We start from the raw sequence: 70,618 nt of genomic DNA, 5'->3' as shown, positions 1-70,618 counted from the left end.
GACAGTAGGAGACTGAGGCAGGGGTGACAGGGATAGTGGGTGACTGAGGCAGGGGTGATAGGGTGACAGTGGGTGACTGAGGCAGAGGTGACAGGGATAGTGGGTGACTGAGGTAGGGGTGATATGGAGATAGTGGTTGACTGAGGCAGGGGTGACAGAGATAGTGGGTGACTAAAGCAGGGGTGACTGGTATAGTGGGTGACTGAGGCAGGGGTCGCAGGTATAGTGGTTAACTGAGGCAGCGGTGACTGGGAGATAGTGGGTAACTGGGGCAGGGGTGACAGGGAAAGTGTGTGACTCAGGCAGGGGTGATAGGGAGATAGTGGGCAGCAGATCACTGCCTCGCTGACAGCAGCACATCCCTGCTTCACTGACAGCAGCACATCCCTGCCTCATTGACAGCAGCACATACCTGCCTCACTTATAGCAGCACATCCCTGCCTCACTGGCAGCAGCAGATCCCTGCCTCACTGGCAGCAGCAGATCACTGCTTCACTGACAGCAGCACATCCCTGCCTCACTGGCAGCAGCAGATCCCTGCCTTACTGACAGCTGTATTCAGACCTGATCTCTGCTGTGCATATTCACACAACAGGAGATCAGGTCTGAAGTGTGTGTGTGTGTGCTGGTGCCGCAGTGCACCTGCACATGCCAGAGATGCGATCAGCATCTCTGCCCAGTGAGCGCCTCTGCCAACACATACTTATCTTGCATATGAGATCTCTTGATCATGAAGATAGTTCTCACAGGGTGAGGTTCATCCATTACATTTTAAAGTAGGAAGGTACAAATTACATATTCAAATTACATATATGTGCTGGATTCAAATGTTTTCCCCCCTTCCTTTCTCAATTGTGCCCATCAGCAGCTATTCTAATGTTGCTGCCAATGGGTGTGACACATTCATTTCTTCTGTGGGGTACACTGGACTCCACAAGGATTCACATTGTGGTGTAGAGTAGGATCTTGATCTGAGGCACCAACAGGCTCAAAGCTTTTGACTGTTCCCAAGATGCTCAGCGCCCCCTGCTCTATAACCTCGCTTCCATGAACAGGGAGCTCAGTTTGTAGTTGGTGCCTTCAGTAGCAGGACACTTAACAGGGGGCTGCCTCAGGCAGCCTATACTTAGCTATTAATTTTGACAAGAAAAGAAGAACTTTTTTTATAAGAATGTACAAGGGCTGCAGCAGGCTAGGTCTAATAGACATCTTTACTGCAGCTCCGTCACTCCCAGCGGCGCAGTATACTCCCGTGCCCTGGTTGCTGGGTCACTGCAGCGGAGGCTCCGGTTTCTTCCTAAGGTCAGTCACACACACACCGCCCTCCGGGATCACGAGGCCGCTGATGAAAGGGAGGTAAGGGGCTTCTGTGCCCACACTATACCGTGATCCAGCATGGCTGTAGGGGGCGGGCCGTGTGCGCACTGGCGTGGACACTGATTACTGGGCAGCCGCTCCACTAGCCACCAGGGACAGTTAAGGAGCACAGCTCTGGGGGGTTTTCTCCTATATTAACCCCATTTTGTACTACCTGCAGTGCATTGTGATAGGTAATAGAGCCTGATTCAGGTTGGATTGCAATCACAATAAGCAATCCAACTGCAAAAATTGCTAAGAGCATACGCATGCGCCTGCATTTTCTGTGACTGTCAATCGGTGCGGGGGGGGGTCAGCAACACTCCATTTCAAAGTCGGAGATGGAGCGGTGCGGGGGCAGGGCTTCAACGGAGAAACAGGAGGCGTGGTCAGAGCGGCTGCATGACATCACATGCAGCCGTTGCGATCACAAAAATGGTGGCGGCTTCCTGCGCACACGTACAGTCTGCACCAACAGGAGGCTAACCCATTTTTTGTGATCACGCTGAACTGCACTGAGACTGCAATTTCAGCGTGGTCAAGAAGGGAGGCGGCATGCTGGGTGGCCATGCCCTGTGATGGGTGGCCCCAGCATGCGAACCAAAGGATTGCAAATTCTGTTACTTAGCAGAATTTGCAATCCTTACTGAATTAGGCCATTGATTACAAAATTGTAAACAATATTTGAAGTTTTTCTTCAGGGACTAACACAAAAGATGCTTGGGGCTACTAACACATGGGTAAGCCACGTAAAGCTTCCCATGGGTCAGTGGCATCACAACGGGGTTGCGGCACACACCCGAGTGTCACCCGCCAAGTGGGGTGACACCAAAGTGCCGGCTCTTCTTCAGTGACAGAATATGGGTGTTTCACTGTGACATTACGTGCAACACCCAGTTTCTGTCACTGTGCAGGAGCCAGCACCACTCACACACTAGTCCCCGGGTACAGCCCCCAACCCCCGGGATACCCGCAGCAACAAAATGGTGATTCAGGCCACGCCCCTACCTATGAGACCATGCCTCCTTTTTACCATTGCGCTGCTTATCTGCGCGCACTGCATTACAATCTCCCTCGCCGCCTCTCTGGGTGTCACCAGTGATAGTGACACCTCTGCCATGCTTGTAGCAGCTGGTCCTAAGATCTACGCCTCCAGCCCTGAGTGTTTTCCCTTGTGACTTGTTGATCATCATAGCGAAGCAGATGCTTACAGAAAACTGCAGGGGTTTAGATTGAAAAGAAAAACATTGACGAACCCATCATTTCAGCGACAGGGTCTGCCACACGACTGACTGAAATGACTGGTTGGTTTGGGCCCCCACCAAAAAAGAATCAATCTCTCCTTGCACAAACTGGCTCTACAGAGGCAAGATGTCCACCTCATCATCCTCCGATTCCTCACCCCTTTCACTGTGTACATCCCCCTCCTCACAGATTATTAATTCGTCCCCACTGGAATCCACCATCTCAGATCCCTGTGTACTTTCTGGAGGCAATTGCTGGTGAATGTCTCCACGGAGGAATTGATTATAATTAATTTTGATGATCATCATCTTCTCCACATTTTCTGGAAGTAACCTCGTACGCCGATTGCTGACAAGGTGAGCGGCCGCACTAAACACTCTTTCGGAGTACACACTGGAGGGAGGGCAACTTAGGTAGAATAAAGCCAGTTTGTGCAAGGGCCTCCAAATTGCCTCTTTTTCTCCACCATTCTTTCAAAGGTGACAGAATCATATGCAGTGACAGTAGACGACATGTCAGTAATCGTTGCAAGGTCCTTCAGTCTGGACCAGATGTCAGCACTCACTCCAGACTGCCCTGCATCACCGCCAGCGGGTGGGCTCGGAATTCTTAGCCTTTTCCTCGCACCCCCAGTTGCGGGAGAATGTGAAGGAGGAGCTGTTGACGGGTCACGTTCCGCTTGACTTGACAATTTTCTCACCAGCAGGTCTTTGAACCTCTGCAGACTTGTGTCTGCCGAAAAGAGAGATACAATGTAGGTTTTAAATCTAGGATCGAGCACGGCGGCCAAAATGTAGTGCTCTGATTTCAACAGATTGAATCCTGGTTAAGCAAATTAAGGGCTCCATCCACAAGTCCCACATGCCTAGTTGAATCGCTCTGTTTTAGCTCCTCCTTCAATGTCTCCAGCTTCTTCTGCAAAAGCCTGATGAGGGGAATGACCTGACTCAGGCTGGCAGTGTCTGAACTGACTTCACGTGTGGAAAGTTCAAAGGGTTGCAGAACCTTGCACAACGTTGAAATCATTCTCCACTGCGCTTGAGTCAGGTGCATTCCCCCTCCTTTGCCTATATCGTGGGCAGATGTATAGGCTTGAATGGCCTTTTGCTGCTCCTCCATCCTCTGAAGCATATAGAGGGTTGAATTCCACCTCGTTACCACCTCTTGCTTCAGATGATGGTAGGGCAGGTTCAGGAATGTTTGGTGGTGCTCCAGTCTTCGGCATGCGGTGGCTGAAGGCAGAAAGTGGCCCTCAATTCTTCGGGCCACCGACAACATCTCTTGCACGCCCCTGTCGTTTTTTAAATAATTCTGCACCACCAAGTTCAATGTATGTGCAAAACATGGGACGTGCTGGAATTTGCCCAGATGTAATGCACGCACAATATTGGTGGCGTTGTCCGATGTCACAAATCCCCAGGAGAGTTCAATTGGGGTAAGCCATTCTGCGATGATGTTCCTCAGTTTCCGTAAGAGGTTGTCAGCTGTGTGCCTCTTATGGAAAGCGGTGATACAAAGCGTAGCCTGCCTAGGAACGAGTTGGCAATTGCGAGATGCTGCTACTGGTGCCGCCGCTGCTGTTCTTGCTGTGGGAGGCAATACATCTACCCAGTGGGCTGTCACAGTCATATAGTCCTGAGTCTGCCCTGCTCCACTTAACCACAGACAAGTGGACATTGGGTACAACTGCATTTTTTAGGACACTGGTGACTCTTTTTCTGAGGTCTGTGTACATTTTCGGTATCGCCTGCCTAGAGAAATGGAACCTAGAGGGTATTTGGTACCGGGGACAAAGTACCTCAATCAAGTCTCTAGTTGCCTCTAAATTAACGATGGATACCGGAACCACGTTTCTCACCACCCAGACCTGAGTTATCCGCTTTGCAGCAGGATGACTGCTGTGATATTTCATCTTCCTCGCAAAGGACTGTTGGACAGTCAATTGCTTACTGGAAGAAGTACAAGTGGTCTTCCGACTTCCCCTCTGGGATGACGATCGACTCCCAGCAGCAACAACAGCAGCGCCAGCAGCAGTAGGCGTTACACTCAAGGATGCATCGGAGGAATCCCAGGCAGGAGAGGACTCGTCAGACTTGCCAGTGACATGGCCTGCAGGACTATTGGCTCTCCTGTCTAAGGAGGAAATTGACACTGAGGGAGTTGGTGGTGTGGTTTGCAGGAGCTTGGTTACAAGAGGAAGGGATTTAGTGGTTAGTGGACTGCTTCCGCTGTCATCCAAAGTTTTTGAACTTGTCACTGACTTATGATGAATGCGCTGCAGGTGACGTATAAGGGAGGATGTTCCGAGGTGGTTAACGTCCTTATCCCTACTTATTACAGCTTGACAAAGGCAACACACGGCTTGACACCTGTTGTCCGCATTTGTGTACAGGATGCATACCTTCATGTCCCCATTTATCCACCTCATCAGGCGTAACTCAGATTTGCGGTACAGGACTGTCATTGCCAATTTCAGACGTTGCTGTTTGGTCTCTCCATGGCCCTGAGAATTTTCACCAAGGTAATGGCGGAAATGATGGTGCTCCTGTGCAAGCAAGGTGTCACAATTATCCCGTACTTGGGCGATCTCATAAAAGCGAGATCAAGAGAGCAGTTGCTGAACAGCGTATCACTTTCACTGAAAGTGTTACAGCAACACGGCTGGATTTTCAATATCCCAAAGTCGCAGTTGATTCCTACTACTCGTCTGTCTTTCTTGGGCATGATTCTGGACACAGACCAGAAGAGGGTTTATCTCCTGATAGAAAAGGCCCAGGAACTCATGACTCTTGTCAGGAACCTATTGAAACCAAAACAGGTGTCAGTGCATCACTGCACTCGAGTCCTGGGAAAGATGGTGGCATCATACGAGGCCATTCCATTCGGCAGGTTCCATGCGAGGACTTTCCAATGGGACCTACTGGACAAGTGGTCCGGGTCACATTTACAGATGCATTGGTTGATCACCCTGTCCCCCAGGGTCAGGGTATCACTCTTGTGGTGGCTGCAGAGTGCTCACCTTCTCGAGGGACGCAGATTCAGCATTCAGGGCTGGATCCTGGTGACCACAGACGCAAGCCTCCAAGTTTGGGGAGCAGTCACACAGGGAAGAAATTTCCAAGGTCTTTGGTCAAGTCAAGAGACTTGTCTTCACATCAACATCCTGGAACTAAGGGCCATATACAATGCCCTACGTCAAGCGGAGACCTTACTTTGCGACCAACCGGTTCTGATCCAGTCAGACAACGTCACCGCAGTGGCTCATGTAAACCGCCAAGGCGGCACAAGAAGCAGAGTGGCGATGGCACAAGCCACCAGAATTCTTCGCTGGGTGGAGAATCACGCAAGCGCACTGTCAGCAGTGTTCATTCCGGGAGTGGACAACTGGGAAGCAGACATCCTCAGCAGACACGACCTACATCCGGGAGAGTGGGGACTTCATCAGGAAGTCTTTGCACAGATTACAAGTCGGTGGGAACTGCCACAGATAGACATGATGCCGTCCCGGCTCAACAAAAAGCTACAGAGGTATTGCGCAAGGTCAAGAGACCCTCAGGCAGTAGCTGTAGACGCCCTAGTGACACCGTGGGTGTTCCGGTCGGTCTATGTATTTCCTCCTCTTCCTCTCATACCCAAGGTGTTGAGGATAATAAGACAAAGAGGAGTGAGAACAATCCTCATTGTTCCAGATTGGCCACGGAGGACCTGGTATCCGGATCTGCAGGAAATGCTCACAGAAGATCTGTGGCCTCTCCCTCTAAGACAGGACCTGTTGCATCAGGGGCCCTGTCTGTTCCAAGACTTACCGCGGCTGCGTTTGACGGCATGGCGGTTGAATGCCGGATCCTAGCATTCCGGTTGAGGTCATCCCTACGCTGATAAAGGCTAGGAAGGATGTAACGTTAAAACATTACACCGTATATGGCGAAATTATGTTTCTTGGTGTGAGGCCAGGAATGCTCCTACGGAAGAATTCCATCTGGGCCGTTTCCTTCACTTCCTACAAACTGGAGTGAATTTGGGCCTAAAATTAGGCTCTATTAAGGTCCAGATTTCGGCCTTATCCATTTTCTTTCAAAAAGAATTGGCTTCTCTTCCAGAAGTTCAGACTTTTGTAAAAGGAGTGCTGCATATTCAGCCTCCTTTTGTGCCTCCGGTGGCACCTTGGGACCTTAACGTGGTGTTAAGTTTTCTAAAATTACACTGGTTTGAACCACTTAAAACAGTGGAGTTAAAATATCTCACATGGAAGGTGGTCATGTTATTAGCCTTGGCTTCGGCTAGGCGAGTGTCGGAATTAGCGGCTTTGTCACATAAAAGCCCATATTTGGTATTCCATGTGGATAGAGCGGAATTGCAGACCCGTCCTCAATTCCTACCAAAAGTGGTCTCATCTTTTCATATGAACCAACCTATTGTGGTGCCTGTGGCTACGCGTGACTTGGAGGATTCCGAGTTACTTGATGTGGTTAGGGCTTTGAAAATTTACGTGGCCAGGACGGCTAGAGTCAGGAAAACTGAAGCGCTGTTTGTCCTGTATGCAACCAACAAGATTGGTGCCCCTGCTTCAAAGCAGGCTATTGCTCGCCGGATTTGTAACACGATTCAGCAAGCGCATTCTATGGCTGGATTGCAGTTACTGAAATCGGTCAAGGCCCATTCCACGAGGAAAGTGGGCTCTTCTTGGGCGGCTGCCCGAGGGGTCTCGGCACTACAGCTGTGTCAAGCTGCTACTTGGTCGGGTTCACACACCTTTGCAAAATACTATAAGTTTGATACCCTGGCTGAGGAGGAACTCATGTTTGCTCAATCGGTGCTGCAGAGTCATCCGCACTCTCCCGCCCGTTTTGGAGCATTGGTATAATCCCCATGGTCCTTACGGAGTCCCCAGCATCCTCTAGGACGTTAGAGAAAATAAGATTTTAAACCTACTGGTAAATCTTTTTCTCGTAGTCCGTAGAGGATGCTGGGCGCCCGTCCCAAGTGCGGACTACTTCTGCAATACTTGTATATAGTTATTGCTTCAATAAGGGTTATGTTATAGTTGCATCGGTCCTGCACTGATGCTATGTTGTTTTTTCATACTGATAACTGGGTAGTTTATCACAAGTTATACGGTGTGATTGGTGTGGCTGGTATGAATCTTGCCCTGGATTAACAAAATCCTTTCCTCATACTGTCCGTCTCCTCTGGGCACAGTTTCTCTAACTGTGGCATAGAGGGAGGAGCCAGTGCACACCCAGAACTAAAGTCTTTCTTAAAGTGCCCATGTCTCCTGTGGAGCCCGTCTATCCCCATGGTCCTTACGGAGTCCCCAGCATCCTCTACGGACTACGAGAAAAAGATTTACCGGTAGGTTTAAAATCTTATTTTCTACTTTATTCTTTTCTATCCTAGTTTATTACGACCAACTCTCATCCAAGGAGTTTGATATTCTACTACCTGCATGCAATTTAAATTGCTTAAATTGTTTATATGGTTGATTTGTCCTTCACAATCCATAATCTGCAACTTGGATGTACTTGTGTCATTGAAAATCTTATAATAAAAATGTATATACAGATACTCAACCTGTATATTGAAAAAAAAAAGTTATAAGACATATGCATTCAATATTTGAAGAAACAAAATAAAATAAAGCTATCTATTGGGTTTCACTAACAAGCACATTGGAAGACTTGACTACTGTTAAAAGACATGCATTACATGGTATAGAGCCACAAACCACAATGTAGTAAAATAAAAACAAACTTACATGTGTATCAAACCTATGTGAGGCTTACATTGATAGTGCAAGATCAACACTCTATCAACTGTGCAAACTAGACTGCACATAAATGCCATAAATGTCACGCAGCCGTCACGGCCCGCCCCCATACGGTCCGGTCATGTCTGCGTTGTCCTGACTGTGCCCCCAAAATGGCGGCACAATGCCGCTGGCCCGACTCCTCCTGCCCAGTGACCGCCTCTGCCTGTCAATCAGGCAGAGGCGCTCACTGGGCAGAGATGCTGATCGCATCTCTGGCATGTGCCGGTGCACTGCGGCACCAGCACACACGCACTTCAGACCTGATCTCCTGTTGTGTGAATATGCACAGCAGGGATCAGGTCTGAATTAGGCCCTATATACAGCTGTCAGTAAGGCAGGGATGTGCTGCTGCCAGTGAGGCAGGGATGTGCTGCTGGTAGTGAAGCAGTGATGTGCTGCTGTCAGCGAAGCAGTGCTGTGCTGCTGTCAGCGAGACAGGGATGTGCTGCTGTCAGCGAGGCAGGGATGTGCTGCTGTCAGCGAAGCAGGGATGTGCTGCTGTCAGCGAAGCAGGGATGTGCTGCTGTCAGTGAAGCAGGGATATGCTGCTGTCAGCGAGGCAGGGATGTGCTGCTGTCAGCGAGGCAGGGATGTGCTGCTGTCAGCGAGGCAGGGATGTGCTGCTATAAGTGAGGTAGGGATGTGCTGCTGTCATTGAAGCAGGAATGTGCTGCTGCAGTGAGGCAGAGATATGCAGCCCACTATCTCCCTATCACCCCTGCCTGAGTCACACACTTTCCCTGTCACCCCTTCCTCAGTTTCCTGGTGGTCTCCCATCCAAGTACTAAAACCAGGACCAACACTGCTCAGCTTCCATGATCAGGAGAGATTGGGCAAATCCAGTGTGCTGTGGCTGTAGATGAGCTCGTGGTTTCTGTTAGAGCTCTTCTACTTCTAACTTCTGGTACATAAAAGAATATGTGTAAAAATTAAATGTACAGTACCAAGAAAAGGGTGTTGGTAGTTTAAAAACACCTAAAGAATCTGATAATACATGGATGGGAGACTGCTTGGTAGTAACAAAGTCCAATACTGCTTTGCTTCAAAGATCAAATGAGATTGGGCATATCCAGTGTGGTGTGGCTTTAGATAAGCTTTGTGGTTTCTGTTAGAGCTCTTCTACTTCTAACTACTGGTACATTAATGAATATGTATAAGGTTGTAGTTTATCCAATATCCCTTTACTACATTACCTCCCCCCCCCCTCCCCTCCCCTCCCCTCCTTATAGCTTCCTTTGTTCTCTCCTCCTCGTGTGTGCGTTATTTGTTTTCTCATACGTCCTAGAGGATGCTGGGATCACATTAAGAACCATGGGGTATAGACGGGATCCGCAGGAGACATGGGCACTTTAAGACTTTCAAAGGGTGTGAACTGTCTCCTCCCTCTATGCCCCTCCTCCAGACTCCAGTTTTAGAATTGTGCCCAGTGAGACTGGATGCACTACAGGGGAGCTCTACTGAGTTTCTCTGAAAAGACTTATGTTAGTTTTTCTTATTTTCAGGGAGGCTGCTGGCAACAGTCTCCCTGCTTCGTGGAACTTAGGGGAGAGAAGTATGACCAACTTCTAGTGAGTTCAATGGCTCTGCTTCTGGCTGACAGGACACCATTAGCTCCTGAGGGTGCTGATCGCTGGGTACGCCTAGATGCCCACTCCCGTAGCCTGCCATCACTCCCTTACAGAGCCAGAAGTCAGAAGACAGGCGAGTAGCAGAAGAACAGAAGACTTCTTCTCCAGTGACGGCATTCTGAGGTACCACGCAGCGAGCGGAATGCTGTGCGCCATGCTTCCACACAAACACAGGCACTGCAGGGTGCAGGGCATGTGGGTGGGTGGGGGGGGGGGCACCCTGGGCAGCATAAATTCCTCACAAAAGGCTGGCAAAAGTGGACATTAGTGCCTGGGCACTGTCCTTACCCCGCCAGCGTAATTAATTATTTGTTTCTGAGCGGGACAGAAGCGTGCCATTACAGCGGCGGGGCTTCTTCCTCACCTCACCAGCACATCTATAGAGCGTTACAAGTCTATCACTATAGAGTTTATTATTTCCCAGACTGTGTACTTTTGGCGCTGGGTTGTGAGCTGAAAAATCCTCTCTGTCCCTCTGACAGATTTACTGTAGGTCTATCCCCGATAAGCCGATGTGTCTGTGGGTACTTGGTACATGTGTGTCAACATGTCGGTGGCTGAATGTTTTTCCCAAGAGGAAACTATATTAGGAATGCAGACATATGATGGTGGCCCTGTTGGCACCACCAATAACTGACTGGGTGAAAGTTTCAATAATATCAGAGTGAGGTTGGATAAATCTGTGTCCCAGACACAGACGTAGAGAATAGATGTGATGTTCATGGCTATGCTTCTTTTCCCTCAGGCCCGCAAAAATGTTACTACACACTGATACTGACTCGGATACTGATTCCTATGTCGACCATAATATTTCCTGATTAGATCCAATATTGGCAAGGAGCATTCAGTACATGATTGTGGATATTAAGGACATATTAACATCACTGAGGACCCTGCTGTTCCTGACAAAGGGGTCTATATGTATGTATATATAGATATATAATGAAAGCTGATGTAACGTTCCTCCATCTCTGTTTGAGAAAGTCTGGGCCAGCTCGACAAGATGGTTTCAAATCCCCAAAAGGTTTCCGATTGTTTATTCATTTCCTGCTGCGGACAGAATAAAGTGGGAGTCACCCCCTGTTCTGCACGGGGCCCTGTCACAAATCCAGCGGATCATATGCAGGAAGCTACATTATTTCTAGTTATGTAACCACGGGTACATTACTTAGACCTGCCATTACATGCGCATGGGTGAGTAGTAGTATTCAAGAATTGGTCGAATACCTTGTCTTCCGATATAGATATCTTGGAGAGATGGGATACTCCTTACGTTGGATCATATCAAGGACACTGCAGCATACTTACGACTGCAAGGGATATAGGACTCTTGAGTTCACGGGCCAATTTCATGGCAGTCTCGGATAGGAGGGCATTGTGGATTCACCAAGGGAATGCTGATGCTGACTCCAAGAAGAAAGGGAGTCTCTTCCCTATGAAGGTGAAGCCTTGTTTGGCAACGGCCTAGTTAATTTGATCTCGGCAGCTCCCGCAGGTAAGTCAACCTTCTTGCCTTATGTTCCCTCTCAACGGATGAAGACGCATCATTGTCTAACGCAGTCATTTTGTCCCAATAGATATGCAAGAAGTTAAGATTCCCCTTTCTTTGCAGGTAGAGGAAGGAGAAGAGGGAAGAGGTCTGTAGCCTCTTCAAGATCGCAGGAGCAGAGATCGTCCTCTGCTTCTGCCAAATCCACTGCATGACGCTGGGGCTCTCTTGCAGGAGCCCGCACCAGTGGGGGCACGTCTAAAACACTTCAGTCAGTTCTGGATTAATTTGGACCTGGACTCGTGGGTTTTACAAATAGTGTCACAAGGGTACAAACTGGGGTTTCAAGACGTTCCCCCTCACCGATTGTTCAAATCGGCCTTAGTCAGCAGGGAGAAGGTTTTTATTCAAGCCTCTTCGTGCTCCCGAAGCCGGACGGCTCAGTCAGACCAATCTTAAATCTGAAATCCCTCAATTTCTACCTGAAGAAATTCAATTTCAAGATGGAATCTCTCAGGGTAGGGATCTCCAGTCCGGAGGAAGGAGATTTCATGGTTTTGGTAGACATAAGGATGCCTAATTACATGTTCCCGTTTAGCCACTGCATCAAGCTACCTGAGGTTTGCAATTCAGGATTGTCATTACCAATTTCAGACGTTGCCGTTTGGTCTGTCCACGGCTCCGAGGATTTTCACCAGGGTGATGGTGGAAATGATGGTTCTCCTTCGCAAGCAAGGAGTCACAATTATGCCGTACTTGGATGATCTCCTGATAAAGGCGAGATCCAGGGACCAGTTGGTGCAAAACATCTACTCTCCCTGACAGTTCTTCAACAACATGGTTGGCTCCTAAACTTGCCAAAATCGCAGTTGGTCCCAATGACGCGGTTGTTGTTTCTGGGAGTCATACTGGACACAGAATAGGCTTTCTTCCAGTGGAAAGGCTATGGAGTTCCAGAGTCTGGTCAAACAAATTCTGAAACCAGCAAGAGTGTTAATCCATCAATGCATTCTGTTGCTGGGGAAGATGGTTGCGGCCTACGAGGCCATTCAGTTTGGCAGGTTCCATGCCAGAGTGTTCCAGTGGGACCTGTTGGACAAGTGGTCCGGATCCCACCTACACATGCACCGGAGGATAATCCTGTCTTCCAAGACCAGAATCTTACTCCATTGGTGGCTGCACAGTTCTCACCTCCTAGAGGGGCGATGGTTCGGGATCCAGGACTGGATCCTAGGGACCATGGATGCAACCCTCCGAGGCTGGGGAGCAGTCACACAGGGGGAAAACATCCAAGGAAGATGGTCAAGTCAGGAAAGTTTTCTCCACATAAATGTTCTGGAGTTAAGGGCCATTTAATAACTGCAGGCACAGTACGCACTGGGACGGGTGCCCAGCATCCTCTACGGACTAAGAGAAAAGGATTTACCGGTAGGTATTAAAATCCTATTTTCTCTAACGTCCTAGAGGATGCTGGGGACTCCGTAAGGACCATGGGGATAGATAGGCTCCGCAGGAGACATGGGTACTTTAAGAAAGACTTTAGTTCTGGGTGTGCACTGGCTCCTCCCTCTATGCCCCTCCTCCAGACCTCAGTTTGATACTGTGCCCAGTGGAGACTGGGTGCTTTTCAGGAGCTCTCCTGAGCTTTCTGACAGAAAGTATTTTGTTAGGTTTTTAATTTTCAGGGAGCACTGCTGGCAACAGACTCCCTCATCGAGGGACTGAGGGGAGAGAAGCAGCCCTACTCTCTGAGTTGCAAGGTCCTGCTTCTTAGGCTACTGGACACCATTAGCTCCAGAGGGATTGGTACGCAGGATCTCACCCTCGCCGTCCGTCCCAGAGCCGCGCCTCCATCCCCCTTGCAGAGCCGGAAGATAGAAGCCGGGTGAGTATGAGAAGAAAAGAAGACTTCAGAGGCGGCAGAAGACTTCATAATCTTCACTGAAGTAACGCACAGCACTGCAGCTGTGCGCCATTGATCCCATACACCTCACACACTCCGGTCACTGTAAGGGTGCAGGGCGCAGGGGGGTGGGGGGGCACCCTGGGCAGCAATATAAACCTCTTTTTGGCAAAAATATAACACATATACAGCGGGGCACTGTATATATGTATGAGCCCCCGCCAATTTTACAGTTTAAGCGGGACAGAAGCCTGCCGCCGAGGGTGCGGGGCTTCTCCCTCAGCACTCACCAGCGCCATTTTTTCTTCACAGCACCGCTGAGAGGAAGCTCCCCGGACTCTCCCCTGCTTATACCACAGTAGACAAGAGAGTTGAAAAGAGGGGGGGGGGGGCACATAATTTGGCGCAAATTACATGCTGCAGTACTACTGGGCAAACATTAAGTTACTGTGTATTCCTGGGTTATATAGCGCTGGGGTGTGTGCTGGCATACTCTCTCTCTGTCTCTCCAAAGGGCCTTGTGGGGAAACTGTCTTCAGAAAAAGCATTCCCTGTGTGTGTGGTGTGTCGGTACACGTGTGTCGACATGTCTGAGGAAGAAGGCTATATTAGAGAGGAGCAGGAGCAAATGAATGTGGTGTCTCCGCCGACAGCTGATTGGATGGATATGTGGAATGTTTTAAATGCTAGTGTAAACTCATTGCACAAAAGATTAGACAAGGCTGAAGCTTTGGGACAGTCAGGGTCTCAACCCATGCCTGATCCTATGTTGCAGGGACTGTCAGGGTCTCATAAGCGCCCACTATCCCAGATTGTTGACACAGATACAGACACGGATTCTGACTCCAGTGTCGATTACGATGATGCAAAGTTACAGCCAAAATTGGCAAAATCCATTCGATATATGATTATGGCAATAAAAGATGTTTTGCACATCAGAGAGGAACCCCCTGTCCCTGACAAGAGGGTACATATGTACAAGGTGAAAAAGCCTGAGGTAACCTTTGAGGGGGTCACATGAGCTGAACGAGTTATGTGAAAAAGCTTGGGAATCTCCAGATAAAAGACTGCAGATTTCCAAAAGGATTCTTATGGCGTATCCTTTCCCATCAACGGATAGGTTACGATGGGAATCCTCCCCTAGGGTGGACAAAGCATTAACACGCTTATCCAAGAAGGTAGCCCTCCCGTCCCAGTATACGGCTACCCTCAAAGAGTCTGCTGACCGCAAACAGGAGATTACCCTGAAGTCCATTTATACACATTCAGGTACCTTACTCAGACCGGCAATTGCGTCGGCCTGGGTGTGTAGTGCTGTAGCGGCATGGACGGATACCTTATCTGAGGGGATGGATACCCTAGATAAGGATACTATTTTATTGACCCTGGGGCATATAAGAGATGCTGTCCTATATATGTGTGTATGCAAACTACAGGTGGTGCTGCAGGGCTCACACCCTTTTACTTGTCTTGTAGAGCAACTCTGGAGCTGTTTCTGGGTCCAGCTGCTGCAAGAAATCAGCTTGAATGCTTCAGGGGCTGGGGCATGGCCAACATGAGCCCACACTGATGGGGGGTGGGGGTGTATAAAGCGATTTAGGGGTCATCCAAGCGCAACCCCACAAAGGCCGCCATGCCCTGCGTGACCCTTTTCTCTTTTCATATGCAGACGAGGGTTGCAGCCAACTATGCCCACTGCTTGGATGACATCACTATATGCAAATCCATCTGCTGCAGGCCTTCCCCCAGGAATGCTTGCAGTAGTTGTTGCATTTGGTTTGTTGTTTGGGGGTGCTTCAGTATTAGGCAGCCTTCTGCCCTCCCACATTCGTCTGAAAATGTGTTCTCCCTGCAGTTGTTGTTCCCAGATGAGAGTTCCCTTGTGCTTCCTCAGTTGAATCTCCTTAACTTGACAGGGGTGTGCCCGAGCAGCCGCCCTCCACAGCCCTATCCCAACACATACTTATCTTGCATATGAGATCTCTTGATCATGAAGATAGTTCTCACAGGGTGAGGTTCATCCATTACATTTTAAAGTAGGAAGGTACAAATTACATATTCAAATTACATATATGTGCTGGATTCAAATGTTTTCCCCCCTTCCTTTCTCAATTGTGCCCATCAGCAGCTATTCTAATGTTGCTGCCAATGGGTGTGACGCATTCATTTCTTCTGTGGGGTACACTGGACTCCACAAGGATTCACATTGTATATGTACACCAGAGTAGGATCTTGATCTGAGGCACCAACAGGCTCAAAGCTTTTGACTGTTCCCAAGATGCTCAGCGCCCCCTCCTCTATAACCTCGCTTCCATGAACAGGGAGCTCAGTTTGTAGTTGGTGCCTTCAGTAGCAGGCCACTTAACAGGGGGCTGCCTCAGGCAGCCTATTCTTAGCTATTAATTTTGGCAAGAAAAGAAGAACTTTTTTTATAAGAATCTACAAGGGCTGCAGCAGGCTAGGTCTAATAGACCTCTTTACTGCAGCTCCATCACTCCCAGTGGCGCAGTATACTCCCGTGCCCCGGTTGCTGGGTCACTGCAGCGGAGGCTCCGGTTTCTTCCTAAGGTCAGTCACACACACACCGCCCTCCGGGATCACGAGGCCGCTGATGGGGGAGGGCCGTGTGCGCACTGGCGTGGACACTGATTACTGGGCAGCCGCTCCACTAGCCACCAGGGACAGTTAAGGAGCACAGCTCTGGGGTTTTTTCTCCTATATTAACCCCATTTTGTACTACCCGCAGTGCATTGTGATAGGTAATGGGGCCTAATTCAGGTTGGATCGCAATCCAACTGCAAAAACTGCTAAGAGCATACGCATCCGCCTGCATTTTCTGCGGCACCCCGCAGATAATGCGATCACCTCTGCCTGTGAATCGGTGAAGGGGGGGGGAGGGGGGTCAACAACACTCCATTTCCAAGTCGGAGATGGAGCGGTGCGGGGGCACGGTTTCAAAATGGGGTCGGCAACGGAGAAACAGGAGGCGTGGCCAGAGCAGCTGCATGACATCACATGGGCCGGACTCTGCCAGTGGAGCCCCAGCGTCATGAGGTAGATTTTGTAGAGGCCGGGGAGGACTTCTGTTCCTGGGAACTAGCTGTGTTGTGCAGCTTTATTCCTCTGCCCCTACCTCTGGCAAGAAAGGACGCACCTCGCACTTTCTTGTTTCTTTGTGACCAAAAGGACTGCATTTGATAATGCGGAGCTTTCTTATGCTGTGAGGGAACATAAGGTAAAAAATTTGATTTTCCAACTGTAGCTGTGCGTGTTAATGCTTTGTCCATCCTATGGGAGGATTTCCATCGTAACCTATCCGTTGATGGAAAAGGATACGCCATAAGAATCCTTTTGGAAATCTGCAGTCTTTTATCTGGAGATTCCCAAGCTTTTTCACATAACTCGTTCAGCTCGTGTGACCCCCTCAAAGGTTACCTCAGGCTTCTTTCCCTTGTACATATGTACCCTCTTGTCAGGGACAGGGGGTTCCTCTGTGATGTGCAAAACATCTTTTATTGCCATAATCATATATCGAATGGATTTTGCCAATTTTGGCTGTAACTTTGCATCATCGTAATCGACACTGGAGTCAGAATCCGTGTCGGTATCTGTGTCAACAATCTGGGATAGTGGGCGCTTATGAGACCCTGACAGTCCCTGCAACATAGGATCAGGCATGGGTTGAGTCCCTGACTGTCCCAAAGCTTCAGCCTTGTCTAATCTTTTGTACAATGAGTTTACACTAGCATTTAAAACATTCCACATATCCATCCAATCAGGTGTCAGCGGAGACACCACATTCATTTGCTCCCGCTCCTCTCTAATATAGCCTTCTTCCTCAGACATGTCGACACACGTGTACCGACACACCACACACACAGGGAATACTTTTTCTGAAGACATTTTCCCCACAAGGCCCTTTGGAGAGACAGAGAGAGAGTATGCCAGCACACTCCCCAGCGCTATATAACCCAGGAATAACACAGTAACTTAATGTTTGTCCAGTAGCGCTGCTGTATGTAATTTGCGCCGAATTATGTGCCCCCCCTCTCTTTTCAACCCTCTTCTCTACCGTGGTATAAGCAGGGGAGAGTCCGGGGAGCTTCCTCTCAGCGGTGCTGCGGAGAAAAAATGGCGCTGGTGAGTGCTGAGGGAGAAGCCCCGCCCCCTCGGCGGCGGGCTTCTGTCCCGCTTAAACTGTAAAATTGGTGGGGGCTCATACATATATACAGTGCCCAGCTGTATATATGTTATATTTTTGCCAAAAAGAGGTTTATATTGCTGCCCAGGGCGCCCCCCCTGCGCCCTGCACCCTTACAGTGACCGGAGTATGTGAGGTGTATGGGAGCAATGGCGCACAGCTGTAGTGCTGTGCGCTACCTCAGTGAAGATCATGAACTCTGTGGAGCCCGTCTATCCCCATGGTCCTTACGGAGTCCCCAGCATCCTCTAGGACGTTAGAGAAACTAGGATTTTAATACCTACCGGTAAATCCTTTTCTCTTAGTCTGTTGAGGATGCTGGGCACCCGTCCCAGTGTGTACTGTGTCTGCAGTTATTAAATGGCCCTTAACTCCAGAACATTTATGTGGAGACAACTTTCCTGACTTGACCATCTTCCTTGGACGTTTTCCCCCTGTGTGACTGCTCCCCAGCCTCGGAGGGTTGCATCTGTGGTCCCTAGGATCCAGTCCTGGATCCCGAACCATCGCCCCTCTAGGAGGTGAGAACTGTGCAGCCACCAATGGAGTGAGATTCTGGTCTTGGAAGACAGGATTATCCTCCGGTGCATGTGTAGGTGGGATCCGGACCAATTGTCCAACAGGTCCCACTGGAACACTCTGGCATGGAACCTGCCAAACTGAATGGTCTCGTAGGCCACAACCATCTTCCCCAGCAACTGAATGCATTGATGGATTAACACTCTTGCTGGTTTCAGAATTTGTTTGACCAGACTCTGGATCTCCATAGCCTTTCCAGTGGAAGAAAACCTCTTCTGTGTCCAGTATGTGTTATGATTCCAGCACTCTGGTCAGAGAAGATCTTATGGCAAGGACCGGAGCACTGGAACGGAATGCTGGGGAAGGGAGCAGGACAGGAAAATAGCCCTTGGCGCCCTAACTCTGTTGTCTCACCCGTGTTGTCAGAAATCCCCTGCGAGACTATGGTTTCTTGAGCCCTTGGCAGCCGCGTTTGAAGGGCGGATTATGTCTGCCCAACTTCGATGCCCCCCGGTCTTAATGAGAGACAAAGGGAAACCCGAGACAGGGTGATAACAAGAGGCCCTCTAACTAAACAACCAGGCCAGGGGCTAAGCAAACTCAAAACTATAATATGTGCTGAGAAACCGCCAGGAAAAAGGACAACCAAAATATCCACTTGTCCAATTCTCCTACCCGGCACCGCCGAGTACCAGAGAGGACTTGTGGAAGCGGAACCCTCCGCAAATGCTCCAAACACAAAATATAAAAGGTAAAGCGGCTGAGCCGCAACACACGGCAGAGCCGCAACTCACGAACACCACTGGATATAAAACGGTGATCAGTCAGGACTCCAGGGAACCAAACGACCTCTTGGGATGAGATGACAACTCCCGAATACCGGACTTCTGCGGACTGGAATGACCGGATACAGCAGGACTGGAAACAGACTCTCAGCAAACAAAGGCAGCATGCAGGAAGCTATTACCGGCATCTGTGAGAAGCCCTGGGAGTGTATTTAACAAGGAGTCCTCCAATCAGCTGCTAAAGGCTGATTAGAATAAATGCCGTGCAGCTGCCTTGCTGCACGGCCAGAGAGCAGGTGAATATCTTAATTTCCTAAAGCCTAGCAACGGGGAACGCGGTCCACCAGTGGCGTCCCCGTTGCTAGGGTCCGTGCGGCTCAGCGCGCCCGGCGTCTAGCATTGCTAGGGAGCCGGCGGCTGTACGTGCATGGCATCTCTAGTTGATAGGCGGGCCGCGCAGACCATCAAGCGGACCCCGGCGCCTAACAGTACCCCCCCCTTGAGGAGGGGTCAAGGAACCCCTAAAGCCAGGTTTCTGAGGAAATTCCCGAAAAAATGCCCTCTTGAGCCTCGGGGCATGAAGATCCTTATCCAGGACCCAAGACCTTTCCTCCGGACCATAGCCTTTCCAGTGAACCAGAAAATACAGCCGATCCCGGGACAATTTGGAATCGAGAACCTTCTCTACCAAGAACTCCTGTTGTCCCTGTACATCCACTGGAGATCTACCCTGAGAGATCTTCCGAGGAAATCTACTGGAAGAAACGTATTGTTTCAACAGGGAACAATGAAACGTATTTCCAATCCTGAGAGATCTTGGTAAACGTAACCGAAAGGCAACTGGGTTGACTCTTTTAATAATAAGAAATGGCCCAATAAATTTGGGTCCCAGTCTAGCTGAGGATTGTCGAAGCCTGATGTTGCGAGTCGACAACCACACCCTATCTCCCACCTTAAAAGTGCAAGGACGTCGGAGCCTGTCAGAAAATTTCTTCTCTCGAAAGGCCGCTTTTCTGAGAGCAAGGTGCACCTTTTTCCAAATGGCTCTGAGATGGGAGGTTAAGGTAAGCGAGGAGACTGAGGAATGATGAAAAAAAGAATTAGATCTGGGGTGAAAACCAAAAACTGAAAAGAATGGAGACTCTTTAGTGGAGGAATGACAAGAATTATTGTAAGCAAATTCAGCCAACGGAAGAAACTCGGACCAATCATTCTGGAGTTTGGCTGAATACAAGCGCAAATATTGTTTCAATGATTGGTTAACTCGTTCGGTTTGCCCGTTGGATTGTGGGTGGTAACCGGATGTTAACGACAATTTCATCTTCAATGAGGCACAAAAACATTTCCAGAATTGTGCGATGAATTGTGGACCCCGATCAGAAACAATATCAGTAGGCAACCCATGAAGCCTGAATACATGGCGGAGAAACAAAACTGCCAACCCTTGGGCAGAAGGCAATCGGGGAAGAGCAATAAAATGAGCCATTTTACTAAAACGGTCCACTACCACCCATATGACTCGGAATCCGGCTGAAAGGGGAAGGTCAACCACAAAATCCATGGAAATATGAGACCACGGCCGGAGAGGAACATTTACGGGCATAAGTTGCCCGATGGGCAAGGAACGGGGAACCTTATGCTGTGCACAAACCTGACTTGAATAAACAAATTCCTTGACGTCTTTAGAAAGACCAGGCCACCATACTGAGCGAGAGACTAACTCCAATGTCTTAGAGACTCCTGGATGCCCTGAAACTTTGTTATCATGGAATTCCGTTAAAACAGTAACTCTCAAAAACTCAGGGACGTAAAGACGACCAGCAGGAGTAATTCTAGGAGCTTGGTGTTGAAGCTGTTTTAACTGGGTAAATAAATCTTGTGTGAGGCCCGCCCAGATGACCGAAGATGGAAGTATGGGGGTAACAGGATTGTTATTGTGAACCGGAAGAAAGCTATGTGACAGGGCATCAGCCTTAGTATTCTTGGAACCAGGCCTGAAAGTGATTATAAATTTGAAACGCGTAAAAAATAATGCCCAACGTGCCTGCCGGGCATTAAGCCGCTTAGCCGATTCAATCTATTGCAGGTTCTTATGGTCAGTCAATACCGAAATAGTATGTTTTGCTCCCTCCAGCCAATGCCTCCACTCCTCGAAAGCCCATTTTACCGCCAGTAACTCCCGATTACCAACGTCATAGTTGGATTCAGCGGAGGAGAATTTCCTGGACATAAAGGCACAAGGATGTAACTCCAGAGACTCCGGATCCTTTTGAGAAAGGATAGCCCCCACTCCAACCTCCGAGGCATCAACCTCCACCACAAAGGGCAATTCCGGATTAGGATGTCAGAGGACTGGAGCCGAGACAAAGGCTTGTTTCAAGGCCCGGAAGGACAACTCAGCTTCACGCGACCAGTTGGTAGGATCCGCTCCTTTCTTTGTCAGAGCTACAATGGGAGCAACCAGGTCAGAAAAAGAATGAATGAACCTCCTATAATAATTCGCAAACCCTAAAAAACGCTTAATTGCTTTTAAATTGGTGGGTTGCGCCCAACTAAGGATGGCCTGGAGTTTCTTTGGTTCCATGGAAAATTATGTACCCTAAAAAAGATACTTCCGTGACATGAAACTCACACTTCTCCAGCTTGGCATATAAATGATTCTCACATAACTTTTGAAGAACCAGACGCACCTGGGTAACATGTTGTTCCATTGATTTAGAAAAAATCAGGATGTCGTCTAAGTAAACGACCACGAATTTCCCTAGGAAGTCACGGAGCACATCGTTAATGAGGTCTTGAAAAACTGCCGGAGCATTGGACAGGCCGAACGGCATCACCAGGTATTCGTAGTGACCCGACTGAGTACTGAAGGCCGTTTTCCACTCATCTCCAGATTTAATTCGGATGAGGTTGTACGCTCCTCTAAGGTCAATTTTAGAAAAAATCACAGCAGAACGTAACTGATCAAAGAGTACAGAAATCAACGGCAAAGGATAGGTGTTTTTAACTGAGATCTTATTCAGGGCTCTAAAATCAATGCAAGGTCTAAGCGAGCCATCCTTTTTCTCCACAAAGAAGAAGCCTGCACTTAAAGGAGATTTTGATGGTCTAATAAATCCTTTCTCAAGGCTCTCCTTTACATAATCATTCATAGCCGCAGTTTCTGGCCCGGATAATGCATATAATCTTCCCTTTGGCAATGCGGCACCAGGAATTAACTCAATAGCACAATCATAAGGCCGATGGGGAGGCAGAATGTCCGCATTGCCTTTGGAGAAAACATCAGCAAACTCCTGGTATTCCACCGGAATGAGTTCTGGAATGATAGCTGCTACTCTGACTGGAAACGTGATACATTCCTTATCACAAAAAGTACCCCAATGTGAAATCTTCCCCGACCGCCAATCAATGGTGGGATTATGAAAGGCCAGCCAAGGGTGACCCAGAACAACTGGAACTGCTGGGCAATGTGTAAGAAAGAACTCGATTTTCTCGGAATGTAGAGCTCCTACTGTAAGTAGTACAGGGGGTGTACGGAGAGAAATAATCCCATTAGACAGCGGACTCCCATCTAAGCCATGCATGGTGACACACCTACCCTACAAGGTGAAAAAGCCTGAGGTAACCTTTGAGGGGGTCACATGAGCTGAACGAGTTATGTGAAAAAGCTTGGGAATCTCCAGATAAAAGACTGCAGATTTCTAAAAGGATTCTTATGGCGTATCCTTTCCCATCAATGGATAGGTTACGATGGGAATCCTACCCTAGGGTGGACAAAGCATTAACACGCTTATCCAAGAAGGTAGCCCTCCCGTCCCAGTATACGGCTACCCTCAAAGAGTCTGCTGACCGCAAACAGGAGATTACCCTGAAGTCCATTTATACACATTCAGGTACCTTACTCAGACCGGCAATTGCGTCGGCCTGGGTGTGTAGTGCTGTAGCGGCATGGACGGATACCTTATCTGAGGGGATGGATACCCTAGATAAGGATACTATTTTATTGACCTTGGGGCATATAAGAGATGCTGTCCTATATATGTGTGTATGCAAACTACAGGTGGTGCTGCAGGGCTCACACCCTTTTACTTGTCTTGTAGAGCAACTCTGGAGCTGTTTCTGGGTCCAGCTGCTGCAAGAAATCAGCTTGAATGCTTCAGGGGCTGGGGCATGGCCAACATGAGCCCACACTGATGGGGGGTGGGGGTGTATAAAGCGATTTAGGGGTCATCCAAGCGCAACCCCACAAAGGCCGCCATGCCCTGCGTGACCCTTTTCTCTTTTCATATGCAGACGAGGGTTGCAGCCAACTATGCCCACTGCTTGGATGACATCACTATATGCAAATCCATCTGCTGCAGGCCTTCCCCCAGGAATGCTTGCAGTAGTTGTTGCATTTGGTTTGTTGTTTGGGGGTGCTTCAGTATTAGGCAGCCTTCTGCCCTCCCACATTCGTCTGAAAATGTGTTCTCCCTGCAGTTGTTGTTCCCAGATGAGAGTTCCCTTGTGCTTCCTCAGTTGAATCTCCTTAACTTGACAGGGGTGTGCCCGAGCAGCCGCCCTCCACAGCCCTATCCCAACACATACTTATCTTGCATATGAGATCTCTTGATCATGAAGATAGTTCTCACAGGGTGAGGTTCATCCATTACATTTTAAAGTAGGAAGGTACAAATTACATATTCAAATTACATATATGTGCTGGATTCAAATGTTTTCCCCCCTTCCTTTCTCAATTGTGCCCATCAGCAGCTATTCTAATGTTGCTGCCAATGGGTGTGACGCATTCATTTCTTCTGTGGGGTACACTGGACTCCACAAGGATTCACATTGTATATGTACACCAGAGTAGGATCTTGATCTGAGGCACCAACAGGCTCAAAGCTTTTGACTGTTCCCAAGATGCTCAGCGCCCCCTCCTCTATAACCTCGCTTCCATGAACAGGGAGCTCAGTTTGTAGTTGGTGCCTTCAGTAGCAGGCCACTTAACAGGGGGCTGCCTCAGGCAGCCTATTCTTAGCTATTAATTTTGGCAAGAAAAGAAGAACTTTTTTTATAAGAATCTACAAGGGCTGCAGCAGGCTAGGTCTAATAGACCTCTTTACTGCAGCTCCATCACTCCCAGTGGCGCAGTATACTCCCGTGCCCCGGTTGCTGGGTCACTGCAGCGGAGGCTCCGGTTTCTTCCTAAGGTCAGTCACACACACACCGCCCTCCGGGATCACGAGGCCGCTGATGGGGGCGGGCCGTGTGCGCACTGGCGTGGACACTGATTACTGGGCAGCCGCTCCACTAGCCACCAGGGACAGTTAAGGAGCACAGCTCTGGGGTTTTTTCTCCTATATTAACCCCATTTTGTACTACCCGCAGTGCATTGTGATAGGTAATGGGGCCTAATTCAGGTTGGATCGCAATCCAACTGCAAAAACTGCTAAGAGCATACGCATCCGCCTGCATTTTCTGCGGCACCCCGCAGATAATGCGATCACCTCTGCCTGTGAATCGGTGAAGGGGGGGGGAGGGGGGTCAACGACACTCCATTTCCAAGTCGGAGATGGAGCGGTGCGGGGGCACGGTTTCAAAATGGGGTCGGCAACGGAGAAACAGGAGGCGTGGCCAGAGCAGCTGCATGACATCACATGGGCCGGACTCTGCCAGTGGAGCCCCAGCGTCATGAGGTAGATTTTGTAGAGGCCGGGGAGGACTTCTGTTCCTGGGAACTAGCTGTGTTGTGCAGCTTTATTCCTCTGCCCCTACCTCTGGCAAGAAAGGACGCACCTCGCACTTTCTTGTTTCTTTGTGACCGAAAGGACTGCATTTGATAATGCGGAGCTTTCTTATGCTGTGAGGGAACATAAGGTAAAAAATTTGATTTTCCAACTGTAGCTGTGCGTGTTAATGCTTTGTCCATCCTACGGGAGGATTTCCATCGTAACCTATCCGTTGATGGAAAAGGATACGCCATAAGAATCCTTTTGGAAATCTGCAGTCTTTTATCTGGAGATTCCCAAGCTTTTTCACATAACTCGTTCAGCTCGTGTGACCCCCTCAAAGGTTACCTCAGGCTTCTTTCCCTTGTACATATGTACCCTCTTGTCAGGGACAGGGGGTTCCTCTGTGATGTGCAAAACATCTTTTATTGCCATAATCATATATCGAATGGATTTTGCCAATTTTGGCTGTAACTTTGCATCATCGTAATCGACACTGGAGTCAGAATCCGTGTCGGTATCTGTGTCAACAATCTGGGATAGTGGGCGCTTATGAGACCCTGACAGTCCCTGCAACATAGGATCAGGCATGGGTTGAGTCCCTGACTGTCCCAAAGCTTCAGCCTTGTCTAATCTTTTGTACAATGAGTTTACACTAGCATTTAAAACATTCCACATATCCATCCAATCAGGTGTCAGCGGAGACACCACATTCATTTGCTCCCGCTCCTCTCTAATATAGCCTTCTTCCTCAGACATGTCGACACACGAGTACCGACACACCACACACACAGGGAATACTTTTTCTGAAGACATTTTCCCCACAAGGCCCTTTGGAGAGACAGAGAGAGAGTATGCCAGCACACTCCCCAGCGCTATATAACCCAGGAATAACACAGTAACTTAATGTTTGTCCAGTAGCGCTGCTGTATGTAATTTGCGCCGAATTATGTGCCCCCCCTCTCTTTTCAACCCTCTTCTCTACCGTGGTATAAGCAGGGGAGAGTCCGGGGAGCTTCCTCTCAGCGGTGCTGTGGAGAAAAAATGGCGCTGGTGAGTGCTGAGGGAGAAGCCCCGCCCCCTCGGCGGCGGGCTTCTGTCCCGCTTAAACTGTAAAATTGGTGGGGGCTCATACATATATACAGTGCCCAGCTGTATATATGTTATATTTTTGCCAAAAAGAGGTTTATATTGCTGCCCAGGGCGCCCCCCCTGCGCCCTGCACCCTTACAGTGACCGGAGTATGTGAGGTGTATGGGAGCAATGGCGCACAGCTGCAGTGCTGTGCGCTACCTCAGTGAAGATCATGAACTCTGTGGAGCCCGTCTATCCCCATGGTCCTTACGGAGTCCCCAGCATCCTCTAGGACGTTAGAGAAACTAGGATTTTAATACCTACCGGTAAATCCTTTTCTCTTAGTCTGTTGAGGATGCTGGGCACCCGTCCCAGTGTGTACTGTGTCTGCAGTTATTAAATGGCCCTTAACTCCAGAACATTTATGTGGAGACAACTTTCCTGACTTGACCATCTTCCTTGGACGTTTTCCCCCTGTGTGACTGCTCCCCAGCCTCGGAGGGTTGCATCTGTGGTCCCTAGGATCCAGTCCTGGATCCCGAACCATCGCCCCTCTAGGAGGTGAGAACTGTGCAGCCACCAATGGAGTGAGATTCTGGTCTTGGAAGACAGGATTATCCTCCGGTGCATGTGTAGGTGGGATCCGGACCAATTGTCCAACAGGTCCCACTGGAACACTCTGGCATGGAACCTGCCAAACTGAATGGTCTCGTAGGCCACAACCATCTTCCCCAGCAACTGAATGCATTGATGGATTAACACTCTTGCTGGTTTCAGAATTTGTTTGACCAGACTCTGGATCTCCATAGCCTTTCCAGTGGAAGAAAACCTCTTCTGTGTCCAGTATGTGTTATGATTCCAGCACTCTGGTCAGAGAAGATCTTATGGCAAGGACCGGAGCACTGGAACGGAATGCTGGGGAAGGGAGCAGGACAGGAAAATAGCCCTTGGCGCCCTAACTCTGTTGTCTCACCCGTGTTGTCAGAAATCCCCTGCGAGACTATGGTTTCTTGAGCCCTTGGCAACCGCGTTTGAAGGGCGGATTATGTCTGCCCAACTTCGATGCCCCCCGGTCTTAATGAGAGACAAAGGGAAACCCGAGACAGGGTGATAACAAGAGGCCCTCTAACTAAACAACCAGGCCAGGGGCTAAGCAAACTCAAAACTATAATATGTGCTGAGAAACCGCCAGGAAAAAGGACAACCAAAATATCCACTTGTCCAATTCTCCTACCCGGCACCGCCGAGTACCAGAGAGGACTTGTGGAAGCGGAACCCTCCGCAAATGCTCCAAACACAAAATATAAAAGGTAAAGCGGCTGAGCCGCAACACACGGCAGAGCCGCAACTCACGAACACCACTGGATATAAAACGGTGATCAGTCAGGACTCCAGGGAACCAAACGACCTCTTGGGATGAGATGACAACTCCCGAATACCGGACTTCTGCGGACTGGAATGACCGGATACAGCAGGACTGGAAACAGACTCTCAGCAAACAAAGGCAGCATGCAGGAAGCTATTACCGGCATCTGTGAGAAGCCCTGGGAGTGTATTTAACAAGGAGTCCTCCAATCAGCTGCTAAAGGCTGATTAGAATAAATGCCGTGCAGCTGCCTTGCTGCACGGCCAGAGAGCAGGTGAATATCTTAATTTCCTAAAGCCTAGCAACGGGGAACGCGGTCCACCAGTGGCGTCCCCGTTGCTAGGGTCCGTGCGGCTCAGCGCGCCCGGCGTCTGGCATTGCTAGGGAGCCGGCGGCTGTACGTGCATGGCATCTCTAGTTGCTAGGCGCCGGGCCGCGCAGACCATCAAGCGGACCCCGGCGCCTAACAGTACCCCCCCCCTTGAGGAGGGGTCAAGGAACCCCTAAAGCCAGGTTTCTGAGGAAATTCCCGGAAAAATGCCCTCTTGAGCCTCGGGGCATGAAGATCCTTATCCAGGACCCAAGACCTTTCCTCCGGACCATAGCCTTTCCAGTGAACCAGAAAATACAGCCGATCCCGGGACAATTTGGAATCGAGAACCTTCTCTACCAAGAACTCCTGTTGTCCCTGTACATCCACTGGAGATCTACCCTGAGAGATCTTCCGAGGAAATCTACTGGAAGAAACGTATTGTTTCAACAGGGAACAATGAAACGTATTTCCAATCCTGAGAGATCTTGGTAAATGTAACCGAAAGGCAACTGGGTTGACTCTTTTAATAATAAGAAATGGCCCAATAAATTTGGGTCCCAGTCTAGCTGAGGATTGTCGAAGCCTGATGTTGCGAGTCGACAACCACACCCTATCTCCCACCTTAAAAGTGCAAGGACGTCGGAGCCTGTCAGAAAATTTCTTCTCTCGAAAGGCCGCTTTTCTGAGAGCAAGGTGCACCTTTTTCCAAATGGCTCTGAGATGGGAGGTTAAGGTAAGCGAGGAGACTGAGGAATGATGAAAAAAAGAATTAGCTCTGGGGTGAAAACCAAAAACTGAAAAGAATGGAGACTCTTTAGTGGAGGAATGACAAGAATTATTGTAAGCAAATTCAGCCAACGGAAGAAACTCGGACCAATCATTCTGGAGTTTGGCTGAATACAAGCGCAAATATTGTTTCAATGATTGGTTAACTCGTTCGGTTTGCCCGTTGGATTGTGGGTGGTAACCGGATGTTAACGACAATTTCATCTTCAATGAGGCACAAAAACATTTCCAGAATTGTGCGATGAATTGTGGACCCCGATCAGAAACAATATCAGTAGGCAACCCATGAAGCCTGAATACATGGCGGAGAAACAAAACTGCCAACCCTTGGGCAGAAGGCAATCGGGGAAGAGCAATAAAATGAGCCATTTTACTAAAACGGTCCACTACCACCCATATGACTCGGAATCCGGCTGAAAGGGGAAGGTCAACCACAAAATCCATGGAAATATGAGACCACGGCCGGAGAGGAACATTTACGGGCATAAGTTGCCCGATGGGCAAGGAACGGGGAACCTTATGCTGTGCACAAACCTGACTTGAATAAACAAATTCCTTGACGTCTTTAGAAAGACCAGGCCACCATACTGAGCGAGAGACTAACTCCAATGTCTTAGAGACTCCTGGATGCCCTGAAACTTTGTTATCATGGAATTCCGTTAAAACAGTAACTCTCAAAAACTCAGGGACGTAAAGACGACCAGCAGGAGTAATTCTAGGAGCTTGGTGTTGGAGCTGTTTTAACTGGGTAAATAAATCTTGTGTGAGGCCCGCCCAGATGACCGAAGATGGAAGTATGGGGGTAACAGGATTGTTATTGTGAACCGGAAGAAAGCTATGTGACAGGGCATCAGCCTTAGTATTCTTGGAACCAGGCCTGAAAGTGATTATAAATTTGAAACGCGTAAAAAATAATGCCCAACGTGCCTGCCGGGCATTAAGCCGCTTAGCCGATTCAATCTATTGCAGGTTCTTATGGTCAGTCAATACCGAAATAGTATGTTTTGCTCCCTCCAGCCAATGCCTCCACTCCTCGAAAGCCCATTTTACCGCCAGTAACTCCCGATTACCAACGTCATAGTTGGATTCAGCGGAGGAGAATTTCCTGGACATAAAGGCACAAGGATGTAACTCCAGAGACTCCGGATCCTTTTGAGAAAGGATAGCCCCCACTCCAACCTCCGAGGCATCAACCTCCACCACAAAGGGCAATTCCGGATTAGGATGTCAGAGGACTGGAGCCGAGACAAAGGCTTGTTTCAAGGCCCGGAAGGACAACTCAGCTTCACGCGACCAGTTGGTAGGATCCGCTCCTTTCTTTGTCAGAGCTACAATGGGAGCAACCAGGTCAGAAAAAGAATGAATAAACCTCCTATAATAATTCGCAAACCCTAAAAAACGCTTAATTGCTTTTAAATTGGTGGGTTGCGCCCAACTAAGGATGGCCTGGAGTTTCTTTGGTTCCATGGAAAATTATGTACCCTAAAAAAGATACTTCCGTGACATGAAACTCACACTTCTCCAGCTTGGCATATAAATGATTCTCACATAACTTTTGAAGAACCAGACGCACCTGGGTAACATGTTGTTCCATTGATTTAGAAAAAATCAGGATGTCGTCTAAGTAAACGACCACGAATTTCCCTAGGAAGTCACGGAGCACATCGTTAATGAGGTCTTGAAAAACTGCCGGAGCATTGGACAGGCCGAACGGCATCACCAGGTATTCGTAGTGACCCGACTGAGAACTGAAGGCCGTTTTCCACTCATCTCCAGATTTAATTCGGATGAGGTTGTACGCTCCTCTAAGGTCAATTTTAGAAAAAATCACAGCAGAACGTAACTGATCAAAGAGTACAGAAATCAACGGCAAAGGATAGGTGTTTTTAACTGAGATCTTATTCAGGGCTCTAAAATCAATGCAAGGTCTAAGCGAGCCATCCTTTTTCTCCACAAAGAAGAAGCCTGCACTTAAAGGAGATTTTGATGGTCTAATAAATCCTTTCTCAAGGCTCTCCTTTACATAATCATTCATAGCCGCAGTTTCTGGCCCGGATAATGCATATAATCTTCCCTTTGGCAATGCGGCACCAGGAATTAACTCAATAGCACAATCATAAGGCCGATGGGGAGGCAGAATGTCCGCATTGCCTTTGGAGAAAACATCAGCAAACTCCTGGTATTCCACCGGAATGAGTTCTGGAATGATAGCTGCTACTCTGACTGGAAACGTGATACATTCCTTATCACAAAAAGTACCCCAATGTGAAATCTTCCCCGACCGCCAATCAATGGTGGGATTATGAAAGGCCAGCCAAGGGTGACCCAGAACAACTGGAACTGCTGGGCAATGTGTAAGAAAGAACTCGATTTTCTCGGAATGTAGAGCTCCTACTGTAAGTAGTACAGGGGGTGTACGGAGAGAAATAATCCCATTAGACAGCGGACTCCCATCTAAGCCATGCATGGTGACACACCTACCCAAAGGTAACTGAGGAATGCCTAAGGCCTTAGCCCAAGTTAAATCCATAAAGTTTCCTGCAGCTCCACTGTCAACAAAAGCCGACACCAAAGAACTGAGGCTGCCAAAGGAAACTTTAACTGGGACTAAAAGGGAGTTATTCGAGGAGATAAGCTGCAGACCTAGGTGAACCCCCTCACAATTCACCTGGTCAAAGCGTTTCCCGACTTGTTCGGACAATTACGAGCAAAATGTCCCTTACCCCCACAGTACAGACAAAGACCAGAATTTTGCCTTCTGGCTCTTTCTTCAGGAGACAGCCGGGAGAGACCCATCTGCATGGTCTCCTCTACGTCTTCAGGAATGGAATATACACACGGACTTGTCCTTACAGGTGCTCCTTTTTCAGCCCTCCGCTCTCTGAGACGACGATCAATCTTAATAGAAAGCTCCATGAGTTTATCGAGAGTCTCAGGAGCAGGGTACTGAAGGAGACTGTCTTTTATAGACTCTGATAAGCCGAGGCGAAACTGACTGCGCAGGGCTGGGTCATTCCAGCCACAGTCGTTCGACCAACGGCGAAACTCCGTACAATAAACCTCTGCAGGATTTCTACCCTGTCTGAGAGGGCGCAACTGACTTTCAGCGGACGCCTCTCTATCAGGGTCATCATACAAGAGCCCTAAAGACTCAAAAAAAGCGTCAATTGACAACAATGCCGGATCCTCTGCTCTTAAACCAAATGCCCAGGTCTGAGGATCCCCCTGGAGCAAAGAAATAATAAACCCGACCCGCTGAGATTCAGTACCCGAGGAAGTCGGTCTTAAACGAAAATAAAGTTTACAGGATTCTTTAAAATTAAAAAACTCTTTTCTATCACCAGAAAAACGGTCAGGCAAATGCATCTTTGGTTCAGGGACTACCCTTGGGGAAGCTCGCAAAAGATCTTCCTGCGACTTCACCCGAAGAGAAAGATCCTGAACCATCTGAGTAAGTTCTTGAATCTGGCTGACTAAGAGCTGACCAGGATTTGGCCCTAAACCTGTTGGATTCATGAGGCCGATAAACTCTCACAAAACTGAATGAGAAAAAATTAAACCCCGTTTAATTTTAAGTTTTGGTATGGCCGGTAATAATGTTATGATTCCAGCACTCTGGTCAGAGAAGATCTTATGGCAAGGACTGGAGCACTGGAACGGAATGCTGGGGAAGGGAGCAGGACAGGAAAATAGCCCCTGGCGCCCTAACTCTGTTGTCTCACCCGTGTTGTCAGAAATCCCCTGCAAGACTATGGTTTCTTGAGCCCTTGGCAGCCGCGTTTGAAGGGCGGATTATGTCTGCCCAACTTCGATGCCCCCCCGGTCTTAATGAGAGACAAAGGGAAACCTGAGACAGGGTGATAACAAGAGGCCCTCTAACTAAACAACCAGGCCAGGGGCTAAGCAAACTCAAAACTATAATAAGTAGACAAGTCAAAATTTCAAACCCCCTGTTATGGTGTAGGGTACCTGGCCTTCTCTGATGTAATCAGAGTTAGATTTGATTCAGTGATTTTATAAAAACAGCTAGGAAGCACAATTTAGCAGTGGGTTGCAGAGAAAAAAAATATGCTGGCAGAAAAATCCAATTGAGTGATTAAACAGCTCTTCATTTTCTGGCTTTATTTTTATGCTAACAAATTTGTTCTCTGAAAAGTGTCCACAAAGCCAAGTCTCTGATTAACACCTTTGTAAGGATGGTTTTTCACCTATTACTAAATTAAACTTGCTTCATTGGAAAGGCAGCAAGATGCATCCTCATTTCAATGGTAAGTCAACCTTCTTGCCCTATGTTCCCTGTCAACGGATGAAGACGCATCATTATCTACCGCAGTCATTTTGGCCCAATAGATATGCAAGAAGTTTAGATTCCCCTTTCTTTGCAGGTAGAGGAAGGAAAAGGAAGAGGTCTGTAGCCTCTTCAAGATCGCAGGACCAGAGATTGTCCTCTGCTTCTGCCAAATCCACTGCATGACACTGGGGCTTTCTTGCAGGAGCCCACACCAGTGGGGGCACGTCTAAAACTCTTCAGTCAGTTCTGGATTCATTCGGACCTGGACTCGTGGGTTTTACAAATAGTGTCCCAAGGGTACAAACTGGGGTTTCAAGACGTTCCCCCTCACCGATTGTTCAAATTGGCCTTAGTCAGCAGGGAGAAGGTTTTTATTCAAGCCTCTTCATGGTCCCGAAGCCGGACGGCTCAGTCAGACCAATCTTAAATCTGAAATCCCTCAATTTCTTCCTAAAGAAATTCAATTTCAAGATGGAATTTCTCAGGGCAGTGATCTCCAGTCCGGAGGACGGAGATTTCATGGTTTTGGTAGACATAAAGGATGCCTACTTACATGTTCCCATTTAGCCACTGCCTCAAGCTACCTAAGGTTTGCAATTCAGGATTGTCATTACCAATTTCAGACATTGCCGTTTGGTCTGTCCACGGCTCCGAGGATTTTCACCAGGGTGATGGCGGAAATTATGGTTCTCCTTCGCAAGCAAGGAGTCACAATTATCCCGTACTTGGATGATCTCCTGATAAAGGCGAGATCCAGGGACCAGTTGGTGCAAAACATTGCACTCTCCCTGACAGTTCTTCAACAACATGGTTGGCTCCTAAACTTGCCAAAATCGCAGTTGGTCCCAATGACGCGGTTGTTGTTTTTGGGAGTCATACTGTTAGGCGCCGGGGTCCGCTTGATGGTCTGCGCGGCCCGGCACCTAGCAACTAGAGACGCCGTGCACGTACAGCCGCCGGCTCCCTAGCAACGCTAGACGCCGGGCGCGCTGAGCCGCACGGACCCTAGCAACGGGGACGCCACTGGCGGACCGCGTTCCCCGTTGCTAGGCTTTAGGAAATTAAGATATTCACCTGCTCTCTGGCCGTGCAGCAAGGCAGCTGCACGGCATTTATTCTAATCAGCCTTTAGCAGCTGATTGGAGGACTCCTTGTTAAATACACTCCCAGGGCTTCTCACAGACGCCGGTAATAGCTTCCTGCATGCTGCCTTTGTTTGCTGAGAGTCTGTTTCCAGTCCTGCTGTATCCGGTCATTCCAGTCCGCAGAAGTCCGGTATTCGGGAGTTGTCATCTCATCCCAAGAGTTCGTTTGGTTCCCTGGAGTCCTGACTGATCACCGTTTTATATCCAGTGGTGTTCGTGAGTTGCGGCTCTGCCGTGTGTTGCGGCTCAGCCGCTTTACCTTTTATATTTTGTGTTTGGAGCATTTGCGGAGGGTTCCGCTTCCACAAGTCCTCTCTGGTACTTGGCGGTGCCGGGTAGGAGAATTGGACAAGTGGATATTTTGGTTGTCCTTTTTCCTGGCGGTTTCTCCGCACATATTATAGTTTTGAGTTTGCTTAGCCCCTGGCCTGGTTGTTTAGTTAGAGGGCCTCTTGTTATCACCCTGTCTCAGGTTTCCCTTTGTCTCTCATTAAGACCGGGGGGCATCGAAGTTGGGCAGACATAATCCGCCCTTCAAACGCGGCTGCCAAGGGCTCAAGAAACCATAGTCTCGCAGGGGATTTCTGACAACATGGGTGAGACAACAGAGTTAGGGCGCCAGGGGCTATTTTCCTGTCCTGCTCCCTTCCCCAGCATTCCGTTCCAGTGCTCCAGTCCTTGCCATAAGATCTTCTCTGACCAGAGTGCTGGAATCATAACATTATTACCGGCCATACCAAAACTTAAAATTAAACGGGGTTTAATTTTTTCTCATTCAGTTTTGTGAGAGTTTATCGGCCTCATGAATCCAACAGGTTTAGGGCCAAATCCTGGTCAGCTCTTAGTCAGCCAGATTCAAGAACTTACTCAGATGGTTCAGGATCTTTCTCTTCGGGTGAAGTCGCAGGAAGATCTTTTGCGAGCTTCCCCAAGGGTAGTCCCTGAACCAAAGATGCATTTGCCTGACCGTTTTTCTGGTGATAGAAAAGAGTTTTTTAATTTTAAAGAATCCTGTAAACTTTATTTTCGTTTAAGACCGACTTCCTCGGGTACTGAATCTCAGCGGGTCGGGTTTATTATTTCTTTGCTCCAGGGGGATCCTCAGACCTGGGCATTTGGTTTAAGAGCAGAGGATCCGGCATTGTTGTCAATTGACGCTTTTTTTGAGTCTTTAGGGCTCTTGTATGATGACCCTGATAGAGAGGCGTCCGCTGAAAGTCAGTTGCGCGCTCTCAGACAGGGTAGAAATCCTGCAGAGGTTTGTTGTACGGAGTTTCGCCGTTGGTACCTGCCAGGTGAGATACTATGATCATGTTGGTGCTTCTCCCAGGGCAAGGCTCACCCATTGCACTCTGGGTGTGCTGCCCCTGTGATTTCCCCAAATGTGGGAAACTTGACTGCATAATTTGTGTTTCCCCTGGTCGGCTCTCGTATAATTCAGATCTCTTTGTCTCAGGTCTCTCTCCAGCCTAGTTTGCTGTCTGTTTCCACTTCTCTTTTCTTGAGCCGCTCCCTTCTATGCCCTTGCGCACTATCCTGACTTCTCCCGTCTGCTTACTTTGTGCCTTCCAACACACAATGCAAACTACAGGTAGTGCTGCAGGGCCCACACCCTTTTACTTGCCTCACAGAGCAGCTCTGGAGCTGTTACAGTGCCCAGCTGCTGCAAGAAATCAGCTTGAATGCTTCAGGGGCTGGGGCATTGCCAACATGAGCCCCACACCGAAGGAGGGTGGGGGTGTTTAATGCGAACTAAGGGTCACCCAAGCGCCGCAAAAGGCCGCCATGCCCTGCATGCCCCTTTTCTCTTTTCATATGCAGACGAGGGTTGAAGCCAACTTTGACCCACTGCTTGGATGGCATTACCATATGCAAATCAATCTGCTGCAGGCCTTCCCCCAGGAATGCTTGCACTAGTTGTTGCATTTGGTTTGTTGTTTGGGGGTGCTTCAGTATTAGGCAGCCTTCTGCCCTCCCATGTTCATCTGAAAATATGTGTTCTCCCTGCAGTTGTTGTCCCCAGATGAGAGTTCCCTTGTGCTGCCTCAGTTGAATCTCCTTTACTTGACAGAGATGTGCCTGAGCAGCGGCCCTCCCCAGCCCTATCCCAAATCATACTTATTTTGCATAGGAGATACCATGGTCATGAAGATTGTTCTCCCAGGTTGAGGTTCATTCATTGCATTCTGGGTATGCTGACCCCTGTGATTTCCCCAAATGTGGGAAACTCGACTGCATTATTTGTGGTAGTGGGGGACTGTGTTTGTGCTTTCCTCTGCTCAGCTCTGGTAAAAATCAGATTTCTATGTCTCAGATCTTCCTCTAGCCTTGTTCTTCTTTCGAGAGTTCCCTTGTGCTGCCTCAGTTGGATCTCCTTCACTTGACAGGGGGGTGCCCGAGCAGCGACCCTCCCCAGCTCTAGCCCAACTCCTACTTACCTGCCAGGTGAGATACTATGATCAGGAAGGTGCTTCTCCCAGGGCAAGGCTCACCCATTGCACTCTGGGTGTGCTGCTCCTGCGATTTCCCCAAATGTGGGAAACTTGACTGCATAATTTGTGTTTCCTCTGGTCGGCTCTCGTATAATTCAGATCTCTTTGTCTCAGGTCTTTCTCCAGCCTAGTTTGCTGTCTGTTTCCACTTCTCTTTTCTTGAGCCGCTCCCTTCTATGCCCTTGCACACTATACTGACCTCTCCCGTCTGCTTACTTGTGCCTTCCAACGCACAATGCATACTACAGGTAGTGCTGCAGGGCCCACACCCTTTTACATGCTTTTCAGAACAGCTCTGGAGCTGTTACAGTGCCCAGCTGCTGCAAGAAATCATCTTGAATGCTTCAGGGGCTGGGGCATAGCCAACATGAGACCCACACCGAAGGAGGGTGGAGATGTTTAATGTGAATTAGGGGTCATCCAAGCGCCACAAAAGGACGCCATGCCCTGCACATCCCTTTTTTCTTTTCATATGCAGACGAGGGTTGAAGCCAACTTTGACCCACTGCTTGGATGACATCACCATATGCAAATCCATCTGCTGTAGGCCTTCCCCCAGGAATGCTTGTACTAGTTGTTGCATTTGGTTTGTTGTTTGGGGGTGCTTCAGTATTAGGCAGCCTTCTGCCCTCCCATGTTCATCTGAAAATATGTGTTCTCCCAGCAGTTGTTGTCCCCAGATGAGAGTTCCCTTGTGCTGCCTCAGTTGAATCTCCTTTACTTGACAGAGATGTGCCTGAGCAGCGGCCCTCCCCAGCTCTATCCCAAATCATACTTATTTTGCATAGGAGATACCATGGTCATGAAGATTGTTCTCCCAGGGTGAGGTTCATTCATTGCATTCTGGGTATGCTGACTCCTATGATTTCCCCAAATGTGGGAAACTTGACTGCATTATTTGTGGTAGTGGGGGACTGTGTTTGTGCTTTCCTCTGGTCAGCTCTGGTAAAAGTCAGATTTATTTGTCTCAGATCTTCCTCTAGCCTTGTTCTTCTTTCGAGAGTTCCCTTGTGCTGCCTCAGTTGGATCTCCTTCAATTGACAGGGGGGTGCCCGAGCATCGACCCTCCCCAGCTCAAGCCCAACTCCTACTTACCTGCCAGGTGAGATATTATGATCATGAAGGTGCTTCTCCCAGGGCAAGGCTCACCCATTGCACTCTGGGTGTGCTGCTCCTGCGATTTCCCCAAATGTGGGAAACTTGACTGCATAATTTGTGTTTCCCCTGGTCAGCTCTCGTATAATTCAGATCTCTTTGTCTCAGGTCTCTCTCCAGCCTAGTTTGCTGTCTGTTTCAACTTCTCTTTTCTTGAGCCGCTCCCTTCTATGCCCTTGCGCACTATCTTGACTTCTCCCATCTGCTTACTTTGTGCCTTCCAACGCACAATGCGAACTACAGGTAGTGCTGCAGGGCCCACACCCTTTTACTTGCCTTACAGAGCAGCTCTGGAGCTATTACAGTGCCCAGCTGCTGCAAGTAATCAGCTTGAATGCTTCAGGGGCTGGGGCATAGCCAACATGAGCCCCACACCGAAGTAGGGTGGAGGTGTTTAATGCGAACTAGGGGTCATCCAAGCGCCGCAAAAGGCCGCCATGCCCTGCACGCCCCTTTTCTCTTTTCATATGCAGACGAGGGTTGAAGCCAACTTTGACCCACTGCTTGGATGACATCACCATATGCAAATCCATCTGCTGCAGGCCTTCCCCCAGGAATGCTTGTACTAGTTGTTGCATTTGGTTTGTTGTTTGGGGGTGCTTCAGTATTAGGCAGCCTTCTGCCCTCCCATGTTCATCTGAAAATATGTGTTCTCCCTGCAGTTGTTGTCCCCAGATGAGAGTTCCCTTGTGCTGCCTCAGTTGAATCTCCTTTACTTGACAGAGATGTGCCTGAGCAGCGGCCCTCCCCAGCCCTATCCCAAATCATACTTATTTTGCATAGGAGATACCATGGTCATGAAGATTGTTCTCCCAGGGTGAGGTTCATTCATTGCATTCTGGGTATGCTGACCCCTGTGATTTCCCCAAATGTGGGAAACTCGACTGCATAATTTGTGGTAGTGGGGGACTGTGTTTGTGCTTTCCTCTGGTCAGCTCTGGTAAAAGCCAGATTTCTGTGTCTCAGATCTTCCTCTAGCCTTGTTCTTCTTTCGAGAGTTCTCTTGTGCTGCCTCAGTTGGATCTCCTTCACTTGACAGGGGGGTGCCCGAGCAGCGACCCTCCTCAGCTCTTGCCCAACTCCTACTTACCTGCCAGGTGAGATACTATGATCATGAAGGTGCTTCTCCCAGGGCAAGGCTCACCCATTGCACTCTGTGTGTGCTGCTCCAGCTATTTCCCCAAATGTGGGAAACTCGACTGCATAATTTGTGTTTCCCCTGGTCGGCTCTCGTATAATTCAGATCTCTTTGTCTCAGGTCTCTCTCCAGCCTAGTTTGCTGTCTGTTTCCACTTCTCTTTTCTTGAGCCGCTCCCTTCTATGCCCTTGCGCACTATCCTGACTTCTCCCGTCTGCTTACTTTGTGCCTTCCAACGCACAATGCGAACTACAGGTAGTGCTGCAGGGCCCACACCCTTTTAGTTCCCTTACAGAGCAGCTCTGGAGCTGTTACAGTGCCCAGCTGCTGCAAGAAATCAGCTTGAATGTTCTTCGTTGATTGATGGAAGAAACATCTTACAAAAACTCTCCAGATTATTGACTTTTTAAAGTTTTTCTAGGAAACGTTCTAGATGAATGCTTATTAGCGTTTGTCAGAATGTACGTTTGCAAAGTGTCTCTGTGGCGCAATCAGTTAGCGTGTTCGGTTATTATCCAAAAGGTTGGTGGTTCAATCCCACCCAGGGACGTAATTTACCTTGTTATCAGATTTTGGTGATCTTTAAGTAGACAAGTCAAAATTTCAAACCCCCTCTTGTGGTGTAGGGTACCTGGCCTTCTCTGATGTAATCAGAGTTAGATTTGATTAAGTGATTTTATAAAAAAAACAGCTAGGAAGCACAATTTAGCAGTGGGTTGCAGAGAAAAAGAAATATGCTGGCAAAAAAATCCAATTGAGTGATTAAACAGCTCTTCATTTTCTTGCTTTATTTTTGTGCTAACAAATTTTTTCTCTGAAAAGTGTCCACAAAGCCAAGTCTCTGATTAACACCTTTGTAGGGATGGTTTTTCACCTATTACTAAATTAAACTTGCTTCATTGGAAAGGCAGCAAGATGCATCGTCATTTCAATATCTACTGAAATAATACAGGTTGACACCAGGAAACATTAACGCCACTGCATCCTTGCTGCTTTCTCATGTGGAAGTCTGTTTAATGTTAAAACAAGGTGATATCTAATTAGCACACAGGTAAGGAATTAAGAAAATCTTTATTTAAGGGTGAAGATGTTTCTCACAAAATCGTTGCCCCAATGCATCATTGAAATTCAAGCTGGAAAGATGATTTTAATATATCACTTGTACATTTTGTATTGCTCTTCTGGTGACAATGTAGTTTGTTTTTGTCAATTACCATTTTAATAATAGGGTAAAGAAAATTAAGTGGATTTTTGAAAGAAAACAAGACTGTCAATATACTATTAAACAAATTAAAATGGTAAAAGTTATTGTACTTTAAGTAAAAATAAAAGAGCCAAAATATCAATCCCAATATTGGATTACTTTAATTAAAAAAAAATGCATATAGCAGAGGATAGTTTCAATCTGCCTACCTCTGGGTTATCGGCCCAGCATGCTTCCATTGCAGTACTCTGCTGCACATGTAAGTGCAAGAGATCCTGAAGCACTCACTCATCGTGGGAAAGTACCAATGTGTTTCTTCGTTGGTTGATGGAAGAAACATCTTACAAAAACTCTCCAGATTATTGACTTTTTAAAGTTTTTCTAGGAAACGTTCTAGATGAATGCTTATTAGCCTTTGTCAGTATGTACTTTTTGCAAAGTGTCTCTGTGGCGCAATCGGTTAGTGTGTTCGGCTATTAACCAAAAGGTTGGTGGTTCAATCCCATCCAGGGATGTAATTGACCTTGTGATCAGATTTTGGTGATATTTAAGTAGACAAGTCAAAATTTCAAACCCCCTGTTATGGTGTGGGTACCTGGCCTTCCCTGATGTAATCAGAGTTAGATTTGATTCAGTGATTTTATAAAAACAGCTAGGAAGCACAATTTAGCAGTAGGTTGCAGAGAAAAAAAATATGCTGGCAGAAAAATCCAATTGAGTGAATAAACAGCTCTTCATTTTCTGGCTTTATTTTTATGCTAACAAATTTGTTCTCTGAAAAGTGTCCACAAAGCCAAGTCTCTGATTAACACCTTTGTAAGGATGGTTTTTCACCTATTACTAAATTAAACTTGCTTCATTGGAAAGGCAGCAAGATGCATCCTCATTTCAATGTCTACTGAAATAATACAGGTTGACACCAGGAAACATTAACGCCACTGCATCCTTGCTGCTTTCTCATGTGGAAGTCTGTTTAATGTGAAAACAAGGTGATATCTAATTAGCACACAGGTAAGGAATTAAGAAAATCTTTTTTTAAGGGTGAAGATGTTTCTCACAAAATCGTTGCCCCAATGCATCATTGAAATTCAACCTGGAAAGATGATTTTAATATATCACTTGTACATTTTGTATTGCTCTTCTGGTGACAATGTAGTTTGTTTTTGTCAATTACCATTTTAATAATAGGGTAAAGAAAATTAAGTGGATTTTTGAAAGAAAACAATACTGTCAATATACTATTAAAACAAATTAAAATGGTAAAAGTTATTGTACTTTAAGTAAAAATAAAAGAGCAAAAATATCCATCCCAGTTTTGGATTACTTTAATTAACAAAAAAAATGCATATAACAAAGGATAGTTTCAATCTGCCTACCTCTGGGTTATGGGCCCAGCATGCTTCCATTGGAGTACTCTGCTGCACATGTAAGTGCAAGAGATCCTGAAGCACTCACTCATCATGGGAAAGTACCAATGTGTTTCTTTGTTGGTTGATGGAAGAAACATCTTACAAAAACTCTCCAGATTATTGACGTTTTAAAGTTTTTCTAGGAAACGTTCTAGATGAATGCTTATTAGCCTTTGTCAGTATGTACTTTTTGCAAAGTGTCTCTGTGGCGCAATTGGTTAGTGTGTACGGCTATTAACCAAAAGGTTGGTGGTTAAATTCTACCCAGGGACGTAATTGACCTTGTGATCAGATTTTGGTGATATTTAAGTAGACAAGTCAAAATTTCAAACCCCCTCTTATTGTGTAGGGTACCTAGCCTTCTCTGATGTAATCAGAGTTAGATTTGATTCAGTGATTTTATAAAAACAGCTAGGAAGCACAATTTAGCAGTGGGTTGCAGAGAAAAAGAAATATGCTGGCAAAAAAATCCAATTGAGTGATTAAACAGCTCTTCATTTCTGGCTTTATTTTTATGCTAACAAATTTGTTCTCTGAAAAGTGTCCACAAAGCCAAGTCTCTGATTAACACCTTTGTAGGGATGGTTTTTCACCTATTACTAAATTAAACTTGCTTCATTGGAAAGGCAGCAAGATGCATCCTCATTTCAATGTCTACTGAAATAATACAGGTTGACACCAGGAAACATTAACGCCACTGCATCCTTGCTGCTTTCTCATGTGGAAGTCTGTTTAATGTGAAAACAAGGTGATATCTAATTAGCACACAGGTAAGGAATTAAGAAAATCTTTATTTAAGGGTGAAGATGTTTCTCACAAAATCGTTGCCCCAATGCATCATTGAAATTCAAGCTGGAAAGATGATTTTAATATATCACTTGTACATTTTGTATTGCTCTTCTGGTGACAATGTAGTTTGTTTTTGTCAATTACCATTTTAATAATAGGGTAAAGAAAATTAAGTGGATTTTTGAAAGAAAACAATACTGTCAATATACTATCAAAACAAATTAAAATGGTAAAAGTTATTGTACTTTAAGTAAAAATAAAAGATCCAAAATATCAATCCCAGTTTTGGATTACTTTAATTAACAAAAAAAATGCATATAGCAAAGGATAGTTTCAATCTGCCTACCTCTGGGTTATGGGCCCAGCATGCTTCCATTGCAGTACTCTGCTGCACATGTAAGTGCAAGAGATCCTGAAGCACTCACTCATCATGGGAAAGTACCAATGTGTTTCTTCATTGGTTGATGGAAGAAACATCTTACAAAAACTCTCCAGATTATTGACTTTTTAAAGTTTTTCTAGGAAACGTTCTAGATGAATGCTTATTAGCCTTTGTCAGTATGTACTTTTGCAAAGTGTCTCTGTGGCGCAATTGGTTAGTGTGTAAGGCTATTAACCAAAAGGTTGGTGGTTCAATCCCACCCAGCGACGTAATTGACCTTGTGATCAGATTTTGGTGATATTTAAGTAGACAAGTCAAAATTTCAAACCCCATCTATTGTGTAGGGTACCTGGCCTTCTCTGATGTTATCAGAGTTAGATTTGATTCAGTGGTTTTATAAAAAACAGCTAGGAAGCACAATTTAGCAGTGGGTTGCAGATAAAAAAAATATGCTGGCAAAAAAATACAATTGAGTGATTAAACAGCTCTTCATTTTCTGGCTTTATTTTTATGCTAACAAATTTGTTCTCTGAAAAGTGTCCACAAAGCCAAGTCTCTGATTAACACCTTTGTAGGGATGGTTTTTCACCTATTACTAAATTAAACTTGCTTCATTGGAAAGGCAGCAAGATGCATCCTCATTTCAATGTCTACTGAAATAATACAGGTTGACACCAGGAAACATTAACGCCACTGCATCCTTGCTGCTTTCTCATGTGGAAGTCTGTTTAATGTGAAAACAAGGTGATATCTAATTAGCACACAGGTAAGGAATTAAGAAAATCTTTATTTAAGGGTGAAGATGTTTCTCACAAAATCGTTGCCCCAATGCATCATTGAAATTCAAGCTGGAAAGATGATTTTAATATATCACTTGTACATTTTGTATTGCTCTTCTGGTGACAATGTAGTTTGTTTTTGTCAATTACCATTTTTTTTAATAATAGGGTAAAGAAAATTAAGTGGATTTTTGAAAGAAAACAATACTGTCAATATACTATCAAAACAAATTAAAATGGTAAAAGTTATTGTACTTTAAGTAAAAATAAAAGAGCCAAAATATCAATCCCAGTTTTGGATTACTTTAATTAACAAAAAAAATGCATATAGCAAAGGATAGTTTCAATCTGCCTACCTCTGGGTTATGGGCCCAGCATGCTTCCATTGCAGTACTCTGCTGCACATGTAAGTGCAAGAGATCCTGAAGCACTCACTCATCATGGGAAAGTACCAATGTGTTTCTTCATTGGTTGATGTAAGAAACATCTTACAAAAACTCTCCAGATTATTGACTTTTTAAAGTTTTTCTAGGAAACGTTCTAGATGAATGCTTATTAGCCTTTGTCAGTATGTACTTTTGCAAAGTGTCTCTGTGGCGCAATTGGTTAGTGTATAAGGCTATTAACCAAAAGGTTGGTGGATCAATCCCACCCAGGGACGTAATTGACCTTGTGATCAGATTTTGGTGATATTTAAGTAGACAAGTCAAAATTTCAAACCCCATCTTATTGTGTAGGGTACCTGGCCTTCTCTGATGTAATCAGAGTTAGATTTGATTCATTGATTTTATAAAAACAGCTAGGAAGCACAATTTAGCAGTGGTTTGCAGAGAAAAAAAAATATGTTAGCAGAAAAATCCAATTGAGTGATTAAACAGGTCTTCATTTTCTGGCTTTATTTTTATGCTAACAAATTTGTTCTCTGAAAAGTGTCCACAAAGCCAAGTCTCTGATTAACACCTTTGTAAGGATGGTTTTTCACCTATTACTAAATTAAACTTGCTTCATTGGAAAGGCAGCAAGATGCATCCTCATTTCAATGTCTACTGAAATAATACAAGTTGACACCAGGAAACATTAACGCCACTGCATCCTTGCTGCTTTCTCATGTGGAAGTCTGTTTAATGTGAAAACAAGGTGATATCTAATTATCACACAGGTAAGGAATTAAGAAAATCTTTATTTAAGGGTGAAGATGTTTCTCACAAAATCGTTGCCCTAATGCATCATTGAAATTCAAGCTGGAAAGATGATTTTAATATATCACTTGTACATTTTGTATTGCTCTTCTGGTGACAATGTAGTTTGTTTTTGTCAATTACCATTTTAATAATAGGGTAAAGAAAATTAAGTGGATTTTTGAAAGAAAACAATACTGTCAATATACTGTCAAAACAAATTAAAATGGTAAAAGTTATTGTACTTTAAGTAAAAATAAAAGAGCCAAAATATCAATCCCAGTTTTGGATTACTTTAATTAACAAAAAAAATGCATATAGCAAAGGATAGTTTCAATCTGCCTACCTCTGGGTTATGGGCCCAGCATGCTTCCATTGCAGTACTCTGCTGCACATGTAAGTGCAAAAGATCCTGAAGCACTCACTCATCATGGGAAAGTACCAATGTGTTTCTTCATTGGTTGATGGAAGAAACATCTTACAAAAACTCTCCAGATTATTGACTTTTTAAAGTTTTTCTAGGAAACGTTCTAGATGAATGCTTATTAGATTTTGTCAGTATGTACTTTGGCAAAGTGTCTCTGTGGCGCAATTGGTTAGTGTGTAAGGCTATTAACCAAAAGGTTGGTGGTTCAATCCCACCCAGGGACGTAATTGACCTTGTGTTCAGATTTTGGTGATCTTTAAGTAGACAAGTCAAAATTTCAAACCCCCTCTTATTGTGTAGGGTACCTGGCCTTCTCTGATGTTATCAGAGTTAGATTTGATTCAGTGATTTTATAAAAAAAAAAACAGCTAGGAAGCACAATTTAGCAGTGGGTTGCAGAGAAAAAAAAATATGCTGGCAAAAAAATCCAATTGAGTGATTAAACAGCTCTTCATTTTCTGGCTTTATTTTTATGCTAACAAATTTGTTCTCTGAAAAGTGTCCACAAAGCCAAGTCTCTGATTAACACCTTTGTAGGGATGGTTTTTCACCTATTACTAAATTAAACTTGCTTCATTGGAAAGGCAGCAAGATGCATCCTCATTTCAATGTCTACTGAAATAATACAGGTTGACACCAGGAAACATTAACGCCACTGCATCCTTGCTGCTTTCTCATGTGGAAGTCTGTTTAATGTGAAAACAAGGTGATATCTAATTAGCACACAGGTAAGGAATTAAGAAAATCTTTATTTAAGGGTGAAGATGTTTCTCACAAAATCGTTGCCCCAATGCATCATTGAAATTCAAGCTGGAAAGATGATTTTAATATATCACTTGTACATTTTGTATTGCTCTTCTGGTGACAATGTAGTTTGTTTTTGTCAATTACCATTTTAATAATAGGGTAAAGAAAATTAAGTGGATTTTTGAAAGAAAACAATACTGTCAATATACTATCAAAACAAATTAAAATGGTAAAAGTTATTGTACTTTAAGTAAAAATAAAAGAGCCAAAATATCAATCCCAGTTTTGGATTACTTTAATTAACAAAAAAAATGCATATAGCAAAGGATAGTTTCAATCTGCCTACCTCTGGGTTATGGGCCCAGCATGCTTCCATTGCAGTACTCTGCTGCACATGTAAGTGCAAAAGATCCTGAAGCACTCACTCATCATGGGAAAGTACCAATGTGTTTCTTCATTGGTTGATGGAAGAAACATCTTACAAAAACTCTCCAGATTATTGACTTTTTAAAGTTTTTCTAGGAAACGTTCTAGATGAATGCTTATTAGATTTTGTCAGTATGTACTTTTGCAAAGTGTCTCTGTGGTGCAATTGGTTAGTGTGTAAGGCTATTAACCAAAAGGTTGGTGGTTCAATCCCACCCAGGGACGTAATTGACCTTGTGTTCAGATTTTGGTAATCTTTAAGTAGACAAGTCAAAATTTCAAACCCCCTCTTATTGTGTAGGGTACCTGGCCTTCTCTGATGTTATCAGAGTTAGATTTGATTCAGTGATTTTATAAAAAACAGCTAGGAAGCACAATTTAGCAGTGGGTTGCAGAGAAAAAAAATATGCTGGCAAAAAAATCCAATTGAGTGATTAAACAGCTCTTCATTTTCTGGTTTATTTTTATGCTAACAAATTTGTTCTCTGAAAAGTGTCCACAAAGCCAAGTCTCTGATTAACACCTTTGAAGGGATGGTTTTTCACCTATTACTAAATTAAACTTGCTTCATTGGAAAGGCAGCAAGATGCATCCTCATTTCAATGTCTACTGAAATAATACAGGTTGACACCAGGAAACATTAACGCCACTGCATCCTTGCTGCTTTCTCATGTGGAAGTCTGTTTAATGTGAAAACAAGGTGATATCTAATTAGCACACAGGTAAGGAATTAAGTAAATCTTTATTTAAGGGTGAAGATGTTTCTCACAAAATCGTTGCCCCAATGCATCATTGAAATTCAAGCTGGAAAGATGATTTTAATATATCACTTGTACATTTTGTATTGCTCTTCTGGTGACAATGTAGTTTGTTTTTGTCAATTACCATTTTAATAATAGGGTAAAGAAAATTAAGTGGATTTTTGAAAGAAAACAATACTGTCAATATACTATTAAAACAAATTAAAATGGTAAAAGTTATTGTACTTTAAGTAAAAATAAAAGAGCCAAAATATCAATCCCAGTTTTGGATTACTTTAATTAACAAAAAAAAAGCATATAGCAGAGGATATTTTCAATCTGCCTACCTCTGGGTTATGGGCCCAGCATGCTTCCATTGCTGTACTCTGCTGCACATGTAAGTGCAAGAGATCCTGAAGCACTCACTCATCATGGGAAAGTACCAATGTGTTTCTTCGTTGGTTGATGGAAGAAGCATCTTACAAAAACTCTCCAGATTATTGACTTTTTAAAGTTTTTCTAGGAAACGTTTTAGATGAATGCTTATTAGCCCTTGTCAGTATATACTTTTGCAATGTGTCTCTGTGGCGCAATCAGTTAGTGTGTACGGCTATTAACCAAAAGGTTGGTGGTTCAATCCCACCCAGGTACGTAATTGACCTTGTTATCAGATTTTGGTGATCTTTAAGTAGACAAGTCAAAATTTCAAACCCCCTGTTATGGTGTAGGGTACCTGGCCTTCTCTGATGTAATCAGAGTTAGATTTGATTCAGTGATTTTATAAAAACAGCTAGGAAGCACAATTTAGCAGTGGGTTGCAGAGAAAAAGAAATATGCTGGCAGAAAAATCCAATTGAGTGATTAAACAGCTCTTCATTTTCTGGCTTTATTTTTATGCTAACAAATTTGTTCTCTGAAAAGTGTCCACAAAGCCAAGTCTCTGATTAACACCTTTGTAGGGATGGTTTTTCACCTATTACTAAATTAAACTTGCTTCATTGGAAAGGCAGCAAGATGCATCCTCATTTCAATGTCTACTGAAATAATACAGGTTGACACCAGGAAACATTAACGCCACTGCATCCTTGCTGCTTTCTCATGTGGAAGTCTGTTTAATGTGAAAACAAGGTGATATCTAATTAGCACACAGGTAAGGAATTAAGAAAATCTTTATTTAAGGGTGAAGATGTTTCTCACAAAATCGTTGCCCCAATGCATCATTGAAATTCAAGCTGGAAAGATGATTTTAATATATCACTTGTACATTTTGTATTGCTATTCTGGTGACAATGTAGTTTGTTTTTGTCAATTACCATTTTAATAATAGGGTAAAGAAAATTAAGTGGATTTTTGAAAGAAAACAATACTGTCAATATACTATTAAAACAAATTAAAATGGTAAAAGTTATTGTACTTTAAGTAAAAATAAAAGAGCCAAAATATCAATCCCAGTTTTGGATTACTTTAATTAACAAAAAAAAATGCATATAGCAGAGGATAGTTTCAATCTGCCTACCTCTGGGTTATGGGCCCAGCATGCTTCCATTGCTGTACTCTGCTGCACATGTAAGTGCAAGAGATCCTGAAGCACTCACTCATCATGGGAAAGTACCAATGTGTTTCTTCGTTGGTTGATAGAAGAAACATCTTACAAAAACTCTCCAGATTATTGACTTTTTTAAGTTTTTCTAGGAAACGTTTTAGATGAATGCTTATTAGCATTTGTCAGTTTGTACTTTTGCAAAGTGTCTCTGTGGCGCAATCAGTTAGTGTGTACGGCTGTTAACCAAAAGGTTGGTGGTTCAATCCCACCCAGGGACGTAATTGACCTTGTGATCAGATTTTGGTGATATTTAAGTAGACAAGTCAAAATTTCAAACCCCATCTTATTGTGTAGGGTACCTGGCCTTCTCTGATGTAATCAGAGTTAGATTTGATTCATTGATTTTATAAAAACAGCTAGGAAGCACAATTTAGCAGTGGTTTGCAGAGAAAAAAAATATGCTGGCAGAAAAATCCAATTGAGTGATTAAACAGCTCTTCATTTTCTGGCTTTATTTTTATGCTAACAAATTTGTTCTCTGAAAAGTGTCCACAAAGCCAAGTCTCTGATTAACACCTTTGTAAGGATGGTTTTTCACCTATTACTAAATTAAACTTGCTTCATTGGAAAGGCAGCAAGATGCATCCTCATTTCAATGTCTACTGAAATAATACAAGTTGACACCAGGAAACATTAACGCCACTGCATCCTTGCTGTTTTCTCATGTGGAAGTCTGTTTAATGCGAAAACAAGGTGATATCTAATTATCACACAGGTAAGGAATTAAGAAAATCTTTATTTAAGGGTGAAGATGTTTCTCACAAAATCGTTGCCCTAATGCATCATTGAAATTCAAGCTGGAAAGATGATTTTAATATATCACTTGTACATTTTGTATTGCTCTTCTGGTGACAATGTAGTTTGTTTTTGTCAATTACCATTTTAATAATAGGGTAAAGAAAATTAAGTGGATTTTTGAAAGAAAACAAATTATGCAGTCAAGTTTCCCACATTTGGGGAAATCGCAGGAGCAGCACACCCAGAGTGCAATGGGTGAGCCTTGCCCTGGGAGAAGCACCTTCATGATCATAGTATCTCACCTGGCAGGTAAGTAGGAGTTGGGCTTGAGCTGGGGAGGGTCGATGCTCGGGCACCCCCCTGTCAAGTGAAGGAGATCCAACTGAGGCAGCACAAGGGAACTCTCGAAAGAAGAACAAGGCTAGAGGAAGATCTGAGACAAATAAATCTGACTTTTACCAGAGCTGACCAGAGGAAAGCACAAACACAGTCCCCCACTACCACAAATAATGCAGTCGAGTTTCCCACATTTGGGGAAATCATAGGAGTCAGCATACCCAGAATGCAATGAATGAACCTCACCCTGGGAGAACAATCTTCATGACCATGGTATCTCCTATGCAAAATAAGTATGATTTGGGATAGAGCTGGGGAGGGCCGCTGCTCAGGCACATCTCTGTCAAGTAAAGGAGATTCAACTGAGGCAGCACAAGGGAACTCTCATCTGGGGACAACAACTGCTGGGAGAACACATATTTTCAGATGAACATGGGAGGGCAGAAGGCTGCCTAATACTGAAGCACCCCCAAACAACAAACCAAATGCAACAACTAGTACAAGCATTCCTGGGGGAAGGCCTACAGCAGATGGATTTGCATATGGTGATGTCATCCAAGCAGTGGGTCAAAGTTGGCTTCAACCCTCGTCTGCATATGAAAAGAAAAAAGGGATGTGCAGGGCATGGCGTCCTTTTGTGGCGCTTGGATGACCCCTAATTCACATTAAACATCTCCACCCTCCTTCGGTGTGGGTCTCATGTTGGCTATGCCCCAGCCCCTGAAGCATTCAAGATGATTTCTTGCAGCAGCTGGGCACTGTAACAGCTCCAGAGCTGTTCTGTAAGGCATGTAAAAGGGTGTGGGCCCTGCAGCACTACCTGTAGTATGCATTGTGCGTTGGAAGGCACAAGTAAGCAGACGGGAGATGTCAGGATAGTGCGCAAGGGCATAGAAGGGAGCGGCTCAAGAAAAGAGAAGTGGAAACAGACAGCAAACTAGGCTGGAGAGAGACCTGAGACAAAGAGATCTGAATTATACGAGAGCCGACCAGGGGAAACACAAATTATGCAGTCAAGTTTCCCACATTTGGGGAAATCACAGGTGCAGCACACCCAGAGTGCAATGGGTGAGCCTTGCCCTGGGAGAAGCACCTTCATGATCATAGTATCTCACCTGGCAGGTAAGTAGGAGTTGGGCTAGAGCTGCGAAGGGTCGCTGCTCGGGTACCCCCCTGTCAAGTGAAGGAGATCCAACTGAGGCAGCACAAGGGAACTCTCGAAAGAGGAACAAGGCTAGAGGAAGATCTGAGACAAAGAAATCTGATTTTTACCAGAGTTGACCAGAAGAAAGCACAAACACAGTCCCCCACTACCACAAATAATGCAGTTGAGTTTCCCACATTTGGTGAAATCACAGGGGTCAGCATACCCAGAATGCAATGAATGAACCTCACCCTGGGAGAACAATCTTCATGACCATGGTATCTCCTATGCAAAATAAGTATGATTTGGGATAGGGCTGGGGAGGGCCGCTGCTCAGGCACATCTCTGTCAAGTAAAGGAGATTCAACTGAGGCAGCACAAGGGAACTCTCATCTGGGGACAACAACTGCAGGGAGAACACATATTTTCAGATGAACATGGGAGGGCAGAAGGCTGCCTAATACTGAAGCACCCCCAAACAACAAACCAAATGCAACAACTAGTGCAAGCATTCCTGGGGGAAGGCCTGCAGCAGATGGATTTGCATATGGTGATGTCATCCAAGCAGTTGGTCAAAGTTGGCTTCAACCCTCGTCTGCATATGAAAAGAAAAAAGGGATGTGCAGGGCATGGCGTCCTTTTGTGGCGCTTGGATGACCCCTAATTCGCATTAAACATCTCCACCATCCTTCGGTGTGGGGCTCATGTTGGCTATGCCCCAGCCCCTGAAGCATTCAAGATGATTTCTTGCAGCAGCTGGGCACTGTAACAGCTCCAGAGCTGCTCTGTAAAGCATGTAAAAGGGTGTGGGCCCTGCAGCACTACCTGTAGTATGCATTGTGCGTTGGAAGGCACAAAGTAAGCAGACGGGAGAGGTCAGGATAGTGCGCAAGGGCATAGAAGGGAGCGGCTCAAGAAAAGAGAAGTGGAAACAGACAGCAAACTAGGCTGGAGAAAGACCTGAGACAAAGAGATCTGAATTATATGAGAGCCGACCAGAGGAAACACAAATTATGCAGTCAAGAGTCCCACATTTGGGGAAATCGCAGGAGCAGCACACCCAAAGTGCAATGGGTGAGCCTTGCCCTGGGAGAAGCACCTTCCTGATCATAGTATCTCACCTGGCAGGTAAATAGGAGTTGGGCTAGAGCTGGGGAGGGTCGCTGCTCGTGCACCCCCCTGTCAAGTGAAGGAGATCCAACTGAGGCAGCACAAGGGAACTCTCGAAAGAAGAACAAGGCTAGAGGAAGATCTGAGACAAAGAAATCTGACTTTTACCAGAGTTGACCAGAAGAAAGCACAAACACAGTCCCCCACTACCACAAATAATGCAGTCGAGTTTCCCACATTTGGGGAAATCACAGGGGTCAGCATACCCAGAATGCAATGAATGAACCTCACCCTGGGAGAACAATCTTCATGACCATGGTATCTCCTATGCAAAATAAGTATGATTTGGGATAGGGCTGGGGAGGGCCGCTGCTCAGGCACATCTCTGTCAAGTAAAGGAGATTCAACTGAGGCAGCACAAGGGAACTCTCATCTGGGGACAACAACTGCAGGGAGAACACATATTTTCAGATGAACATGGGAGGGCAGAAGGCTGCCTAATACTGAAGCACCCCCAAACAACAAACCAAATGCAACAACTAGTGCAAGCATTCCTGGGGGAAGGCCTGCAGCAGATTGATTTGCATATGGTAATGCCATCCAAGCAGTGGGTCAAAGTTGGCTTCAACCCTCGTCTGCATATCAAAAAAGAGAAAAGGGGCGTGCAGGGCATGGCGGCCTTTTGCGGCGCTTGGATGACCCCTAGTTCGCATTAAACACCTCCACCCTCCTTCGGTGTGGGGCTCATGTTGGCTATGCCCCAGCCCCTGAAGCATTCAAGCTGATTTCTTACAGCAGCTGGGCACTGTAACAGCTCCAGAGCTGCTCTGTAAGGCAAGTAAAAGGGTGTGGGCCCTGCAGCACTACCTGTAGTTTGCATTGTGCATTGGAAGGCACAAAGTAAGCAGACGGGAGAAGTCAGGATAGTGCGCAAGGGCATAGAAGGGAGCGGCTCAAGAAAAGAGAAGTGGAAACAGACAGCAAACTAGGCTGGAGAGAGACCTGAGACAAAGAGATCTGAATTATACGAGAGCCGACCAGGGGAAACACAAATTATGCAGTCAAGTGTCCCACATTTGGGGAAATTGCAGGAGCAGCACACCCAGAGTGCAATGGGTGAGCCTTGCCCTGGGAGAAGCACCTTCATGATCATAGTATCTCACCTGGCAGGTAAGTAGGAGTTGGGCTAGAGCTGGGGAGGGTCGCTGCTCGGGCACCCCCCTGTCAAGTGAAGGAGATCCAACTGAGGCAGCACAAGGGAACTCTTGAAAGAGGAACAAGGCTAGAGGAAGATCTGAGACAAATAAATCTGACTTTTACCAGAGCTGACCAGAGGAAAGCACAAACATAGTCCCCCTCTACCACAAATAATGCAGTCGAGTTTCCCACATTTGGGGAAATCACAGGGGTCAGCATACCCAGAATGCAATGAATGAACCTCACCCTGGGAGAACAATCTTCATGACCATGGTATCTCCTATGCAAAATAAGTATGATTTGGGATAGGGCTGGGGAGGGCCGCTGCTCAGGCACATCTCTGTCAAGTAAAGGAGATTCAACTGAGGCAGCACAAGGGAACTCTCATCTGGGGACAACAACTGCAGGGAGAACACATATTTTCAGATGAACATGGGAGGGCAGAAGGCTGCCTAATACTGAAGCACCCCCAAACAACAAACCAAATGCAACAACTAGTACAAGCATTCCTGGGGGAAGGCCTGCAGCAGATGGATTTGCATATGGTGATGTCATCCAAGCAGTGGGTCAAAGTTGGCTTCAACCCTCATCTGCATATGAAAAGAGAAAAGGGGCGTGCAGGGCATGGCGGCCTTTTGCGGCGCTTGGATGACCCCTAGTTCGCATTAAACACCTGCACCCTCATTCGGTGTGGGGCTCATGTTGGCTATGCCCCAGCCCCTGAAGCATTCAAGCTGATTTCTTGCAGCAGCTGGGCACTGTAACAGCTCCAGAGCTGCTCTGTAAGGCAAATAAAAGGGTGTGGGCCCTGCAGCACTACCTGTAGTTCGCATTGTGCGTTGGAAGGCACAAAGTAAGCAGACGGGAGAAGTCAGGATAGTGCGCAAGGGCATAGAAGGGAGCGGCTCAAGAAAAGAGAAGTGGAAACAGACAGCAAACTAGGCTGGAGAGAGACCTGAGACAAAGAGATCTGAATTATATGAGAGCCGACCAGGGGAAACACAAATTATGCAGTCAAGTATTGGAAAATTCAGGGCTATGTCGTGTAGATGATGGCCTAACAGGAGGCTTTAAAATTTTCTTTCTAGTGTCCTTCGTTTGGGAGAAAAATGCAAAGGTACAAGACAGCTTTTCCTTGCCAATATCTCTCTTTTGCAAAGAGCTACGCATTGGAAAATTCAGGGCTATGTCGTGTAGATGATGGCCTAACAGGAGGCTTTAAAATTTTCTTTCTAGTGACCTTCGTTTGGGAGAAAAATGCAAAGGTACAAGACAGCTTTTCCTTGCCAATATCTCTCTTTTGCAAAGAGCTGCGCATTGGAAAATTCAGGGCTATGTCGTGTAGATGATGGCCTAACAGGAGGCTTTAAAATGTTCTTTCTAGTGTCCTTCGTTTGGGAGAAAAATGCAATGGTACAAGACAGCTTTTCCTTGCCAATATCTCTCTTTTGCAAAGAGCTGCGCATTGGAAAATTCAGGGCTATGTCGTGTAGATGATGGCCTAACAGGAGGCTTTAAAATTTTCTTTCTAGTGTCCTTCGTTTGGGAGAAAAATGCAAAGGTACAAGACAGCTTTTCCTTGCCAATATCTCTCTTTTGCAAAGAGCTACGCATTGGAAAATTCAGGGCTATGTCGTGTAGATGATGGCCTAACAGGAGGCTTTAAAATTTTCTTTCTAGTGACCTTCGTTTGGGAGAAAAATGCAAAGGTACAAGACAGCTTTTCCTTGCCAATATCTCTCTTTTGCAAAGAGCTGCGCATTGGAAAATTCAGGGCTATGTCGTGTAGATGATGGCCTAACAGGAGGCTTTAAAATTTTCTTTCTAGTGTCCTTCGTTTGGGAGAAAAATGCAAAGGTACAAGACAGCTTTTCCTTGCCAATATCTCTCTTTTGCAAAGAGCTACGCATTGGAAAATTTAGGGCTATGTCGTGTAGATGATGGCCTAACAGGAGGCTTTAAAATTTTCTTTCTAGTGTCCTTCGTTTGGGAGAAAAATGCAATGGTACAAGACAGCTTTTCCTTGCCAATATCTCTCTTTTGCAAAGAGCTGCGCATTGGAAAATTCAGGGCTATGTCGTGTAGATGATGGCCTAACAGGAGGCTTTAAAATTTTCTTTCTAGTGTCCTTCGTTTGGGAGAAAAATGCAAAGGTACAAGACAGCTTTTCCTTGCCAATATCTCTCTTTTGCAAAGAGCTGCGCATTGGAAAATTCAGGGCTATGTCGTGTAGATGATGGCCTAACAGGAGGCTTTAAAATTTTCTTTCTAGTGTCCTTCGTTTGGGAGAAAAATGCAATGGTACAAGACAGCTTTTCCTTGCCAATATCTCTCTTTTGCAAAGAGCTGCGCATTGGAAAATTCAGGGCTATGTCGTGTAGATGATAGCCTAACAGGAGGCTTTAAAATTCTCTTTCTAGTGTCCTTCGTTTGGGAGAAAAATGCAAAGGTACAAGACAGCTTTTCCTTGCCAATATCTCTCTTTTGCAAAGAGCTACGCATTGGAAAATTCAGGGCTATGTCGTGTAGATGATGGCCTAACAGGAGGCTTTAAAATTTTCTTTCTAGTGTCCTTCGTTTGGGAGAAAAATGCAAAGGTACAAGACAGCTTTTCCTTGCCAATACTGAAGACAATTTCCCCACAAGGCCCTTTGGAGAGACAGAGAGAGAGTATGCCAGCACATACCCCAGCGCTATATAACCCAGGAATAGCACAGTAACTTAATGTTTGAACAATCGGTGAGGGGGAACATCTTGAAACCCCAGTTTGTACCCTTGGGACACTATTTGTAAAACACACGAGTCCATGTCCGAATGAATCCAGAACTGACTGAAGAGTTTTAGACGTGCCCCCACTGGTGCGGGCTCCTGCAAGAGAGCCCCAGCGTCATGCAGTGGATTTGGCAGAAGCAGAGGATGATCTCTGCTCCTGCGATCTTGAAGAGGATGCAGACCTCTTCTCTCTTCTCCTTCCTCTACCTGCAAAGAAAGGGGAATCTTAACTTCTTGCATATCTATTGGGCCGAAATGACTGCATCAGAGAATGATGCGTCTTCATCCGTTGGGAGGGAACATAGGGCAAGAAGGTTGACTTACCTGCGGGAGCTGCCGAGATCAAATTAACTAGGCAGTCACCAAACAAGGCTTCACCTTCATAGGGAAGAGACTCCCTTTCTTCTTGGAGTCAGCATCAGCATTCTCTTGGTGAATCCACAATGCCCTCCTATTCGACACTGCCATGAAATTGGCCCGTGAACTCAAGAGTCCTATATCCCTTGCAGTCTCACGTAAGTATGCTGCAGTGTCCTTGATATGATACAACGTAAGGAGTATCCCATCTCTCCAGGGTATCTATATCGGATGACAAGGTATTCGACCAATTCTTGAATACTACTACTCACCCATGCACATGTAATGGCAGGTCTAAGTAATGTACCCGTGGTTACATAACTAGAAATAATGTAGCTTCCTGCATACGATCCGCTGGATTTGTGACAGGGCCCCGTGCAGAACAGGGGGTGACTCCCACTTTATTCTGTCCGCGGCGGGAAATGAATAAACAACCAGAATCCTTTTGGGGATTTGAAACCATCTTGTCGAGCTGGCCCAGACTTTCTCAAACAGAGATGGAGGAACGTTACATCAGCTTTCATTATATATCTATATATACATACATATAGACCCCTTTGTCAGGAACAGCAGGGTCTTCAGTGATTTTAATATGTCCTTAATATCCACAATCATGTACTGAATGCTCCTTGCCAATATTGGATCTAATCAGGAAACATTATGGTCGACATAAGTATCAGTATCCGTGTCAGTATCAGTGTGTAGTAACTGGGCAAAATAACATTTTTGCGACCCAGCGGGGCCTGAGGGAAAAGAAACATAGCCATGAATATCACATCTATTCTCTACGTCTGTGTCTGGGACACAGATTTATCCAACCTTACTCTGATATTACTGAAACATTTACCCAGTCAGTTATTGGTGGTGCCAACAGGGCCACCATCATATGTCTGCATTCCTAATATAGTTTCCTCTTGGGAAAAACATTCAGCCACCGACATGTTGACACACATATACCAAGTACCCACAGACACACCGGCTTATGGGGGACAGACCGTCAGTAAATCTGTCAGAGGGACACAGAGGATTTTTCAGCTCACAATCCAGCGCCAAAAGTACACAGTCTGGGAAATAATAAACTCTATAGTGATAGACTTGTAATGCTCTAAAGATGTTCTGGTGAGGTGAGGAAGAAGCCCCGCCGCTGTAATGGCGCGTATCTGTCCCGCTCAGAAATAATTAATTACGCTATTGGGGTAAGGACAGTGCCCAGGCACTAATGTCCACTTTTTCCAGCCTTTTGTGAGGAATTTATGCTGCCCAGGGTGCCCCCCCCCCGTGCCCTGCACCCTGCAGTGCCTGTGTTTGTGTGTGAGCATGGCGCGCAGCGTTCCGCTCGCTGCTCGGTACCTCAGAATGCCGTCACTGAAGAAGAAGTCTTCTGTTCTTCTGCTACTCACCTGTCTTCTGGCTCTGTAAGGGGGTGACGGCAGGCTGCGGGAGTGTGCATCTAGGCGTACCCAGCGATCAGCACCCTCAGGAGCTAATGGTGTCCTGTCAGCCTGAAGCAGAGCCATTGAACTCACTAGAAGTTGGTCATACTTCTCTCCCCTAAGTCCAACGAAGCAGGGAGACTGTTGCCAGCAGCCTCCCTGAAAATAAAAAAAACTAACTAGTCTTTTCAGAGAAACTCAGTAGAGCTCCTCTGTAGTGCATCCAGTATCACTGCGCACAATACTAAAACTGGAGTCTGGAGGAGGGGCATAGAGGGAGGAGACAGTTCACACCCTTTGAAAGTCTTAAAGTGCCCATGTCTCCTGCGGATCCCGTCTATACCCCATGGTTCTTAATGTGACCCCAGCATCCTCTAGGACGTATGAGAAAACAAATAACGCAGACACGAGGAGGAGAGAACTAAGGAAGTTATAAGGAGAAGAGGGGAGGGAGGGGGGGTTGAAAGGTAAGGTAGTAAAGGCATATTGGATAAACTACAACCTTATACATCAGGCATGTCCAAACTGCGGCCCTCCAGCTGTTGTGAAACTACATATCCCAGCATGCCCAGACACAGTTTTGCTGTCAGGGAATGCTAAAGCTGCGTCAGGGCATGCTGGGATGAGTAGTTTCTCAACAGCTGGAGGGCCGCAGTTTGGACATGCCTGTTATACATATTCGTTAATGTACCAGTAGTTAGAAGTAGAAGAGCTCTAACAGAAACCACAAAGCTTATCTAAAGCCACACCACACTGGATATGCCCAATCTCATTTGATTTTTGAAGCAAAGCAGTATTGGACTTTGTTAATACATGGATGGGAGACTGCTTGGTAGTATCAGATTCTTTAGGTGTTTTTAAACTACCAACACCATTTTCTTGGTACATTTAATTTTTACATGTATTCTTTTATGTACCAGAAGTTAGAAGTAGAAGAGCTGTAACAGAAACCACCAGCTCATCTACAGCCACAGCACACTGGATTTGCCCAATCTCTCCTGATCATGGAAGCTGAGCAGTGTTGGTCCTGGTTTTAGTACTTGGATGGGAGACCACAAGGAAATACCAGGAGCTGTGTGTATTTTTACAATACTAACACCGTTCTCTTGATACATTCCATTTTGAAACATTGGGGCAGATCTATTAAGCCTGGTGAACTGATAAAGTGCAATGTGATAAAGTACCAGCCAGTCAGCTCCTAACTGTCATTTTTCAAACCCAGCCTGTGACATGGCAATTAGGAGCTGATTGGCTGGTACTTTATCACCATGCAAATTATCATTTCACCAGGTTTAATAAATCGGCTGCTTACTCATTTATGTACGAGTAGTTAGAAGTAGAAGAACTCTAACAGAAACCACTAAGCTCATCTACAGCCACACCACACTGTATATGCCCAATATCACCTGATTTTAGGCCTGGTTTGTTCTTGGATGTGAGACCACCTGGGAATACCAGGTGCTGTAGGTAGTTTTATACTACCAACACCGTTCTCTTGATGCATTATATTTTGAAACTTATTCATTGATGTACCAGTAGTTAGAAGTAGAAGTTAGAAACAGCAAACATCATCTACAGCCGCATCACACTGGATATGTCCAATCTCATCTGATGTTGGAAGCTAAGCAGTGTTGTGCCTGGTTAGTTTTTGGATTTCAGGTCCTGCCTTCTGGTTTGGCCACGGCACCTCGGAAATTCACCAAGGTCATGGCCGTGATAACGACCCTTCACCATCGGTGGACCAGGGAGGAATCTCTCCTCCCGATAAACATTCTGGAATTGCGGGCAGTGTTCAATTCATTGACACTGGCCCTGCCTCTAGTACAGAACAGGCCTGTTCAAGTACAATCGGACAACGACACCACGGTAGCAGTGGTGGGATTCAGCCGGTTCGCACCGGTTCCATAGAACCGATACCTAATATTAGGTACAGTTCTGAGAACCGTTTGCTAATGAGCACTGCCAGGGATATATTTGCACCGGAAGCCCTCTATCCTAGCCTGAGCTGCCGCCCGCACACCAGCCCGCCAGCACAGACCGGTGACCGCAACAGGGCCGAGCGTCATTGTTTGTGTACCACTGCAGAGTTCCTCTGCGCCCGGCCCTGTCCTGCTGACTCCTCCTCTCCCTGGAGTCCTGACATGCGCAGTAAGCATGTCCAGACGCTGAGAGAGGGTGGACCGGGCGCGGAGGAACTCTGCAGTGCTACACAGACACAAGGCCCTGTTGCGGTCTGTGCGGGGGGGCGGGTGTGCGGACGGCAGCTCAGGTTAAGCAGGGGTGACAGAGGGCTCCACCACTGGTTCCGGAATGCCCGTTCCTATGAGGCACCATTTTCAGGAGCGGAGCGGTCACTCACCTATCACCACCTACCACCAGCGTGCAGCTGCATCGAGGAATCAAGTGCAGGACCTGTCCTGTGGTAAGGGCGACTGGCTGGGGGGGTATGTATGTAGTCCCTCTTTTCATCTACTTTTGTGTACCTCTTTTATTGTTCTTATTGGAGTATTAAATACGTGAATTATTAAACTACCTTTAGGTATGTCTTTTGGTATACTTAAAATGGTCATTAGGACATAGAACCGGTTGTTAATTTATTTGAATCCCACCACTGCACTGTAGTGTACACAAATCATCAAGGCGGCACTCGAAATTGCATGGCAAAGCTGGAAGTATCAAAAATCCTCAGTTGGGTAGAACGTCATCTGCCAGCAATATCGGCAGTGTTCATTCCCGGAGTCCTCAACTGGGAAGCGGATTTCCTCAGTCGTCAGTACGTTCACGCTGGAGAGTGGAGAGGCCGCAGCAGAAATGTCTGCACTGGTGTCAGTAGGTGACTGAGGCAGGGATGACTGGGAGATAGTGGGTGACTGAAGCATGTATGACTGGGAGATAGTGGGTGACTGAGGCCGGGGTGACTGGGAGATAGTCAGTGACTAAGGCAGGGGTGATAGGGATATAGTGGATGACTGTGGCAGGGGTGACAGGGACAGTAGGAGACTGAGGCAGGGGTTACAGGGATAGTGGGTGACTGAGGCAGGGGTGATAGGGTGACAGTGGGTGACTGAGGCAGAGGTGACAGGGATAGCGGGTGACTGAGGTAGGGGTGATATGGAGATAGTGGTTGACTGAGGCAGGGGTGACAGAGATAGTGGGTGACTAAAGCAGGGGTGACTGGTATAGTGGGTGACTGAGGCAGGGGTCGCAGGTATAGTGGTTAACTGAGGCAGCGGTGACTGGGAGATAGTGGGTAACTGGGGCAGGGGTGACAGGGAAAGTGTGTGACTCAGGCAGGGGTGATAGGGAGATAGTCGGCAGCAGATCACTGCCTTGCTGACAGCAGCACATCCCTGCTTCACTGACAGCAGCACATCCCTGCCTCATTGACAGCAGCACATACCTGCCTCACTTATAGCAGCACATCCCTGCCTCACTGGCAGCAGCAGATCCCTGCCTCACTGGCAGCAGCAGATCACTGCTTCACTGACAGCAGCACATCCCTGCCTCACTGGCAGCAGCAGATCCCTGCCTTACTGACAGCTGTATTCAGACCTGATCTCTGCTGTGCATATTCACACAACAGGAGATCAGGTCTGAAGTGTGTGTGTGTGTGTGTGTGTGTGTGTGTGTGTGTGTGTGTGCTGGTGCCGCAGTGCACCGGCACATGCCAGAGATGCGATCAGCATCTCTGCCCAGTGAGCGCCTCTGCCAACACATACTTATCTTGCATATGAGATCTCTTGATCATGAAGATAGTTCTCACAGGGTGAGGTTCATCCATTACATTTTAAAGTAGGAAGGTACAAATTACATATTCAAATTACATATATGTGCTGGATTCAAATGTTTTCCCCCCTTCCTTTCTCAATTGTGCCCATCAGCAGCTATTCTAATGTTGCTGCCAATGGGTGTGACACATTCATTTCTTCTGTGGGGTACACTGGACTCCACAAGGATTCACATTGTGGTGTAGAGTAGGATCTTGATCTGAGGCACCAACAGGCTCAAAGCTTTTGACTGTTCCCAAGATGCTCAGCGCCCCCTGCTCTATAACCTCGCTTCCATGAACAGGGAGCTAAGTTTGTAGTTGGTGCCTTCAGTAGCAGGACACTTAACAGGGGGCTGCCTCAGGCAGCCTATACTTAGCTATTAATTTTGACAAGAAAAGAAGAACTTTTTTTATAAGAATGTACAAGGGCTGCAGCAGGCTAGGTCTAATAGACATCTTTACTGCAGCTCCATCACTCCCAGCGGCGCAGTATTCTCCCGTGCCCTGGTTGCTGGGTCACTGCAGCGGAGGCTCCGGTTTCTTCCTAAGGTCAGTCACACACACACCGCCCTCCGGGATCACGAGGCCGCTGATGAAAGGGAGGTAAGGGGCTTCTGTGCCCACACTATACCGTGATCCAGCATGGCTGTAGGGGGCGGGCCGTGTGCGCACTGGCGTGGACACTGATTACTGGGCAGCCGCTCCACTAGCCACCAGGGACAGTTAAGGAGCACAGCTCTGGGGGGTTTTCTCCTATATTAACCCCATTTTATACTACCTGCAGTGCATTGTGATAGGTAATAGAGCCTGATTCAGGTTGGATTGCAATCACAATAAGCAATCCAACTGCAAAAATTGCTAAGAGCATACGCATGCGCCTGCATTTTCTGTTACTGTCAATCGGTGCGGGGGGGGGGGGTCAGCAACACTCCATTTCAAAGTCGGAGATGGAGCGGTGCGGGGGCAGGGCTTCGACGGAGAAACAGGAGGCGTGGTCAGAGCGGCTGCATGACATCACATGCAGCCGTTGCGATCACAAAAATGGTGGCGGCTTCCTGCGCACACGTACAGTCTGCACCAACAGGAGGCTAACCCATTTTTTATGATCACGCTGAACTGCACTGAGACTGCAATTTCAGCGTGGTCAAGAAGGGAGGCGGCATGCTGGGTGGCCATGCCCTGCGATGGGTGGCCCCAGCATGCGAACCAAAGGATTGCAAATTCTGTTACTTAGCAGAATTTGCAATCCTTACTGAATTAGGCCATTGATTACAAAATTGTAAACAATATTTGAAGTTTTTCTTCAGGGACTAACACAAAAGATGCTTGGGGCTACTAACACATGGGTAAGCCACGTAAAGCTTCCCATGGGTCAGTGGCATCACAACGGGGTTGCGGCACACACCCGAGTGTCACCCGCCAAGTGGGGTGACACAAAAGTGCCGGCTCTTCTTCAGTGACAGAATATGGGTGTTTCACTGTGACATTACGTGCAATACCCAGTTTCTGTCACTGTGCAGGAGCCAGCACCACTCACACACTAGTCCCCGGGTACAGCCCCCAACCCCCGGGATACCTGCAGCAACAAAATGGTGATTCAGGCCACGCCCCTACCTATGAGACCATGCCTCCTTTTTACCATTGCGCTGCTTATCTGCGCGCACTGCATTACAATCTCCCTCGCCGCCTCTCTGGGTGTCACCAGTGATAGTGACACCTCTGCCATGCTTGTAGCAGCTGGTCCTAAGATCTACGCCTCCAGCCCTGAGTGTTTTCCCTTGTGACTTGTTGATCATCATAGCGAAGCAGATGCTTACAGAAAACTGCAGGGGTTTAGATTGAAAAGAAAAACATTGACGAACCCATCATTTCAGCGACAGGGTCTGCCACACGACTGACTGAAATGACTGGTTGGTTTGGGCCCCCACCAAAAAAGAATCAATCAATCTCTCCTTGCACAAACTGGCTCTACAGAGGCAAGATGTCCACCTCATCATCCTCCGATTCCTCACCCCTTTCACTGTGTACATCCCCCTCCTCACAGATTATTAATTCGTCCCCACTGGAATCCACCATCTCAGATCCCTGTGTACTTTCTGGAGGCAATTGCTGGTGAATGTCTCCACGGAGGAATTGATTATAATTAATTTTGATGATCATCATCTTCTCCACATTTTCTGGAAGTAACCTTGTACGCCGATTGCTGACAAGGTGAGCGGCCGCACTAAACACTCTTTCGGAGTACACACTGGAGGGAGGGCAACTTAGGTAGAATAAAGCCAGTTTGTGCAAGGGCCTCCAAATTGCCTCTTTTTCTCCACCATTCTTTCAAAGGTGACAGAATCATATGCAGTGACAGTAGACGACATGTCAGTAATCGTTGCCAGGTCCTTCAGTCTGGACCAGATGTCAGCACTCACTCCAGACTGCCCTGCATCACCGCCAGTGGGTGGGCTCGGAATTCTTAGCCTTTTCCTCGCACCCCCAGTTGCGGGAGAATGTGAAGGAGGAGCTGTTGACGGGTCACGTTCCGCTTGACTTGACAATTTTCTCACCAGCAGGTCTTTGAACCTCTGCAGACTTGTGTCTGCCGGAAAGAGAGATACAATGTAGGTTTTAAATCTAGGATCGAGCACGGCGGCCAAAATGTAGTGCTCTGATTTCAACAGATTGAATCCTGGTTAAGCAAATTAAGGGCTCCATCCACAAGTCCCACATGCCTAGTTGAATCGCTCTGTTTTAGCTCCTCCTTCAATGTCTCCAGCTTCTTCTGCAAAAGCCTGATGAGGGGAATGACCTGACTCAGGCTGGCAGTGTCTGAACTGACTTCACGTGTGGAAAGTTCAAAGGGTTGCAGAACCTTGCACAACGTTGAAATCATTCTCCACTGCGCTTGAGTCAGGTGCATTCCCCCTCCTTTGCCTATATCGTGGGCAGATGTATAGGCTTGAATGGCCTTTTGCTGCTCCTCCATCCTCTGAAGCATATAGAGGGTTGAATTCCACCTCGTTACCACCTCTTGCTTCAGATGATGGCAGGGCAGGTTCAGGAATGTTTGGTGGTGCTCCAGTCTTCGGCATGCGGTGGCTGAAGGCAGAAAGTGGCCCGCAATTCTTCGGGCCACCGACAGCATCTCTTGCACGCCCCTGTCGTTTTTTAAATAATTCTGCACCACCAAGTTCAATGTATGTGCAAAACATGGGACGTGCTGGAATTTGCCCAGATGTAATGCACGCACAATATTGGTGGCGTTGTCCGATGTCACAAATCCCCAGGAGAGTTCAATTGGGGTAAGCCATTCTGCGATGATGTTCCTCAGTTTCCGTAAGAGGTTGTCAGCTGTGTGCCTCTTATGGAAAGCGGTGATACAAAGCGTAGCCTGCCTAGGAACGAGTTGGCAATTGCGAGATGCTGCTACTGGTGCCGCCGCTGCTGTTCTTGCTGCGGGAGGCAATACATCTACCCAGTGGGCTGTCACAGTCATATAGTCCTGAGTCTGCCCTGCTCCACTTAACCACAGACAAGTGGACATTGGGTACAACTGCATTTTTTAGGACACTGGTGACTCTTTTTCTGAGGTCTGTGTACATTTTCGGTATCGCCTGCCTAGAGAAATGGAACCTAGAGGGTATTTGGTACCGTGGACACAGTACCTCAATCAAGTCTCTAGTTGCCTCTAAATTAACGATGGATACCGGAACCACGTTTTTCACCACCCAGACCTGAGTTATCCGCTTTGCAGCAGGATGACTGCTGTGATATTTCATCTTCCTCGCAAAGGACTGTTGGACAGTCAATTGCTTACTGGAAGAAGTACAAGTGGTCTTCCGACTTCCCCTCTGGGATGACGATCGACTCCCAGCAGCAACAACAGCAGCGCCAGCAGCAGTAGGCGTTACACTCAAGGATGCATCGGAGGAATCCCAGGCAGGAGAGGACTCGTTAGACTTGCCAGTGACATGGCCTGCAGGACTATTGGCTCTCCTGTCTAAGGAGGAAATTGACACTGAGGGAGTTGGTGGTGTGGTTTGCAGGAGCTTGGTTACAAGAGGAAGGGATTTAGTGGTTAGTGGACTGCTTCCGCTGTCATCCAAAGTTTTTGAACTTGTCACTGACTTATGATGAATGCGCTGCAGGTGACGTATAAGGGAGGATGTTCCGAGGTGGTTAACGTCCTTATCCCTACTTATTACAGCTTGACAAAGGCAACACACGGCTTGACACCTGTTGTCCGCATTTGTGTACAGGATGCATACCTTCATGTCCCCATTTATCCACCTCATCAGGCGTAACTCAGATTTGCGGTACAGGACTGTCATTGCCAATTTCAGACGTTGCTGTTTGGTCTCTCCATGGCCCTGAGAATTTTCACCAAGGTAATGGCGGAAATGATGGTGCTCCTGTGCAAGCAAGGTGTCACAATTATCCCGTACTTGGGCGATCTCATAAAAGCGAGATCAAGAGAGCAGTTGCTGAACAGCGTATCACTTTCACTGAAAGTGTTACAGCAACACGGCTGGATTCTCAATATCCCGAAGTCGCAGTTGATTCCTACTACTCGTCTGTCTTTCTTGGGCATGATTCTGGACACAGACCAGAAGAAGGTTTATCTCCTGATAGAAAAGGCCCAGGAACTCATGACTCTTGTCAGGAACCTATTGAAACCAAAACAGGTGTCAGTGCATCACTGCACTCGAGTCCTGGGAAAGATGGTGGCATCATACGAGGCCATTCCATTCGGCAGGTTCCATGCGAGGACTTTCCAATGGGACCTACTGGACAAGTGGTCCGGGTCACATTTACAGATGCATTGGTTGATCACCCTGTCCCCCAGGGTCAGGGTATCACTCTTGTGGTGGCTGCAGAGTGCTCACCTTCTCGAGGGACGCAGATTCAGCATTCAGGGCTGGATCCTGGTGACCACAGACGCAAGCCTCCAAGTTTGGGGAGCAGTCACACAGGGAAGAAATTTCCAAGGTCTTTGGTCAAGTCAAGAGACTTGTCTTCACATCAACATCCTGGAACTAAGGGCCATATACAATGCCCTACGTCAAGCGGAGACCTTACTTTGCGACCAACCGGTTCTGATCCAGTCAGACAACGTCACCGCAGTGGCTCATGTAAACCGCCAAGGCGGCACAAGAAGCAGAGTGGCGATGGCACAAGCCACCAGAATTCTTCGCTGGGTGGAGAATCACGCAAGCGCACTGTCAGCAGTGTTCATTCCGGGAGTGGACAACTGGGAAGCAGACATCCTCAGCAGACACGACCTACATCCGGGAGAGTGGGGACTTCATCAGGAAGTCTTTGCACAGATTACAAGTCGGTGGGAACTGCCACAGATAGACATGATGCCGTCCCGGCTCAACAAAAAGCTACAGAGGTATTGCGCAAGGTCAAGAGACCCTCAGGCAGTAGCTGTAGACGCCCTAGTGACACCGTGGGTGTTCCGGTCGGTATTTCCTCCTCTTCCTCTCATACCCAAGGTGTTGAGGATAATAAGACAAAGAGGAGTGAGAACAATCCTCATTGTTCCAGATTGGCCACGGAGGACCTGGTATCCGGATCTGCAGGAAATGCTCACAGAAGATCTGTGGCCTCTCCCTCTAAGACAGGACCTGTTGCATCAGGGGCCCTGTCTGTTCCAAGACTTACCGCGGCTGCGTTTGACGGCATGGCGGTTGAATGCCGGATCCTAGCATTCCGGTTGAGGTCATCCCTACGCTGATAAAGGCTAGGAAGGATGTAACGTTAAAACATTACACCGTATATGGCGAAATTATGTTTCTTGGTGTGAGGCCAGGAATGCTCCTACGGAAGAATTCCATCTGGGCCGTTTCCTTCACTTCCTACAAACTGGAGTGAATTTGGGCCTAAAATTAGGCTCTATTAAGGTCCAGATTTCGGCCTTATCCATTTTCTTTCAAAAAGAATTGGCTTCTCTTCCAGAAGTTCAGACTTTTGTAAAAGGAGTGCTGCATATTCAGCCTCCTTTTGTGCCTCCGGTGGCACCTTGGGACCTTAACGTGGTGTTAAGTTTTCTAAAATTACACTGGTTTGAACCACTTAAAACAGTGGAGTTAAAATATCTCACATGGAAGGTGGTCATGTTATTAGCCTTGGCTTCGGCTAGGCGAGTGTCGGAATTAGCGGCTTTGTCACATAAAAGCCCATATTTGGTATTCCATGTGGATAGAGCGGAATTGCAGACCCGTCCTCAATTCCTACCAAAAGTGGTCTCATCTTTTCATATGAACCAACCTATTGTGGTGCCTGTGGCTACGCGTGACTTGGAGGATTCCGAGTTACTTGATGTGGTTAGGGCTTTGAAAATTTACGTGGCCAGGACGGCTAGAGTCAGGAAAACTGAAGCGCTGTTTGTCCTGTATGCAACCAACAAGATTGGTGCCCCTGCTTCAAAGCAGGCTATTGCTCGCCGGATTTGTAACACGATTTAGCAAGCGCATTCTATGGCTGGATTGCAGTTACTGAAATCGGTCAAGGCCCATTCCACGAGGAAAGTGGGCTCTTCTTGGGCGGCTGCCCGAGGGGTCTCGGCGCTACAGCTGTGTCAAGCTGCTACTTGGTCGGGTTCACACACCTTTGCAAAATACTATAAGTTTGATACCCTGGCTGAGGAGGAACTCATGTTTGCTCAATCGGTGCTGCAGAGTCATCCGCACTCTCCCGCCCGTTTTGGAGCATTGGTATAATCCCCATGGTCCTTACGGAGTCCCCAGCATCCTCTAGGACGTTAGAGAAAATAAGATTTTAAACCTACTGGTAAATATTTTTCTCGTAGTCCGTAGAGGATGCTGGGCGCCCGTCCCAAGTGCGGACTACTTCTGCAATACTTGTATATAGTTATTGCTTCAATAAGGGTTATGTTATAGTTGCATCGGTCCTGCACTGATGCTATGTTGTTTTTTCATACTGATAACTGGGTAGTTTATCACAAGTTATACGGTGTGATTGGTGTGGCTGGTATGAATCTTGCCCTGGATTAACAAAATCCTTTCCTCATACTGTCCGTCTCCTCTGGGCACAGTTTCTCTAACTGTGGCATAGAGGGAGGAGCCAGTGCACACCCAGAACTAAAGTCTTTCTTAAAGTGCCCATGTCTCCTGTGGAGCCCGTCTATCCCCATGGTCCTTACGGAGTCCCCAGCATCCTCTACGGACTACGAGAAAAAGATTTACCGGTAGGTTTAAAATCTTATTTTCTACTTTATTCTTTTCTATCCTAGTTTATTACGACCAACTCTCATCCAAGGAGTTTGATATTCTACTACCTGCATGCAATTTAAATTGCTTAAATTGTTTATATGGTTGATTTGTCCTTCACAATCCATAATCTGCAACTTGGATGTACTTGTGTCATTGAAAATCTTATAATAAAAATGTATATACAGATACTCAACCTGTATATTGAAAAAAAAAAAAGTTATAAGACATATGCATTCAATATTTGAAGAAACAAAATAAAATAAAGCTATCTATTGGGTTTCACTAACAAGCACATTGGAAGACTTGACTACTGTTAAAAGACATGCATTACATGGTATAGAGCCACAAACCACAATGTAGTAAAATAAAAACAAACTTACATGTGTATCAAACCTATGTGAGGCTTACATTGATAGTGCAAGATCAACACTCTATCAACTGTGCAAACTAGACTGCACATAAATGCCATAAAATTTATCTGAGATTTTAGTAAATAAGGCCCGTTGCTGTCCGGGTCACGCAGCCGTCACGGCCCGCCCCCATACGGTCTGGTCATGTCTGCGTTGTCCTGACTGTGCCCCCAAAATGGCGGCACAACGCCGCTGGCCCGACTCCTCCTGCCCAGTGACCGCCTCTGCCTGTCAATCAGGCAGAGGCGCTCACTGGGCAGAGATGCTGATCGCATCTCTGGCATGTGCCGGTGCACTGCGGCACCAGCACACACGCACTTCAGACCTGATCTCCTGTTGTGTGAATATGCACAGCAGGGATCAGGTCTGAATTAGGCCCTATATACAGCTGTCAGTAAGGCAAGGATGTGCTGCTGCCAGTGAGGCAGGGATGTGCTGCTGGTAGTGAAGCAGTGATGTGCTGCTGTCAGCGAAGCAGTGCTGTGCTGCTGTCAGCGAGACAGGGATGTGCTGCTGTCAGCGAGGCAGGGATGTGCTGCTGTCAGCGAAGCAGGGATGTGCTGCTGTCAGCGAAGCAGGGATGTGCTGCTGTCAGTGAAGCAGGGATGTGCTGCTGTCAGCGAGGCAGGGATGTGCTGCTGTCAGCGAGGCAGGGATGTGCTGCTGTCAGCGAGGCAGGGATGTGCTGCTATAAGTGAGGTAGGGATGTGCTGCTGTCATTGAAGCAGGTATGTGCTGCTGCAGTGAGGCAGAGATATGCAGCCCACTATCTCCCTATCACCCCTGCCTGAGTCACACACTTTCCCTGTCACCCCTGCCTCAGTTACCCACTATCTCCCAGTCACCGCTGCCTCAGTCAACCACTATATCTGCGATCCCTGCCTCAGTAACCCACTATACCAGTCACCCCTGCTTTAGTCACCCACTGTCACCCTATCACCCCTGCTTCAGTCACCCACTATCCCTGTCAACCCTGCCTCAGTCACCCACTATCTCCCAGTCACCCCTGCCTCAGTCAGCCACTATCCCTGTCACCCCTGCCTCAGTCTCTTACTGTCCCTGTCACCCCTGCCACAGTCATCCACTATCTCCCTATCACCCCTGCCTTAGTCATTTATTATACCTGTCACCCACTTTCTTCCCATACTTACCCAACCCCTTCCTATCACCCCTCCCTCAGTAACCCACTATCTCCCTGTCACCCACTATCTCCCAGTCACCCCGGCCTCAGTCACCCACTATCTCCCACTCATACATGCTTCAGTCACCCACTATCTCCCAGTCATCCCTGCCTCAGTCACCTACTGACACCAGTGTAGACATTTCTGCTGCGGCCTCTCCACTCTCCAGCGTGAACGTCCTGACGACTGAGGAAATCCGCTTCCTAGTTGAGGACTCCGGGAATGAACACTGCCGATATTGCTGTCAGATGACTTTCTACCCAACGGAGGATTTTTGATACTTCCAGCTTTGCCATGCAGTTTCGAGTGCCGCCTTGATGATTTGTGTACACTACCGTGGTGGCGTTGTCAGATTGTACTTGAACAGGCCTGTTTTGTACTAGAGGCAGGGCCAGTGTCAATTAATTGAACACTGCCTGCAATTCCAGAATGTATATCAGGAGGAGAGATTCCTCCCTGGTCCACCGACCCTGGAGAAAGTGTTGCTCCAACACCATGGCCCAGCCCAAAAGACTGGCATCCATTGTCAGGAGGACACAGTTGGAGATCCAGAAGGGATGGCCCCTGCTCAACTGTTGGTCCTGTAGCCACCAGCTCAGTGTCAGACAAACCTCCGGAGTCAAGGAGATCATTTGAGACATCATCCGATGAGGCAGGCCGTCCCACTTGGAGAGGATTAACCTCTGCAGAGGGCGGTAATGAAATTGAGCGTACTCTACCATATCGAAAGCCGACACCATGAGGTCTAGTACTTGCATCGCTGTGTGTATCAACACTCTTGGGCGAGAGAGGACGATACTGTCCTGAATTTTCAGGACTTTCTCTGGAGACAGAAACAATTGTTGGCTGTGTGTG

At 46.7% G+C, this 70,618-nt stretch overlaps 15 non-coding genes across 15 annotated transcripts; 7 read left to right on the top strand and 8 right to left on the bottom strand.

Annotated features, from left to right (window-relative positions):
- Positions 1–34,901: 34,901 nt before the first annotated feature.
- Positions 34,902–35,064, top strand: LOC135045885 (U1 spliceosomal RNA). Its single transcript, XR_010238281.1, has one exon. It is a non-coding gene; the product is annotated as a U1 spliceosomal RNA (small nuclear RNA).
- A 671-nt stretch (positions 35,065–35,735) lies between these two features.
- LOC135045873 (U1 spliceosomal RNA) lies at positions 35,736–35,899 on the top strand. The gene has a single exon (XR_010238269.1). It is a non-coding gene; the product is annotated as a U1 spliceosomal RNA (small nuclear RNA).
- A 152-nt stretch (positions 35,900–36,051) lies between these two features.
- LOC135045877 (U1 spliceosomal RNA) lies at positions 36,052–36,214 on the top strand. The gene has a single exon (XR_010238274.1). It is a non-coding gene; the product is annotated as a U1 spliceosomal RNA (small nuclear RNA).
- A 670-nt stretch (positions 36,215–36,884) lies between these two features.
- On the top strand, positions 36,885–37,048 carry LOC135045876 (U1 spliceosomal RNA). The gene has a single exon (XR_010238273.1). It is a non-coding gene; the product is annotated as a U1 spliceosomal RNA (small nuclear RNA).
- Positions 37,049–37,200: 152 nt separating this feature from the next.
- Positions 37,201–37,363, top strand: LOC135045878 (U1 spliceosomal RNA). The gene has a single exon (XR_010238275.1). It is a non-coding gene; the product is annotated as a U1 spliceosomal RNA (small nuclear RNA).
- A 671-nt stretch (positions 37,364–38,034) lies between these two features.
- On the top strand, positions 38,035–38,198 carry LOC135045870 (U1 spliceosomal RNA). Its single transcript, XR_010238266.1, has one exon. It is a non-coding gene; the product is annotated as a U1 spliceosomal RNA (small nuclear RNA).
- Positions 38,199–38,350: 152 nt separating this feature from the next.
- On the top strand, positions 38,351–38,513 carry LOC135045884 (U1 spliceosomal RNA). The gene has a single exon (XR_010238280.1). It is a non-coding gene; the product is annotated as a U1 spliceosomal RNA (small nuclear RNA).
- Positions 38,514–48,986: 10,473 nt separating this feature from the next.
- LOC135045880 (U1 spliceosomal RNA) lies at positions 48,987–49,145 on the bottom strand. Its single transcript, XR_010238277.1, has one exon. It is a non-coding gene; the product is annotated as a U1 spliceosomal RNA (small nuclear RNA).
- A 152-nt stretch (positions 49,146–49,297) lies between these two features.
- LOC135045872 (U1 spliceosomal RNA) lies at positions 49,298–49,461 on the bottom strand. Its single transcript, XR_010238268.1, has one exon. It is a non-coding gene; the product is annotated as a U1 spliceosomal RNA (small nuclear RNA).
- A 670-nt stretch (positions 49,462–50,131) lies between these two features.
- Positions 50,132–50,294, bottom strand: LOC135045882 (U1 spliceosomal RNA). The gene has a single exon (XR_010238278.1). It is a non-coding gene; the product is annotated as a U1 spliceosomal RNA (small nuclear RNA).
- A 152-nt stretch (positions 50,295–50,446) lies between these two features.
- Positions 50,447–50,610, bottom strand: LOC135045875 (U1 spliceosomal RNA). The gene has a single exon (XR_010238271.1). It is a non-coding gene; the product is annotated as a U1 spliceosomal RNA (small nuclear RNA).
- Positions 50,611–51,281: 671 nt separating this feature from the next.
- Positions 51,282–51,444, bottom strand: LOC135045883 (U1 spliceosomal RNA). The gene has a single exon (XR_010238279.1). It is a non-coding gene; the product is annotated as a U1 spliceosomal RNA (small nuclear RNA).
- A 152-nt stretch (positions 51,445–51,596) lies between these two features.
- On the bottom strand, positions 51,597–51,760 carry LOC135045871 (U1 spliceosomal RNA). The gene has a single exon (XR_010238267.1). It is a non-coding gene; the product is annotated as a U1 spliceosomal RNA (small nuclear RNA).
- A 673-nt stretch (positions 51,761–52,433) lies between these two features.
- LOC135045879 (U1 spliceosomal RNA) lies at positions 52,434–52,596 on the bottom strand. Its single transcript, XR_010238276.1, has one exon. It is a non-coding gene; the product is annotated as a U1 spliceosomal RNA (small nuclear RNA).
- A 152-nt stretch (positions 52,597–52,748) lies between these two features.
- LOC135045874 (U1 spliceosomal RNA) lies at positions 52,749–52,912 on the bottom strand. The gene has a single exon (XR_010238270.1). It is a non-coding gene; the product is annotated as a U1 spliceosomal RNA (small nuclear RNA).
- Positions 52,913–70,618: the final 17,706 nt, after the last annotated feature.

The sequence above is a fragment of the Pseudophryne corroboree genome, unplaced genomic scaffold (assembly GCF_028390025.1).
Source record: "Pseudophryne corroboree isolate aPseCor3 unplaced genomic scaffold, aPseCor3.hap2 scaffold_913, whole genome shotgun sequence".
In the NCBI taxonomy this organism is placed as follows: domain Eukaryota; kingdom Metazoa; phylum Chordata; class Amphibia; order Anura; family Myobatrachidae; genus Pseudophryne; species Pseudophryne corroboree.
Note: the sequence above shows the minus strand (reverse complement) of the source record. Positions and strands in the feature narration are given on the sequence as shown.